Source organism: Archocentrus centrarchus, chromosome 18 (assembly GCF_007364275.1).
Source record: "Archocentrus centrarchus isolate MPI-CPG fArcCen1 chromosome 18, fArcCen1, whole genome shotgun sequence".
NCBI lineage: Eukaryota > Metazoa > Chordata > Actinopteri > Cichliformes > Cichlidae > Archocentrus > Archocentrus centrarchus.
Window position 1 is genome coordinate 10,727,533 of NC_044363.1, and position 61,063 is coordinate 10,788,595.

At 41.0% G+C, this 61,063-nt stretch overlaps 2 protein-coding genes across 9 annotated transcripts; both read right to left on the bottom strand.

Annotated features, from left to right (window-relative positions):
* Window positions 1–10,044: 10,044 nt before the first annotated feature.
* On the bottom strand, window positions 10,045–32,412 carry LOC115797320 (zinc finger protein 628-like). Of its 4 annotated transcripts, XM_030753871.1 has the most exons (10): window positions 31,976–32,412; window positions 29,903–30,095; window positions 29,610–29,725; window positions 27,014–27,199; window positions 24,467–25,147; window positions 21,941–22,001; window positions 21,776–21,849; window positions 16,502–16,556; window positions 13,861–14,046; window positions 10,045–12,244 (listed from the first exon to the last, which is right to left on the bottom strand). In XM_030753871.1, exons 4-10 carry the CDS (start codon window positions 27,177–27,179, stop codon window positions 11,554–11,556), a joined length of 1,914 nt encoding a protein of 637 aa, XP_030609731.1. In that variant the 5' UTR covers window positions 27,180–27,199; window positions 29,610–29,725; window positions 29,903–30,095; window positions 31,976–32,412; the 3' UTR covers window positions 10,045–11,553. The 4 variants fall into 4 exon arrangements, with proteins under 4 accessions (XP_030609731.1, XP_030609728.1, XP_030609730.1 ...); XM_030753868.1 differs by lacking the exon at window positions 29,610–29,725; XM_030753870.1 differs by lacking the exon at window positions 29,610–29,725 and having other exon boundaries at window positions 32,342–32,404.
* A 1,664-nt stretch (window positions 32,413–34,076) lies between these two features.
* LOC115797337 (uncharacterized) lies at window positions 34,077–49,345 on the bottom strand. Of its 5 annotated transcripts, none has more exons than XM_030753896.1 (13): window positions 49,208–49,345; window positions 46,751–46,951; window positions 45,475–45,545; window positions 45,276–45,373; window positions 44,964–45,086; window positions 44,772–44,883; window positions 39,044–39,107; window positions 38,342–38,382; window positions 38,055–38,239; window positions 37,804–37,887; window positions 37,453–37,685; window positions 35,625–35,729; window positions 34,077–35,547 (listed from the first exon to the last, which is right to left on the bottom strand). In XM_030753896.1, exons 3-13 carry the CDS (start codon window positions 45,539–45,541, stop codon window positions 35,520–35,522), a joined length of 1,140 nt encoding a protein of 379 aa, XP_030609756.1. In that variant the 5' UTR covers window positions 45,542–45,545; window positions 46,751–46,951; window positions 49,208–49,345; the 3' UTR covers window positions 34,077–35,519. The 5 variants fall into 5 exon arrangements, with proteins under 5 accessions (XP_030609756.1, XP_030609752.1, XP_030609757.1 ...); XM_030753892.1 differs by having other exon boundaries at window positions 45,276–45,376; XM_030753897.1 differs by lacking the exons at window positions 46,751–46,951; window positions 49,208–49,345 and adding an exon at window positions 46,543–46,623.
* Between the last annotated feature and the right edge of the window lie 11,718 nt (window positions 49,346–61,063).

Below are 61,063 nucleotides of genomic sequence, written 5' to 3' on the forward strand. Positions count from 1 at the left end.
CCAGCCTTACATCTTTAATATTAATGTAGCTCACTGGCTCGTGGTCATAGTTCATCAGTATGACAGACTGCTGAAAATGAAGTCTCAAAGGCGGTGACAGCAATTACAGAGTCAAGACGCTCTTGCTGTGATGTGGTAAGAGCAATATTAAGAAGCAACCAAAACTGCAGTACCTCTAACGGCCACTTGAGGCTACCTGCAATAGTGAGTCACTCCTCATAAGCTCCCATGTTAACGTTTACAGCAGAAATAAACATATTTACAGCCTGACACAAAGAGCGGTTTTGAATAGTTTCCCCCTTCATCAGAACTGCAGAGGTGATTAATGTTTTCATAGCTCATCTATTTTGATACCGTTAAGGAGCAAGTTAGGGTCGCTGTCTGCTGCGCCTCACCTCTGCTAACCGATGTCACTAAACTGGACTTCTGCACCCAGTCTGTGTTCTTGGTGCCTTGTGGAGCACTTCTAATGGTTTGTGTGACAAATACAGTCGTCCCTTGCTATCCACAGTATTCCTGACTTCGCGCCACTACCCATAATTCATAGCGGAAACCGGTTGTTTACTTCCGTTTGCGCTGTTGTTCACGGCTGCGGGCTTACACACTTGCCGTTCAGTTTAACATTTTGACACTGCAGTTTCTTTTACCTCGCCTAAATGGTACAACATCGGAGGTGGAGACATTGCAAGGATGTTTTAAAAAGCAGTGAGGTAACAGTGCCTCACCCGTCACTTGTGTAAATGACATGAAATTATGGCCTGAAGTCAGCTACATCGACATTATCTGTTACCTTGTTTTTTCTGAAGGTGTTGATGGCGAGGAATCACGTAATTATAAGAGCACCAGATTACCTTCAAAGCAATAAAATCACTAAAGTAAAGCTGAACAAACAAGGCAACGTTGTTTTCCTTAAAGCAGCTGTAGAGCCGAGCCAGAGCATCGGCCAAGCTAAGCACTTAGCATGGGTCATGCTAAGGGAAAGTGGAGACAGTCAGCTGTTCCTGTATGGCTGATTAGGGAAATCATGTAGTGATGCTGCAGCTATTCTGTGGAAGGTAAATCACTGATCTGGATATCAGAGTGTTCAGATCACTGAAACAGAAACACTGGACTGGCTGAAGGCTGTGATCGAGGAGACACGCAGCTGTCATCTTGCTAACTGCTACGTGTTTACATGAAGGCAGGCATTGTTAAAGCTTTGTGTAGGCTGTATGCTGTAGTGTCACACTATAAATAAAATAACGTTAAAAAAATAAGAGGCTGTACATTAAAGGAAAACTTAAAACATAAGGAGAAAATACAGTAATAGGATGTGCAACTGGGTAGTATAATTTGGGGGGAAAAGAAAAATTTACAGAATAAAATAATTTGAAAAAATGTACAGACTGATGTAGTGACAACCGACAACAGCACAAGTTGAATCCGAGCTAATGTTCAAACTAATAAAGCTGCCTGTTACAGCACAAAGTAACCGAATTTTGTCATTAACTCTGGCTTTAACTTTGGGTAACCGGAAGTATAAAACCGTACAGCGGAAGTAGCAGTCTGTCATGGCAGCCTACGTACGCTCTTCCAGAAACCCGTGGATATCATGGTTCACTTATTGCAGCTTCACTGTATCACAGATTAAATTTTTTTAATCTGATTCTGTATTGTGGAGTTTTTGCTATATTCGTGGGATTTTGCAGTATATAGGTATTTATATAACTCCCCATAACTGTGTTCATCATAGAAGAGATCAGTTACACCTACGCCTTTAGCAGAAACCTGATGAAGTAGTGCCTTCAGAAGAGCTGTAATGCTCTTCTTTGCTGTGCAGTACTGCACATTCATCTCATTGCCATCACCTTCATCGCCATCAGTACTGCACAGATACATAATTCATCATCTTCATCATTCAAGCTGTAGTAAGAGAGTGGGAAAGGTTTATACAGCCTTAAAATATATATAAATAATAAAATAAATATAACAGTGTTACCGTATTATGGCTTAACATGTAGTACAGCCCGAGACCAGAGTCTTGCATATTTTTGTTACTGTCATAAGTTTTTGTCAGCACATGTCAGTTAGGTCATTTAAGTTTTAGTGAACTATAATAACCTCAATCAAGTTTAAAGATCCTTTTTGTATTTACCATCTGCAGAATTTAACTAAACTTTTCACCACCAGGGGGCAGCATTTCACTAGTTATAGCCCTTCCCCCACTTTACACAAGGTTGTTTCCTCATGACTTAACTTGTAAATAAAGGTTTCAGTCACTGCACCATCCTGTGCAGGGGCCGACAACGTTTACTGTTAAATAAATAAAACATCTGAGAAAAAAAAAAAAACTCAATCAATGAAGGTGTCACACCCTGTTACTGTAAAGTGGGCTATCTATGATTATTTAGTCCTTTAACTTTGCATTTCCATTGCAGTAATACCAAATTATGCTGCATTTATTAAGTTATGGAACTAAAATAAAGATAATTGTTTGCTTTTAAAATTATATTTAACACTAACCAAACTGAACAATGGTGAAGACGAGGAAAAATAAAGATCTGTCAGCATGTTTATGCTGTTTAGGCTTCAAAGCTCTACAGGACATTCTGAGTCCAGCTCGTGTTTCTCCAAAGTAATCAAACTAGAAGGAGCCTGCTTTGATAAGGCCACGGGAATGAAAGTATTAGCATACCATCCAAAGAAAAACTGAAAAGGGTTTGTTTTATTATTCATTATTTAAAAAATAGCAACTAGTAAAATAGTACGAGGAAATGAAATCAAGAGGAAAGTGGCCTTAAAGTATTTTCCCTACTTGCTCAATAAGACATTTATTTAGTAGACACGATAGAAGCTATAGTCTGTCAGCTGTGCTGCTCAACTTCAGTCAAACATCAGGTGTACAACATGCTCGGGAGAAATAAGCCTGTACCCAATCACTGAATACACAGGATTTAACAGCCTGAAAGACAGCCCATATGTAAACTAAACAGCTCGGGAAAATCAAGTCACATCAGCCTCCCTGTCAATATTTATGCAATGAGCATGCTGATTGGTTGTTTCTGACTACATACGAACACTGTAACCAATCAGATAATCGAACCCAAACTGACCTTGGACATTGTCGGGATGCTCAGCAGTCATCTGTGCCTTGTACGTTATACATGTTATAGTATGTAGTCACAGATTTGGGAAAACAGGCCGCAGACAACATTTTGCTGTGTGAAAAAATTTCTGAATAATTAAGTATTTTGGCAATTTAAAAGAATTTAGATAACTGAGAGGTGACCAGTCATCTTCATTCTCTTGGTCTAATAAATAAAACATAAAGCAGCCTAAAAGCTGAGTAGTAAAAGTTGATCAAAATAGACCAGTTTCACATCAAGCATTTCTGTTTTATTTATTTTTAATGTTTTGTCTGTGACTTTTATTTTTTTGGTCCATAGCTGGGGGGTTTCAATATATCCAGATGTTTGGATCTATGCTAACCACCACTATAGAGGCTGAGCAGAAGCAACAGGATAAGACAGCAGGTGATGTACACATTAAAACACTTATTTTATAATTCAATATATAGACTACACTACACAGATAATTCTTTGTTTTTTTTACTACACAGATAATTAACAACAACGTTTTGTTAACACTGCAGGGAGCCACTGGAGACGGGCAGAGAAGGCCCAGGTTCAGGAGCCCTGAGGTCGCAGATCACACACATTCCTAATCCTTATGGAAAACCTTCCCAGAAGAGTTGAAGCTGTTTTAGCTGCAAAGGCTGGCCTGACATCATATTAAACCTTATGGATTAAAAATGGGATGTCACTCAAGATCACACCTGTTATGGTAGACGAGTGAATACTTATGACAATATATTGCATGTCCATCTTTTAAACTGACTATGCTTTCGCTTCACCTGCGACCCCTGATGTTGTGGTACATGGAAGGACAGCGTGACCTTAGCTCAACTTCAGCTGATATCTCTTCAACACATCCTGGAGTTCTTTCTTCACATTCTCCTGACACCTTTAGTCCCTTTAAAAGGCTTTAAATTACTTTTAAACACATCCAATTACACTAAGTGCCTTTAAATGATTATTCAGAGCTGGTATTTATCATGAACATTTTCTGGGAACTTCTTTGTATTTCATGCTTCTTTGTGTGAAATTTAACTGTTAAAGCAGACCCAAAATGTGTGAGACGTCCTTGGCAGCCCGACTGCACCTCTAACTGACATGCTTCTCCTCTCTCTTCCTCCGTTTCCTCTCCTCTAATGCCATTTACTCAAATCTAATAATGACCTTTGTGTGAGTGCGGCCTTCACGCTTCTCTGCAATTCGCTGAGGCCAGAGCTGCTCCCAGCCAATGGAGGGGCTGCCCGCTCGCCGCCATGGAGACCTACAACATGCCAGGTAACCGTGGCAACCGGCGAGAAGGGGACAGGACCCGTGGCGATTGACACTTATCCTCCCACTCGCCTGGTGAGTGTGGTGTGTGACCTTCATCCCTGGTTTCTCTGTGAAAACGCTGCCTCTCCCTCTCCGCGGAACAAATCCGAGTTTATATTTCAGCTTCATGAAATTTCATTTGTTTTTTAATTTGATCCGGGCGCCAAGTTGAATCTCTGCCCCAGTTAACAGATTTGACTCCTCTGTAACATGATCGTTCTCTCGTGTGAGGAAGGAAGACATGCGGGCAGAGGCGAGTCAGATGAAATTAAGCTTTATTGATCATGGCAGCAGCAAACGGTGACGGGATGCAGCAGAGAAAGTAAAAAAGAGGCACAGAAGACTTCTTTGTATTTCATGCTTGTTTGTGTAAAAGTTAATGGTTAAGCCAAACCCAAACCGCTTGTTAAGTGATATTGACCCCGCTTCTGGGTCCAAGCATCTCCTGGTGAGGTTATTGCCTTGTTGACATGCTGCAGTGCTTTGCAAACACATTATGTAATGCTAGTGTAGGTGAATGCGTGGTTTAGCCCTGACTTCTCTTTAACAGGTTCCCAGATCAGAGCTTGAATGTGAAAGACACCTGTTGTCCTTCATTCACTGTCTAAAGGTTTCTGAATGAAGTGACCCCAACGTATCTGTGCAGCATCCATAATAAGAGCTGGTCACATTCTCTAAATATTAAGGAAAGGTGTTTCAGTGCTGCCTTTATTGCCTCCTTTGTCATTTAGGATACACTGCATCACTGTGGAGGTCAGTTAGTGCAGTCAACTCTTTCTCATGTTCAAGAAACCAGTTTGAGATGATTTGTTCTTTGACATGATGTGTTACCCTGATAGAAATAGCCATCAGAAGATGGGTACACTGTGGTCATAAAGGGATGGACATGGTCAGCAACAATACTTATGTGGTGTTTAAATAATGCTCAGTTGGTACTAAGCGGCCCAAAGTGTGCCAAGAAAATATTCCCTGAACCATTGATACAAGGGAAAATGGATCCGTGCTTTCCTGTTATTTACACCAAATTCTGACCCTACCATCTGAATTCTCCCACAGAAATTCAGACTAGGCAATGATTCTCCAATCTTCCATTGTCCAATTGAGTGAGTCTGAGTGAATTGTAGCCTCAGTTACCTGTTCTTAGCTGACAGGAGTGGCACCCGATGTGGTCTTCTGCTGCTTCAAGGTTCAATGTGTTGTGTGTTAAGGGATGCTCTTCTACATACCTTGGTTGTAATAAGTGGTCATTTGCATTTCTGTTGCCTTCCCATCAGCATGAAGCAGTCTGGCCATTCCTCTCTGACCTCTGTCATCAACAAGGCGTTTTCTCCCAGAGAAATGCTGCTCACTGGATAGTTTCTCTTTTTCAGACCATTCTCTGTAAACCCTAGAGATGGATAAGTGGGAAGATCCCAGTAGATCAGGGGTTTCTGAGCTACTCAGACCAGCCCATCAGGCACGACAACCATTCTTGACCCTGTCTACATGCCTAAATGCACTGAGTTCCTACCATGTGATTGGCTGATTAGATATTTGTGTTAACAAGCAGTTGAACAGATGTACCTAATGAAGTGTCTGCTGAGAATATATTATTCTTTTCATACTTTGTCTTTTGTGGCCAGACCAATGACTTTTGTGAATTTAACTGATTCCCACAAAGGTAAATAGTACGGTGAGAGTTTTCACCAGGACATAATAGAATTCAAACACCACTCCTGAGGAAAAAATAACAAAAATATGATCGGCGATGAGGTTTGAGTCTGATTTGAGAATGTAAGCCAAGAAGAATTCATTTCTAATTTGTTCCAGTCATTTTGTACACAGAGTTTTACCCTCACTCCTGCAGGAAAGCCTTAATTTTTAAGCAAAGTGTTATTTTTTTATAAAGAAGAAAAACCCTGGAATCTGCCGTAAATTGCTTTAACACACTTCAGTAAGACATTTCATCTCATTTCACCTTTCATGTTATTGTGAAAGGCAGGGACAGGAAGAGGCGACAATCACCAAATCTTCATAGTGGGCGTTACCGTGCCTTTAAAAACGTTTTTTCACATTAGCTTAGGCTATGTGCAGTGTGTTTCATGATACACATCCCTATACATATACACAGTAAAAAATGAAATAAAACATTTTGAAGGGAAGTCAATAAAAACTCAGGTTCAAGTTTTCCACCATCTTCAAACTGAAGGCGTTCCCTGTGTCTGCAGGAAAGAAAGATGCTCTCAGGCTTTAACATTTAATAAATAATACTCATTAAAAAAACCATATTTTTGACACTTTATTGAGCAGCTAACCCTGCCCCATACCAGTCTTGGATCAGCTGTTAGTACTGGATAATTTAACAAAAACTGGATCCCCTGGACTGAAGCTGCAGAGTAATTATTTGGCTGTGGGTTTCAACTTTTCCTTCAGCGACATTACAAAACAAACCAACACTTAAAGTGTTTAAAAAAGGCTAAAGTGTTCTAAATTGACTCTTCTTTTTTCTGTCTACATGTAGTGCAACCTTAAATTAAGACATTTCAGACTCACAGGAGTCCCATGTAGTCATGTAAACACAAATACATTATCAATATACAACACAAATATTAGAAGTATCATCACTGTCCTCCAGAAACCACGAATCCCCCCAAAAATCCTCTAACATTGAAAAGGAAGCAGTAGACTGAAGGATGTTAACTTTCAATAATTCATGCAAACAGTCAAATAAAATAAACTGTTCTCATCAAATGTAATATTTGTGAGCTATCTGTGGAAATAAAATCCCATAGTTGGACACAACAAGTGAAGATGCCGGTGGTTTCTAAGAAAATATAGACTTCACGATTACATTGACTGAGACAATAAGCAGCAGATAATGAAAATATCCTTCAGCAGCAGCACCAAAACTGGTTTAAAATGATTTAAGTCACAGTTGCGAATGACCTCAGATAGTCAAACACTGATGATTTAAACCTTGTGTGGTCCTCTGAGTCAGTCTGTTGAAAATATCTCCACACCTGCTGGATGGATTTCCATGAAGTATTAAAGGCCCAACATAATTTTATCTTTTGTTCCGAGTGAAATATCACCAATGAGCCAAATTTAGGATAAAATAATTAAATTCCCTTTAAGTCGCCAAACTTTAAACTGGTCCAGTACTTATTTTTTCTAATAAAGCCAACATTTTCATCAACTCAGCTGTATACTGTGTTTAATCCTAAATGGCAAATGTTAGCATGCTAACATGTAAACTAAGGACTGTTAGCTTTACTTTGTATTTTCTGCTGATTAACAAATGATCACAACGAACACCCACTAGCTTTAACTAAAGTTATGATAATACCAGCCTTAGCTTTAATTTGTGCTAATTAGCAAACAAAACAATGACATTCCCGTTAGCCTCAGTGGCAATTTTCTAGTGGAAATTAGCATGATTGCATGCTAACACCCTAAATTAACGTAATTGCCAACCTCCCCGGTTATACTGTGTCCCAATTCAAGGGCATGCATTATTTAGAGGTTGTGGCCTATGTAGAGTGAGAAGGTCAGAAGTTTGCGACTGTTAAATTGGACAGACTAGCCTTTACATGCGCATCACCAGCTACTCCCGCCCTTACTGCAGTGTAGCTACTGTCGCCAAGCAACTGTGACAGTGCAAAGCTCAGCTGTGAAAAGAAGCTGTTAAAATGGAGCCCGAACTTCTGCTCTTTTTTAAAAAAAACGATGGGGTGTCAGGCATTCTGTCCAGGTATAGTGAGGCTCGACTGCCCAGTCAGCTGACAACTGGCAAGGCAAGCTCGCTGTTGAACTAGCGGGAACAGACATCTCCGAAAACATCGGAGCATTTTTGCAATTAAGCAATAGCTTGAAAATCAAGCAGATATGAGGTTGACATGTCTACATTTTCACCTAAAAACATCTTAAAAGTTTATTTTGTGTCACTTGGGGTCTAAAATAAAATTGGGATAGCTTTATCACCTACCTATAATGTAATCAGCCTTAGAATGCAGCCTTAGAAAGATGAAGCCCCTGAATTGGGACACACCGTGTGTGTGCAGCGGTAACCTAGAAAGGTTAAAATGCAAACATGCTACAGACATTTCCCTACTGTGTATTTAATAGTAAGCAAAGGTTAGCATGGTAACACACAAAATTAAAGACATTCCTGTTACCATCAGCATCAGCAACTTATTTTTATGCCGTGTTCTATTTACTTCGGAGGTCTGAGTTGAAGCTGGGAGTGTCGTCACTACCCAGTTGAGCACGTTCCAGTAATAAAATCAGAAAAGCAGATAGAGCAAAGGTAGAGACATTCATGCATTAATAGCAATACAGCACAATGCTTATTTCTTGTGCTCAGTGCCAAAGCAAGGTCCGGGTGACGCCAAAGCGTATGAAGAGACCAGGGTTATCATAGTTAACGAAAACGAATGAAATAATAAAAACTGAAACTGAAAAAACATTGTCGTTAACTAAAATAAATTAAAACTAAAATTAAAAGGAAAAAATTATAACTAACTAAAACTGTATTGTGAGTTTAAAAAACTAACAAACTAACTAAAATTATAGATAAAATGACCTTCCTTTTCTTGTTTGTCATTTTATTTAAAAACCTTGTGGACTGATCATTTTTCCGCTCTCCAAGTTTAAGCTGTGAGCACCGTCGGGCAGCTGTGTGCGTGCGTGCGCATGCTCACCGCGCTGGTCTGAAAAGTAATGGCAGCGGTCTGCGGAGAAAGTCTCATATGGAGTTTCTTTGAGTCCGATAATACAGATAGAAGAGCTTCTTGTTGTGAATGATGAAAAATGTATGGAACACGTCTCAATGAGGAAAAAACACCAACATCAAAGTCCACCTGAGAAGCGCACACAAGGCAGCTACGGAAACCGCTCTGAACCGACGTAATCTGGCGTTCAGCTCCGGCTAAATGTGACTACTTGTTGCTGCCGCGTTGTAATGAACCTGTTCCGTCCTTGTGGGTTTCCGGACACTTTATCAGTGAGAGAATAACAATCAGGAACAATCAATATATGGACTCACAAATGACAGCAAATTCCTGGAGGGAGCTGCTAAAACTGTCGGAATGAAGAAAGTGAAAAAACAGGGACAAATATGTTTGCAGCCAAAAAGCTGAGCACAAAGAGCGAGGACCAAAAGTCCCAGCTGACACCTCATATACAACACCAGCACACGACAGTAAGGTAATGAACACACACAATCCAGCTACACAAGCAGAAGTGCGACATGAGGTCGGCCATATCGAGCATCTAACCAAGCTAGCTCCAAAACAGAAGCTGTTGTTAATCTGCTGCACTGATGCTAAACTTTATTGGGAGTTTATTGTAGAGTTTATTGAGTTTGATAGTTCTCTTGTTCATATTTGTCCTTAATATTACAAGCATTTAGCCTGTAGTGCTGCTGTCTTGTGAACAGTTGGTTGTTGAATATATTTCTTTAAAGGGTATCGTTTGTTGAGTTTTTATTACACAAGAGTTACTCTCGTACCTTGAATCTTGCACCTGACAAAGTATGAAAACCTAAAACTAATACTGAAACTAACGAAACAAAACTAAAAAATAAATAAACCAAAGATAAAAACTAATAAAAATGAGCAAAACCACTCTGAAAACTAATTAAAACTAACTGAATTAAAGAAAAAAGTAAAATCCAAACCTATTATAACCCTGGAAGGGACACATTACGAAGGCTGCATATACACAAAACACGGCATCACCAGAAAAAGTTGCTAAATTTGTCGACAGTCGGTTTTTGGAAAAAAAGTCGCTGGGGGGGTCTGAAAAGTCGCTAAATCTAGCAACAAAGTAAATAAGTTGCCAACACTGGACTTAAACTGGAACACACCATTAGTGGTAATTAGGATGTTAGCATGGTAAACTGATTATATCCCCACCAGCCTGAATAGTGATTTATTTGTGCAAAGTAGCATAAGGTTAGCAAATGATAAACTATATGGTCAGCGTTATACATGCTAAATGTATCGCATAGTATTCAAGTTTAGTGTTAATCTTTAGCTATTAGCATGCTAACATGCTAAACTAAAGATATTCCCATCAGTCTCAGCTGTATATTGTGTTAACTGCTAAACAGCATGTTAGCATTCCTATTAGCTTAAGTAGTGATGTATTTTTGTGCTAATTAGCAAATATTAGCACAGTAACACTAAGCTTTATATTAGCCTTAGCCGAACTGCATATTTTTAGTATTAATTAGCCTGTGTTAGCATGTTAAGATGCCAAACTAGACATTTATACTAAGTAAAAAAAAAAAAAGTTAGAAACCTTAACAGCAATTAGCAAATGTTAGCACAATAAAATCCCATTAGCCTCAGCTGTTAATTACCAAAACTTAGTATCTTAGCATACTTAACTAATGATAGTCTCATCAGCAGCACCAGCAGTTTATTCTCAGTATTGCTAATTAGCAAAGGTTTGCATGTTCACATAACAATATTAGAACACAGAACATGGTTAGCATAATATAAGCTGAAAAGAGCCATATTAGCATTACACTGTGGAACTGTTAGCATGCTAAATTCAGCTTAAAAAACAGCTTAATATAGCTACAGCTTCAAATAGCTGTTAGAAATGCTGCTGACTCTACTCATTTCTTACTTTAATTATGTTTTAAGTTCTCCACTGCCACTCTTGACCTTAAAAATACATTGATTTTAAAAAATAAAACTATCTCACCCCCGACAGTATCTTATTATCTCAATAAGTGACCTCTACATCAGAGCATCTCATGTTTCTGATTAAAACAATTTATGTTAAAGTGGGACTTTTTAAGTTCAAGGTTTCTGGAGGACGAGAGAGACAGGCAATAAATATGTCACACGGTTAAATAGCTAAGAGTTCAGTGATTATATGACGGGCTAAAGCAGGCAGGAGTGCAGCAAAACTCACGAGCATGATGCAAAAATTGAATAAATTCAAAAACGTTCCTTATCGGTGTGTGTTTTCAGTGCTGTTTGACATTCTCATACATAGTGCTGAGTGACAGTACCTTGGATACATTACAGAGCTTTACATCCATCGCTTTAAGAGTCCAGAGGATGGATAGAAGAGAAGAGGAGGAGATGAAATAAGGAGAGAAGAAGAGGAAGAGAGGACAAAAAGAAGAGATGATTTACAAAGAAGTTGTCAGACCGAGGTAACCAAGAAAAGAGTGTTTGGTGGGGAAAGATGAAGTGGAGGAGGAGGATGAGGCTGAAGGAGAGCGCTGTTTCAGAGAGATGAGAGTTGTGATGGGGAGGAGAGGAGACAAATCCCTCCATCCGGCACGGTCAGACAGCGATGGGTGAAGAAGAAGAAGAGGAGGAGGCGGAGGAAGAGAGGAGGAGGGTGTGGTGATGCGCGCGCTTGGCGGTGTGTGCAGCCGCTGGACGTGCTTGTTCGAGCGCTGATTGTCTGCATGCACGTACGACCGGTGCGTGTGCACGTCGGCAGGCGTATCTGCCGCGCCCCCGTTGAAAAAGTGCGCAGCATGTTTGACCTTGCAGTGCAGGCGCAGACTGTCCCGCCGCTTGGCGCTGTAAGGGCAGAGGTCACAGGTGAATGGCCGCTCCCCTGTGTGCACGCGCACGTGCTCCACCAGCTTGTTGGCTGTCCGGGTCAGGTGGCCGCACCGGTCGCAGCGGTACTGGTTGCCCTGGCGATGACCCTGGAAGTGAACCAGCAGCTCCTGTTGCCCTGGAAACGACCTCTGGCAGATGCGGCAGCGATGCTCAGAGGTGCTCGTCTCCAGCTGGGTTGCCGTGGCAACTGCTGGAGCACCACTGTTGGAGGTGGAAGCGGTAGCAGGAAGGGTAACGGGGCATCTGGGAGTCAGGAAAGGTAGAGGGAGGGGTTAATGATACATTACAAGAGGATGAAGACAGAAAACACGCACACCAACAGGTAACAGCAGAAACATGAAGTTAGGAACCATCAACAAATTACTGTTTAAATGATGCCTTACATTTATGTAGACTCAATGGTCTTAGTGATTTTTTAATTTTATTTCATTTAATACATTAATTTTTAATGCTAATCTATAAGTTATTTAGTTTATTATTTTGCACACCTCCTCATAAATTAGTGTAACAGTAAACTGCAGAAACGTGAAGTTAGGGACTATCAACAAATATTAATGTAAATGACACCATGCCTTCATACTGATCCAAACACAGTTGTAATTTTGTTAAAATTAATTGGTGTCAATTAAGAAATTATTTAATTGCAAATCTAGGATGTATTTATTTTGAATATTTTTTGTTTTAGATGCCTCATTTTTTAAAATCACCTTTAAAAAATTCAAACAAATCTTAATTTTTTTTAAAAATAAAAAACTTTCACTTAATAACACACATATCATAAAACTACATAGACAAAAATCACTCACACCAATAGGGAAGAGTATATAAACATGAAGTTGGGGACCATCAAGAATTTATTGTTTAAATGAAACCACACCATCATATTGACTCAGATTTTTTTATTGGTCTCACACATTTATTTTTAATGCTAATCTTTAATTTATTTATTTTGAATATTTAACAGAAAAAGTTTTCACTTTTGCACACTTCTCATTTTAGTGTTTCTCCAGTTATAAAACATTTATATGCGTGTGAAAGGAGCCAGCTGAGGTGGTTCGGTATCTGACTAGGATGACTCCTAGGCGCCTCTTCGGTGAGGAGGCCCTGGGGTAGACCCAGAACACGCTGGAGAGATTATCTCTCAGCTAGCTGGGAATGCCTCAGTTTAAGCTGCTGCTTCCGTGACCCGGCCCAAATAAGTGAAAGAAAATGGATGGTGGATTTTTTTTTCATTAAAATCTTCCACTTAATGGTACTCAAAATCAATCCTATTCAATAATGGATTTGAATGTATCAACAAAAGTTCTGATACAATACTTACATGTGTGAAAATATTGATTAAATGTGTTTCTAGGCGTCTTTATAATTTCACTGGTTGTAACATCAGCTAATGATGACAAAGGACATCTGTGTAAGAATGGCCTCATATCAGAGTGTATAGTCTGTTTCCATCCTGTTTATCAAATAGGTCACATTGTATGCTGGAAGCAAAGATTTAGACACTGCCTCAACTTTCACTTCAGTTATTTTAGTTTACGTTTAAATTGCCTTTTATGAGATTTTTGTCTATGTGTTTAATAATTCATACACAGAAAACTTTGCAAGGTCGTATTAATACATCACAGGAGTACTGCAAGACTGCAGCCAACATTATTTTTATTATCAATATGATTTTCATGGAATAAGAGTTGCCTGAGCTCGTTGGCTTAAAAACAATTCTGCAAATAATTTTGAATTTAATGATTATGTAATCTTGTCAACACATGATTTTTTTTTTTTTTCTGGACGTCTGGTGAAATTGTGACACATGAATCGTGGGGATTGTCATGAGCCTCTACAGCACATTTCTGCAAACCCACCTCATCTCTACCGTTTCGCCCTGAACGTGCGTGTCGACGTGAGCCCTCATCTCTGCCTCCTGATTGGTCGAGTGGTCGCACACGCAGCAGTGCAGCGAGAAGGAGCCGTGCTCCCACTGGCGGTGTTCTGTCATGTGACTCTGGAAAAGAGCCTGTCCCTCCGTTTCAAAGCCGCACACGTGACACCTGGAAGGTGAGGACATGACAAAAGAATGTTAGCGGTAAATAATGGTAGCTGTGGTCACAGCAGGACTTCCGGGAAGCATCATCTCACTGTAGGTGCAGGTGCAATTTTTGGTTTTCATAGTGGCAGTCTTTGAGCTTTTTGACTGTTGTAGTAACGGTGTCCTACACAAGTTCATAATGTCTGAATTTGGAGGTTTTGTGCTTTATATACAGGCTGCAGTTGTTAGGGGGTTGAACAAATGAGATATAAGACCAGAAAATTTATTTATTTCCCACTTCTAGCATGAAGAAAATTCAATTCAATTTTATTTTATTTATATGGCATCAAATTACATCAACATTCACCTCAAGGCACTTTATATTTTAAGGTAAAGACCCTACAATAGTACAGAGAAAACCCCAACAATCAGGCAACCACCTATCAATAAGCACTTGCTGACAGTGAAAAGGAAAAACTCCCTTTTAACAGGAAGAAACGTCCAGCAGCAACAGGCTCAGGGAGGCCTGTATAGGTAAGGTAACATATATGTTAGCTGGAAAGAATCAAATCATATTTAAGCTTGTTTATATAAAAAATTAACAATTACCTTGATATAGGACATGGGTAGACAAATATCAGCTGAACAGATACAACAGTACTTTTCTCTTTTTATAGCTGTTTTTTTTACTGCATGAAAACTGATAAGTCATATTGTAAAAACTTCCACTAGACAAAATATTCACTTCTCACATTCCTGCTTGTTATTAGTTGGAAATGGTGGCAGAATAGTCCCAAAACAAATGCTGATAGCATGAAAAGTTCAAATAGCATCGGAAAAATTCTTTCACCACGAGCGGCAACAACTTCTGCTTGATCACATACTAGTTTTTTACATTCCTAGTGTTTGATATACGGAAATAGTTGCAGTAGAAAAGTACACTGTGCTCCTGGTTTTCAGCTGAAATTTGGAAGCTGTTTTATAATGGTTCTCTACGGGAGACTGGAGACTGGAGAGTCTGGAGGGATTTGTGTCAAAACTAAAAAGAGTATCGATAGGTGAAAGAGGACAAAAATGCATATTGTTCGATGTATGAAGTGTGCATGTAGAGGGACGGGTCTAAGCCTGGAACAATGTTTTTCCTGAATAATTTCCAGGCTGACAACTCACAGTGGACGATGTCTTCAATTTGGAATGTGGAGTGCAGGGGAAAACTCAATTTTTCATAAAACATAAACTGAGACTGTGAAAAAAGCCACAGAGCATAACATTGTGACCCGTTTACACTCTGAATGACGTTTGTAAAGTATGCCGGAGAGCTCGGGCTCCAAAGTAGGCTGGGGTTTTCAAACCGTGTATGACGATTTCACATTCATTTCAATGGGGGAAAAAATGTGCTTTATTTTACAAATTTTGTAAAAACAAGTACAACAAATCCTTTCCAAAATCACTGCACGCTACTCCTGACCGAGCCACACATCCTGATGCAAATCTGCTCAGGGTTCTCACCCAATTTTTGCAGCAAAAAATCATGATTGAAGAAAAAGTAGAAGAAGAACGGTACACACTGTTCACTGCATCTCACCGGCACACTCAGTAACGGTTTTCTTAGTTTACGCAAAGGCCAATCTGATTTCAGATACATAAGTCAGGTTTGGCAGTTTTATTAAAGGCATCCATTTGAGTTGCTAGTATGATCATAATTCTGCATAGTTATATTTATTAGCAAGCTGGCGTGACATTTAGCATTTAACATTTGTAAGCTAGCATTAGAAAGCTAATTAGCATTAGCTTGCTTATGCTACCCCCCAAAAACACATGCAGGGCTGAAATTATTTTCTGGCTAGAACCCTGTATATGAAGTGTACTTCTTTCTTGAGTTGCTTTCTGGCCAAAGCCTTATTGCACACCAGCAGTATGCGCACTCCTAAGAAGTATTTGTGTCATTTTACACTGCTGAGTTCTTCCAGATCACAGACATGCATTATTTTAAAATCAAAGTTAATTTTCTCCTTAAAAATTGCTCCCAGGATGCTGTGGATGTGTCTCCAATATGGAGCCATGCACTGATAAATAAAAATATTCAATGCTTTGAAGTCTTTATACTAATTTCTTCCCGCAAATAATAAAAAAAAAATCTCCCAGCAGTACACTGCACATTTCCAGAAAGATTATGATGACAGACACCTTCACTGAGAAAATGCATTGAGATGGAGAATCAAACAGAGCTGCAGCTACGCGGGAAGATAAGCGAGGACTTGAATCTCTTGAGAAAGCCAGAAAACAACAGTTTGAGTCTTTTACTGGTGGATAAAATGCTGTGACATTTAGGATTACTGCTGACAACAGTATAAACAAGAGCAAATCCTAAAGTAGGCTATTTAAAGCTTAAAGCTTAAATAAAGTTAGCTAGGGAATGCACTGTGTTATTAATGGGGGTCCTCACAGATATAGGAGTACAGATGTGTGTGTGTTACCTGAAAAAGTAAGAGCAACCTGTGGTTTGATGTCTGCTGAGGCTGGTTTGGGTTTCTGTGAGGAAAAAGAAAAGGGTTAGTTTATTATTCTGCATGATTTTTACTTTTTCTATGCAGCAGAGTTTTTTAATGATGAGCCCCTCTGGAAGCCATTATTGCTAAACTTCTCTGTGACTGTAGCCTGTGTCAGCTCACTTAACTACCATCTTTATTATGATAAACCCAAAGGGCACTACGGTGGCAGCGTGCATCCATAACGCAGACAAAGGCAGTATACAGTCATTAAAAAGTGATCATAATACTGATAATAATAATAATATAATAATAATACAGAGACACTGCAGGCAAACACACATTTAATGAAAGTATTTACTGAATGTTGTCAGTGCGCGGGATCAAAGTGTTTGTGGTGGTTGAGAGCCAGCAGAGTCAGAAACTGTCACAAGCTTAGACTTCATTTTTAGCACATGTGGAAGCTGGAAAATATCTGCAGACAGACTTAACAAGTTCAACTTGAAAACAATTTTATGGTTGAAAAAGACTAAATAAAAAGAAAAAAGAAAACCAAGTGCCAATCTCCGAGGCTAAAATTCAGGCTGCCTCTAAAAGTGAGTCAGTCCCCATAGATTCCCATGTTAAAATGCTCACATTTACAGCAGAAATGAACACGTTTTACAGGCCGGCACAAAAAAATGCTTTGATCTCTACCCTGAATTTATCTCTTAGTGACAGCTTTACAGGGGGTAAATTTTTACCCTGCTAGCAATTGACTCTGCAGAAAGTGACCTCGGCGCACCATACACCTCAGTATTCGCTGATGCCCGCTGTCATTTTATGTGGCCTACCACTTCATGGCTGAGTTGCTGTCATTCCCAGTTGCTTCCTCTTTGTTAGAATATCAATCAATCAAAAGAATTTATTGTCATTATACGTCAAGCTATACAATGAGATTACGTTTCAAATACTACCAACAGCTGAATGTGGAATATTTAGTAGTGAAGAAATTTCACGAGTGGGTAAGTACAGTAGGGTTGTGAGTACAATATAGTGTACAGTAGGGTTTAATCCTGGGACCCGGGATTCCCGGGAAATGCGATCAGAACCATTTCCTGTTTCCCGGGAAACGTTAAGACGGGAAACCGGGAAAAAAGTCGCATTATATAGCCTATAAAATATGCCTGCCCTGAACAATAAAGAAATATCTGTTTAACTTCGAGTGTTTCTTTTCCTCGTTTGCAGCCGCTTACTAACAATCATGAATTAGGATGCGGGCCTAATGCCTGAAGACAGTATCATGAAATAGATTACTTTAAAATATTTCACTTTTAAAATGGAGTTGAGTAAAATGTATATTTTTTAGGCTATAAGGTTTGGCCAGTTTTCAAAAGACGATTCACAACAAACCTACTTTAACCCTTAGACACGGCGTTATAAATTTGCTGTTGCCAGAATGGCGATGACCAAGTCGTAGTGCATTACTCAGGCCCTGTGTTATGTCATATTATAGTGTAGTACGGTAGTTAACTTTTCAATGACTATTACAGCGTTCCACTGGTGGAACGGTGTGCACGACAGTGCAAGTGGCTGAGCCTTTATCAGTGCTGTGTGGAGATGAACCGTATTGTTTTGCACCAGCAATTGTAAAGTAGCTTGGTACAATTCCATGTACAATACAGGAATATTCTAATTATATTTGTTAAGGGAGTGTTGAAGAACGATACAACACCGCATAGCTCGAGCACTCGTAGGTTGTAGGTTTTATTGCATTAATCAAGCCAACGTTGCCCCCTACTGGGCATAGCAGGACATAGCTGGAAAGCTACCTCTACAATATCAAAATAGGTTAAGCCCGACACAGGCTACAGAAGGCCTAATTAAAATAAAATTTTAAAAAACTTTTTCCCAGGATTCCCGGGAAATGGCTCGTCTTTTCCCGGGATTTGATTCATGTCATTTTCGGGAAAAATATTAAACCCTAGTGTAGAGGTCAAATTGAAGAGCCATTTTCCAATACACTTCTGCAGGATTGGAAGTCTTCTTGAAACCACGGCTATTTCCATCTGGTGGCCTTCAGACAGAATGTAGGTTTAAGACATTTCAGTTCCATCTTCACTTTCTGTGACCCAGAAGCTCCATCTTTTATAGTATCTGCACTTCACCCCCAGTAACTGAAGTACATGAACTGGATTTTGTATTTTAAATTTAGTTATCTGGCAAATAATAATGCTAGCTCTATGGTTACTTGCACTAAGAGATAATTTTCATTGGGTGAAGTTCTAGTATTTTTTATCTGGATCCCAACATTAATGAGCAGGGAATGTGAACCCAGGCAGTGTATAGATGTTCCTAGCTAACCAAGCTAAAGGGATTAGCAAACAACTAAGCACTTTTGGCTCTGAAAACTAAGGTGGTCACAGCCGAAACGCCACACTCAAAGCTTCAAAACAGATGTCCACGTGTGACGGTAATAGCTATAATTCGATTTTCAATTCAATTCAATTTTATTTATATAGCGCCAAATCACAACAAACAGTCGCCTCAAGGCGCTTTGTATTGCGGGTGAAGACCCTACAATAATAATATAGTGATCTTTAAAATACAGTCTAAGAGGCAAACCAATTTTTTATGGTCTACAATAGTCAGAATTTCTCGGATATGTGTTAGAATACTTACTCCAATCAATCCATCTATCTATTTCACATTTATACTTCAAGACTGGTGCCATCACAACCCCACTTGCCAATCATTTGAAAATTCATGTTGTTACAGACTGTAAGTTAAACTTTGTCACTAGTCTGTACTCTCCACCTCAGTAGTAGAAAATCAGGAAGACAAGGTGTTGCACAATTCAGACTAATAATTTTAGTCCGTGTTGGTAAAACTGTATATTACATTTGCAATTAAGAGTTTAATTAAAATAAAAGAAATAAACTACTAATTTACAGATGCACAAATAAAAGCATGAATACAGGAAAAATGCACTTTTTATCCTGATCTTCAAATCAAAGGCATCACCAATTAACCCCAAAATAAATGGCTTTCATTGTTAATCTTCATTGGTTTCACTGAATGATGAATAATTGATCAGCAGTTAATTATCAGCAGCTCCAATTTCAATTTTCACAAAATCTGACTTCATATATAAATCTGGTGACAGTCTCTATAACCCAATTAAAGATCAAAACCAATGACTGTCTCTTAGGCTGACAGAAATATTCACTAAATGTGTATTAAATGCATGCAAATGTTTCCTCCTGTTTCATTAATATTTCAAGGAAACAACAGTGACCATCATTTAAATACAAAACTTTAAATTTGGAAGCTGTGTTTTTAGAGTCATGCCTCAGACTCTCAGATTAGGGAAGTCAGAAGGTATTTAGAGTCAGACTAATGCATTAAAAATTCATAACATCACCAGCCGTATCTGTAAATGCTGAAGTGTGTGGTGTTCAAAAGGCTGCTGGAGTTTTGGGAGCTCACATCCTTGTACCTGACATGCTTCCTGCTGCGCCAGTGTTCATTGTAAATTTAGCTGGATCGCAATTTCAGCCGTCAGCTCCTTTAATCCTTCCGCTCTGACTGACAGTGTCAGTTTCCATCATTGCAAATTACCCTGAGACTGGCAGGCAAACACATCAATGACAGCAACAACCCATAACTGCAGTGACTCATTAATAAAAGAAAAAACAACCCCAGGAGACAGTTAATAATCAAAGAGCTTCACCTCCTCGAGCTAAACAGGAGCTGCAGAGCAGAGTGTGTTTCTGTATTTTCATGTAAACACTGTGATACTTGTGTACCGCAAATCTTAATGCGTGAGTGCATATGAAGCCAGGTTATTATGTCATTATGATTAATTAACAAAAGACTACAAACTAAACCTGAGTGTCAAAAACCATGTATCTCATTATTATGAAATAAAATCAAAACTAAACTAACCCTATTCTAACCTAACCAACTAGTTTTTCCTGCCTAAACCTGATCCAGTAGTTTTTAGTATCTATACCAAACCAAGAAGTTTTAAAAGGTCTAAACTTAGCCAACTAGCTTTTAGAGCCTAAAGCTGACCAAGTGGTTTAAGTGCCTAACTTTACCCGGTTGATTTTTAGTATCTAAATCTAACCATGTTTTGCATGTTTTTACTGCCTAACACAGAGTTTATAAACCCTTTTCTGTCAACTCTCCGAATAATAACTCTCCGAGAGACTTTATATCCATGAACTATCTACTCCTAAAAAAATTCCACTGAGACTAAAGTCTTGATTAAACTTTCTGCATCCATAAGTCCACTATGTTCCGCTAGAGCCAATTTTTTGAGAGAATTTGCATTACAATGCACCAACTACGCAAGCAGACTTCAAATACTACGTTTCCACCGCTGAGGTGCCGGTGCTCCTGCCAGTGTCAGTTTCAATGAACCGGTGAAAAGAACGGGCCCGCTTTTTCACCGCGCTTTGTGAACTGCTCCTTTACGTATGAGTGTGGGCAGGTCCTCGTCTGGACACGGAAGCCGAAGCGCACAAACGTGGGAGAACACGCTGTTGTGCTGCGAACATATTTTACGGTCCAAACCAAACTACTGCAGCATCTGTGTGCGGTACAAGGTACAAGCCATGAAAATCGCATTGCTTTTCTCATGTAATACACACCATGCAGTGAAATAGCGGTAGAAAACTTTATGTTGAGACGGCAGAGTCACGCCCTTCAGGCACTTTCGTCACACGTTCTTGGTTCGAGACCAGCTAGCTTGTGGGGCCGAGTTGAACCCATTTTTTGGCCGATCACCGAGTGCGTTCGCGGTTGAAAAACCACTGAACGGTTCACATACTGGCACTGAAACCCCATCGGTGGAAAAAGGGCCAAAGAGGTATAGCAGGAATCATTTCTCCTCTGTCGTTTCTCCAGCTTTTTGTCCATGTCAGCAACAGAGCATAATCGTGAGCATAATCGTGAGTATAATTGTGGCTTACACTTTTCTCAGGCCTTCCAGAATAGTAAGACCTCAGTAATAGAGGCGCTAACCTAAAAAAAAAAACCCATTACACTTTCTAAATGACCATGTGTACAAGCATAAAATTCAGTTTCTTCACAGCTCTAAAAGTAAGACCCTTTCGCTGTGTTTCTGTTCCCTCTCTCAGCTGAGCATGCAGAGGTGTCTGCAGCATTTAGAATGTGGGATGAATGTGCTGCAGTGCATGGATGAAATGCTTTGAGACGGTTGTTAAATGGAAGAGTTTTTGGAAATGAAAAGTGAAACAATGAAAAGTGTATTACCGTGTGGAGGTTGCTGGGAGCTCATAACTGAGGGGGAGGGGTGGCGTTGGTCCTCGTTCCCCTTTAAAACGGGACTACACAAAGTGCACACATACAGGACATTGTCAAGACTGGAGTCAGAGGTCAAAATGTCCAGCTGATTGATGACAGGAAGTGTGTAGTTACCTGCTTCTGATGGGTGGAGTCATCCTGTCCACCGGCTGACTGTTGGCCTTACCGACCCTCTCTGCAGACAAACGAGACAGAAAAAGAAACATGTTCGAGTACAAACAAAAAAACTGATGCATCCTGTGTGTGAGGTAAAAACAAAATCTTTAACAGTGTGTGTTTTTCCCTCTGTCCTCATTCTCTGCAGGTATCTCTAGCTCTAAGACTGCATTTTTCTGATCTGCTGTTACCGTCCAGGGTTTATTGTCTATTGTTTCCTAAATTCTCAGTCTTTTCTCTCTCAACGCCGCTGACAGCCCAGTTGAGGCAGATGGCCACGCCCCCTGAGCCGGGATTGTTGGTTTCTTCCTGTTTAAAGGAAGTCAACTGATGCAAAGTGCTTGCTCAAAGGGAATCGTCGGGTTTCTCACTATATTATTGTAAGGTACTGGCCTTTGTGTAAAGATTACTTCAATAAATAATATAGAATATAATGCGAACGTTGCACTGCAAACACAGTAACGTATCAGGGTCAAAACTGAAAATAAATACTTTAATTAAATGAATGGACATACATGTGGAGTATTTTGAGAAAAAATAAAATGTGTGATGAGCTAATTACTTCCTGTGTGGTCGCCCCTTCAGGCTGAGCCCAAGCTCATTTCTGCTGTTTGTGTCTATGATTTCATTCTATCAGAACTACACACCGCCCGTCACCACAGGTGAGTGTAGGACAGTAGATCAACCGGGAATTTGACAGCTTCGCTTTTATGCTCAGCTCTCTCTCCACCACAACAGATACTTAAACTCCTCCACTCAGGGCAGCTGCTTATTCCCACAACAGAGTCTGCCCGCCACCCTTAGGACCATGGCTTCTCATCTAGAGGCTGGAGATTAACGTGCTGCCCCTCAGTAGGCTTCCGAAAGTCAACCAAGAAAGTGGGCTTTCAGGGAGGGGTGCCTTAATAACCCTTTATTTACCATGGTCCCGCCGGTGGGCCCATGTTACAAGCACTCTTTAAATGACCATAACTCTGTTACTGTTTGTGCTAGAGAGAAAATTCAAATGTTTTGGAAAGAAGAGAAAATGGGCTTTATGGGGATATGATGAATTAGGGTAGCACAACACATTCACAGGGTACTGCTGTCTGAACGCACACAAAAAAAATAACCTGCTTCTCCCAGATTTTACCATGTGTGCTTCACATTACGTAACTCCACAACCACATGGGCTACGGCGAAAACGCTTCCGGAAAGATGAGAGCACGAGCTTTACGCAACATTATGGTACTTTACAGTACATCATAGGAACGCACTACAACAACGATGCTCCAATTACAGGAAAGAAATGACGCACACACAGAGCAGAGACGCGGGGTATGTGGAGAAGCAGAAATGTCGCAATTTCGAAATATTTTTTACTCTAAGTTGAGAGAAAACCTTCCAGGAGGATTACAGAGGAGGAAAGTCCTGGATGAAGAACTAAGTTCATCTGGAGCAGATCCATCTAATCAAGAGGAAGCAGTGAATTTCACAAAAAATAAGAAGATGCCACGTTTGCTAAAACTACGTTTCAACTTTGTGTGAACCGTTTTATTATCTGTAACATTACTTTCAACTGTCAATTGTTGTTTTTTACATACTCAGTTCAGTTCACTTATCTCCATTATTATTCTGCTATTTTACATTGTTTATAGTTTCATCCTCCAAGTATGCAAGGTTATTATTTTTATCATCATCATCTCAATTTACCTGCCTTACCTTTAGTTACTTTTCTTCAAGACTAATACATGTCTATCTTTTCGGATGGCGTCCCACCCAGGGTCAGAGCTGGTGACAGAGGTACAGAGCTGCTGTTTGCAGCTGATCATCATGCTGTCACTGAAAAACTGAGGCAGACCCTGATGTGGCCCCCCCAGCCACCAAGATTTACCCCAAAAAGAACCTCTGGTGTCAGGGACAGGAGCTGCTGTACTATTTACCATACAGACCCCAAAACACCCGGACACTTGTAATATAAAACTGGTAATATATGGAAAACTGAGAGAGCAAGGCTCAAAAACTCTTTTGTACATATTTATTATAGTTCATAATTCAAGCTGAAGTTGTCTCATATTCTCTTCATGTTAAATTTCAGTTTATACTTCATTGAAATCCTGAAAAATCAGTCAGTTTTTTTTAAAACTTTAAACTGTTGTTACATTGTCTTAACTCACAATAATATAAAATCACTGCTGGTTATTGAAAGCTGAGGTTACTCTGAAAAAAGGGGCAAAAGCAATTGCTCATAGCATGATTTCTGACTCTTTTACAGCCAAAATTACAAAATAAGTCCAGTATGATACATGATAAAGGACAGTGATTAAAATGGTTTGTTTCAGACAGAGGATAAACTGAGAGGCTTCACAAGATAACTACAGATCTTTTGAACTGTGAATGATGCCAGGCTGCTCTAGCCGAGTCCCATGTTTAAAACCAGAGAGCTGAAAATGAGCAGAATATGCTCCCTTCAACTCGAGTGTGGAAAAGTGTGTGTCTGGTTACCTGACAGTTGGTGCAGCAGCGTGGATGCCAGGTTCACTGACATGTCCTGCCACAGCACTGCTCTCAGGCACTGGTCAGCCATCTTGGCTCCAGAGGTAAACTGGTCTTCCATCTTGGCTCCAAAGAATAGCTGCTCCTCTGTCTTCACCCCGGAGAAAACCTGGGTCTCCAGCTTGGACTCAGAAGGGAACTGGTCCTCCATTTTGACTCCAGATAGGAACTTGTTGGTCATCTTGACTCCAGAGAAAGGACGCTCTGCAAACTTTGCTTTAAAGAAAAGCTGGTTTTCCATCTTGACTCCAGTTAGGAGGTGGTCTGACACCTCGGCTCCAGAGACATCCTCCATGTTTACTTGGAAGTGAAACTGTTTGGCTCCAGAGACTGCACTGTCTGCCACTGTGGATCCAGGCGGGCATCCTTCAGCACAAAATTTGTCTTCTACTTTAAGACCAAAGAGACACTGGTCCACCATTTTGGCTCTGGGGTGCATCTCCTCAGTTGCCTTGTTCCCAGTGAGTCCCCGGTCTTCGGTTTTAACACTGAAGATGTGATGGTTCACCATTTTGGGGGGAGATGGAGTAATTTCTTCTGTGACTGCTTGATTCTGAGCTATTGTGTCAACGTCCATTGGCTCTTCTTCTTCTTTGAGCCGCACCACATGGCCGTTCACTTCCTGACGCTCTGTGATTGGTGAGGAATAATTGAAACATTAAAGTTTGGAAAATGAATTTAAAGCTGGAGAAGGCAGGAATGACTTATAGTACTGTGCAAAAGTCTTGAGTCACCCCTAATTTCTTTATATTTTGCTTTCAAGTATCCAGACATACTTTTTTAAGGTGGTCTTGAACAATAGTTCTCCAGGCTTTCTGAAGGTCTTTCAAAGTTTTTCTTTGGACATTGGCTGCTTTTTTCACATATATGCAGTCCTGACCATTTTCAGAACAATGCCACTTAACAATGACCTATATGAGCAGCCTGCTGCAAAGACACAAAATTTGTCCCCATTTCTTTAGTTGAATCTATGAAAATGTCAAAGATAACACAGTTTGACAGACATAAAATTTGTGCACCAATAAAGCAATTCTCAAAGAACTAAAACTAGGGGAAAAAATCAAGACCTGACTGGACTGAAAATTAGTGCCAACAGGTCTGATGGAGTGAGGAATCCAAATCTGACATTTTTGGTTCAGGTACAACAGGTACAGCGATCTGTAAACAGGGTGGAGGCTCTGTCATGGTTTGGGGCTGCTTTTCAGCCAGTGTGTTGGAGATTTGATCTACCATGCAACAAAATCTGGAAAGCGTCTGATTGGCAGTGGCTTTATTTTCCACCATGACAATGATCCCAAACACACCGCCAATGCAGTAAACGCATACCTGGATAGACAAACACACAATGCAGCACTATCAGTCATGAATTGGCTTCCCCAGAGCCTGGACCTCAACATTACTGAAGCAGTGTGGGATCATCGTCACAGAGAATAGCAGCCTGCAATGGTCCCTGGGTCTTGGACCTAGAGTTTTGGGATTTCTGGTTCTTGATTTACTCTTGGGATGAAAGATGTGATTTATTTTCAAGTTCTGCCTCACAGAACAACAAAGGTTGGTTTCCCCGTTTAGTTGTGTCAGGTTTTGTCTCCTTATTCAGTTATGTCTCCTGTTCTTTGTATCTTGAATTCCCAGCCTGCTGTTGTTGTTAGGTTGTAAAATTCCCTTTTGCATTCCCATTCAGTCCCGGTCTGTCCTTGGTGTCCCCTGAGTTAAAGTTAGTCTCTTCTCCATATCGTTTATCTTCTTTCTCTGTGTCAAGTTCAAGTCTTAGTCCTGGTCTCTGTGTTTGTTACTTCCTGTCTGATTTTGATAGTCTCTAGTCTCTTATGTTTTGTATTTACTTTTACTTCCCTGGGCTTGTCTTCAGTGATTAGTTTCAGGTGCGCTCCCTGGTGTGTCTTATCTCTCTGATTACTTCATGTGTGTATACTGTCTGAGTCCTCCTCTGTTCTTTGTCATGTCGTCAGTGGCTTCCCCCTCACTGTGTGTTCCCTAGCTCTGTGTATCCCCTTGTGGTTTCCTACTTTCCTCCTAGTCTCCTCAGTTAGATTATTTTTGGCACCTGTCCAGCCCAGTGTAGCTGCAGTATATTTATCCTGTGAGATTCTGCAATAAAGCTACATCTAAGTTCTAGTCTTATCCTGTGAGTCCTGGATTTGGGTCCACTTCCTGCCTGCCACACAGCCAACATCCAAAGAAGAGCTTTGACTGTCCTTCAAGAAGCCTGGAGAACTATTCCTGAGTACTGTTTAAATAAAGCTGCCTAAGAAAGTTGAGACTGTGTTGAAGAATAAAGGTGTTCATACACAATATTGATTTTCAAGCTCATTAGAACAGACTCATTAGACTGTTTTTGCCTTATATACTGTATTTCCATATATGTTTGCAGATGTTTCAATAAATCACTGCACATATTTTCCATTTCCCAAGAAGGGTCGGCTAAAGAATTTTGCACATTTGGCTGCTGCTAACCTAATGCTAATGATTCCTGCATACCTGCTAGCTTCCTGAGCAGATCTGAAGCTAGCGTGTCCGTGGCGCCGTTGCCGTCAGGCGTGTGCGTGAGCGACGGTGGCTCAGGACTCGCCCCGGGGCCGTCAGGCGAGAGAGCGAGGCCCGGCTCGTCCTGCTGCTCCGCTTCTTCTCGGCTCCCAGGATGCATCTGGGCCTTCTGGGTGGCCTCTGGAGAGAGAGTGAGAGAGATTTGATTTGATTCAAGTTAACTGTAAACAGATTACAGTTGAGGTCAAATTGCAGCCTGATAACTGCACTCATCCAACCATGAGAGCGCTCAGGCTACTACAACACATGTTTGAAAGTACGTGGACCACTCCGCGCTCAGGCTTCACCATTTCCACCAGATAAAGGTGCAGCAGGAATTTACTCCAATGGGAGTAAATGCCAGAGTAATAGCAGTGATCAGAAGGCGAGAGTGACATATCACCCCGTTTTGAAGCCCTCACATTGGATGCTTGTTTCTGTATCGATTTTAAAAATCTTGTACTTCATGTTCTTGCAGCCGCCCACTTGCTTCAGATCTGTGAATGGCGATGGTCTCAGAGGTCTTCTGGGCTTTCAGTTGTTCCAAAGAGCAGGACAAAAATTTGAGGTGAAGCAGCTTCTTGTGTTTATGCTCCTTTCTGCCTGAGGAGAGCTGCAAAAGAAACTTAAAACCCAACTGTTTATTCTGCTTATGTTGCCTTTTATTGATTTTATTTGTGTTTATTAAAGCCATTATCTTTATTCTTTTTTCCACCATTTTCATTTCCTGTGCACCTCAGCTTTGGCCTTTAGCCATCATTGTTGAATACTACTGTTCTGGCAAAGCCAAATTTTCCTCTATTTCACAGCTGTTCTAATAATTTTGGTAATTAAAAAAATAAAGAGCTAATCATTTTCATTACTTTAGTTCTGTAATTTCACAAATGCAACACAGCATGTTGTTATTGTATTAAAAAGGCAAAGTTAAAATACTAAATAATGCTAAATAGCCCACTGCTGGAGCAGTCTCATGTGGTAAGAGAATATAATTATTTACACCTGTTAGTGATGCTAATGGGCTAATCTATAGCCCATCACGTTCTTTATAAGGCTCAGATATAGTTTGCAGCTGCATACAGATTTTTTTTAAGGTCAAAAATTCCTCTTTAATAATAAAGTTTGCTGACCTCTGGAGTGGCTCTACATCAGTATGCGCTCTGAATGGAGTATGCACCAATAGCCTCAGCAGACCTTGAAAGCTCAGGGTTATCTTTTTTTTTTTCCATATTTAATCTGAATAACTCTGAACTGAGAGGAACACTGTGGAAAAAGCCTTCAGCCTTAGGTGGAGTCACAGTATACCTACTAGTACTGTGAAATAACAAATGTATTACATCCACAACTGGTCTACATGTGTTTTGTGGACTGTATCCCTCATCAGGAATGGGCTTCAGGAAGATGGGGTATCAGGCCTGTTGCTACGGGCTATTGCCTCACTCTGCATTGAGAGCTTGGTTCACATTGCCGGCAATGTCAGACTCGTTCATGATTGGGTGTTGCACGCCCATTTGTCACCGAGGGTTTCTGGTTTCTTGGCCTCCAGATCACCTCTCTGCTTTTTGCGGGTGATGTGGTTCTATTGGTGTCATCAAATGATGACCTCTAGCTCGCACCGGGGCAGTTTGTAGGTGAGTGTGAAGTAGTGGGAATGAGAATTAGCACCTCCAAGTTCAAGGACACGATTCCCAGCAGGAAAAGGGTGGAGTGCCCACCAGTGTCCAGGTCAGGGAGGTGTTGGTGCCCAAAGTGGAGGGTGAGATGGAAAAACAGAGTGAGATGGCACTGGCAGTGAGGTGGACACTGCATCGGTCAATCGTGTTGAAGAGAGAGCAGAGCGTGAACGCTTCAGCCCTCTCCTCTGGCCACAGGCTGTGAGTACTGAACAAAAGAATGAGATCAGGGATACAAGCCTCCTCCATAGGGTGTCTGGGCACTCCCTTAGGGACAGAGTGAGGAGCTCAGGCATTCGAGAGTCACTCGGAGCAGAGCCGCTACTCCTCCACATAAAGGAGCCAGTAGCGGTGGTTTGGGTATCTGACCTGGATGTCTGAAAGGTGAGGCATGTCCTACAGAGAGGAGACCATGGGGCAGACTCAGGACACACTGCAGAGATCAGACTTCTCGGCTGGCTTGTGAACACGTCTGTGTTCCACCAGAGAGCTGCAGGAGTCCAGGAAAGAGATATGAATGTCTCTGCTTACACTGCTGCATGAATGGATTTCTGTAACCTCTGTTACAGAAATGTATTTGTTAGATTTTTACTTGCTAAGGTCGTCATTGTATTATATTTAGAGTTTTATTAACTGAGCACTTAACTTTTGGTTAAACAACATGCTAGTTATTTTATATTCTTTTATTTTATAGATTCATTTTTGGCCTTTCTTTGTCTTGCTTAGATAAGACAGAGTAGAGAGTGACAGGAAGGTTGGGAAAGTGTGAGGGTGGATGACACGCAGGAAATGGTCTTCTTGTTAATTTATTTATTTATTATCGTATTACTATTTAAAAAAAAATATAAATATCATTGTTTCAGTCCACCCCTGACCCTGACCTTTGCGCTCTGCTGCAGAGACCTGCTTTCAGCATGGATGTCTGGATTGCATCGTGCTCATTTCCCACACCACAGCAGTAGAAAGAGGGGTCCACATACTTTTGGTCATATAGTGTCTGTGTGCACAAATTAGTGTCCACATTAATGACATAAACAAGATGATATTTTAGATAATAGGGGTGGAACTAACCATCCTTTTAGTTATTACATAATCAGCAAATCAGTGGATTGATTAGTCATTAGCCAGCAGCTCTAGAGCCCGCCCTGTGTGTGTCTGTGTGTGTGTGTGTTACCTGACAGCCTGATGAGGAGGTCAGACGCCATCTTGGTGCTGACATCAGGACTGAACAGAGAGGTGGCTGCTGGGAAGGGGCTCGAACCTGCGGCTTGTGCGTCATCGCCTGTGTGTGTCTTTGTGTGTGTGTTTGCAGGGTGCGTGTGCCGTTTGGCTGCATCACAGTGAGACTGCAACACACTCGACCCACGCTTCATTTTCCACCGTGTGTGTGTGTGCGTGTGTGTATATGAAAAAAATAAGAAACAGAGAGAGGGAGTCAAAACTCAGAGAAGAGGAGGGTAAGAGAGGAGGAAGAGGAGGAGGAGGAGGAGGAAGGCAGTAGTGCTAAAATAAGACGAGTGTGTTCTTCAACATATGGACGTGAGGAGAGCATCGTAGAGAGAGGAAACGAGGGAGGATTTGATCTTCAGAGCGAGCTGTTGCTGGCTCTCGCTGACCTGAAAGAGAGAGAGGGGGAGACGAACGGAGGGAAACGGGGTGAGAGAGGGGGAGGAAGAGGAAGCAGCGAGGATGAAGGGCGAGAGAGGACAGGGGAGAGGAAGATAAAGGGAGGAGGAGGAGGAGAAGAAAAGGAACAAAGTGAATCTGTGAATGAATAAATTATTGAATGGATAAGGCCCAATAATAAGGGGATAAATCATCATCTGTTATCACCATGGTAACGGACCCTGTCGCGGTGTCTCCTGCCCTGACCTTCCTGCCAAAAAAAAAAACAATCATCAATTGTGATCAATGATCATCAATAACATCTTCAACCTGCCACCGGCTGTTAGCCCTGATCACTCTTTGCCACTGAAGGGAAAAAATTTACATTTCAGACTGCATCTCAGAAAAACACATGCCATGTGAAATATGTATGTCATTTAAAATAAAAATAAAGTAAAATACAAAAGTGGATCCAGAGTTTTAGTAAAATGTTTGTAAAATATATGTAAAAAATAAAACAAATAAAAAAATAACCCATCAGTCTGCCATTGTAGGAATAAATGTGTAATTTAAATATCAAAATAAAAATGAATTAAAAAATTGCACACAAGCCTCTCTACAAGAAATTATGTAATTTAAATCTGAAAATAATAATAAAATGCAATAAAATATCTTATTCTTTCTACATGATATGAGGTATCCCCATGCGAATGTAGAAATGTTATAGTTATGAAATACCATTCACATTGCACAAAATGTACATTAAAATAATTTGATTAAAAAAAACACTAATGGATGGATGGCCACTAAAAAGCAAACAGTATAGTAATTTTTAAAAAAAATCCAATTAAATTTACAGCTTCTAAAAATGGTTTTTAAATACAAATACATATTTAGGCCTGTAGCTTTTAATTAAAATAATAATAATAAAAATAAAATTAATTAATTAATTAATTAAATGTAGTGGGCAGGCTGTTCATCGCCTCGGTTCACTCACTACCCCCGTCGACCCCGTTTCGCTCTGCCTCCTGCCTCCGTCTCTAAGCGACACCGCGCGGGCTGCTGCCGCCGCCGCATCCGGTAGGGGAGCGAAAATCACGGGGCAGCAGTTTCTCCACAACACCCCCTCCCTTTCCTCCCTCACGTCCCCCTCGGTGTCGGTCGGTCGGTCGGAGTCAGAGCCCCCCGGAGCCCCGCTGTTAGCTAGTTACCTCCCTCCCTCCTCCTCCTCCTCCCGTAACCCCCCCCTGCAACATGGCTGAACGGTACTCCGACTCCCCGCCACACCGAGTCAGAAAGTCATCACGCCATTTAGTGCCGCCTAACTGCCAATTTAGACATTTTTAACGGTTTTCCCTCGCGCTTCCTTCAGTTATCGGGAAGAAGGGCAGGTGTCAAGAGTCCAACGGTTACCCCCCCCCCCCCGACACACACATAGACACACACACACACACACCTCCTCCCTCCCTCCTCCCTCTCCTCTCCTGCAACATGGCTGAACGGTAACCCGACCTCACGAGACCTCAAAAGTCATTTTCACGGGTCAGTTAGCATCGATACCCCGGCACAGCTAGCGCCAAGCCGCCCCGGGACACCACGGCTCTCTCCCAGCTTCCCACTTCATCTTCCCTCCGTGACTTACCGGCACCAGTGGGGGCAGGTGGTGGTGGTGGTGGTGCAGTCCGGGGCATAGCCTATATATAGACTGAAGATCCGCTCCATGTCAAATTCCCTCTCATTTTTCCTTTGATCTCATCAGCCACCCGTGGTTTCCTCATCCAGGGATGTGAAAGTTAAAATTATGGAATGACAAGAGCGAGGAGACGATCCGTCTGTTCCCCGAGCCCGAGGATGACGGGTCGGTCACCGAGCAGGGCAGATGGAGGTTTCCGCCTCCTCCTCCTGCTCTGTCTCTCCCTCTCTTTCTGTGTGTGTGTGTGTGTGAGGGAGATGCAGTGTGTGCCTGCACAGGGCAAGTAACATGTTAACAGCCTACATCAGTACAAACCGTGAGGAGAAACCTGCATGTTGGATACCGTTAGCCAGACAGTGATCGTTCAACAGCTCCACGGTTTCACTGAACGCTGACCTCAGAGACCTGTTTCCAGGCACTGCATCAGGTTGTCTGCAAACAGTATTAGCAGCAACTTTTCCCACTTACACAGCGATGCCCACACTTCCAACAATGTAGTCCTCACTCAGTCTTTCTTTCATTAAACTACTGATCGAAAGTAACCTTTTTAGAATGTAAACTGATTCACACGAGGTATTTAATCTTTTTAAAAAATAAAATTTAAAAAAATCGAAATGTTTCTGCCAGGTATGGAGGATTGTTTCTGCTGCCGAAAGCAAAAAATCAATAATAATCTCAAAATGTAATGTTTCAGGTTATTATCTCAGACTTTTGAGTTGTCTCAAAACTGAAGGTTTCAGGTTATTATCTAAAAAAAAATGAGTTTCAGGTAATTATATCAAAATTTTGAATTTTGGGTTATTATCTCAAAATTTCAGGATTTGGGTCATTATCTCGAATTCCTGTCTTGTTTTCGTTTTTTAGCCAGAAGTGACTACAAAAGTTCAGCTCATTATGTATTGCAAAGGTTTGAGTTTTTTTTTTCCGAGTAAGTCGAAAATTTCAAGTTAAGTGGAAATTTTAAGATACAAAATTTTGACTTACAGACAGAAAAAAAAATCCTGGAAACTAAATTTGAACTAAATTATAGACTTCTATAATATTTAGATAAAGAGGGGAGCTGAGTTACCAGCTAACTAGCTAGCTAACTACCAGCTAACAAGCTAGTTAACTTGACACGGTGTGTGAGTACTATGCACACAGAGACCACTGACTATTGTAAATTAACAGACTAATAAAGTACTACAGGCAGCATGGTGGCGTGGTGTTAGCACTGTTCACAGCTAGAAGGTCTGTGTGGATTCTGGTTTCCTCCCACAGTCCAAAAACATGCAGTTAGTGGGGTTAGGTTAACTGGCCATTCTAAATTGCCCATAAGAGTGAGTGTGAGTGGTTGTCTGTTTCTCTGGGTTGGCCCTGCGACAGGCTGGCGACTTGTACAGGGAGTACCCTGCCTCTCAGCCTATGACAGATGGGATAGGCTCCATATATATATATATATATATATATATATATATATATTTATATATATATATATATATATATATATATATGGGTTTTTTGTGGTTATTTTGTGTCTTTTATCTTTTTAAAACAAGTTGAATTTCATGGAGCTTGGTGGAGAGGTGTAATTATGGGCAGAGTAAGACACCAAGGAGTGGACACATTTCTAAATGTATTTGGAAAAGAAAGACAACAATTTGACCTCATAGGTCATAGTATTCATAATAAAGACGTGCTTTAAATTCAGTAGTCATGAATAATCTTTAAGAGAGTCAAGATTGTTTTGTTCATCCCAGGAAATGATCTTGTGTCTTTGTTCAAACTGTTTTTATAAATGTAGACTAGAAGTAGGAGCAGTAGAAATTACAGTGGTAGTAGCAACACTAAATGATGTAAGGTAGTACTATAGTTATATAGGTCTGGTATGCTGCAGTAATGCTCTTTTACTTTGCACAGATATGTATTTAACAGGGTGCAGTGTCCGATTTAAGCCTGCAGAGGGAGACAAAGACAGCTGTTTGAATCTGGCTTGATAGCATGCAAAGGTTTGCTTATGGGTTCAGTGATTTGAATTAACACAAACGCACACTGTTTTTCTCCCCTTTTATTAAAATGCCAACATTTCAGTGCCATGTGCAAGTTTTAGTTGGGGTGTCTGTTAAAGCAGGGCTGTGTTTAAACCCCTTTAAGAAAAACCAAACCTATAAATAAATAAAATATAAAAAGAAAGTTGTTTAGGTAGCATGAACCCAATGCTTGAGTAGAGGAGTAGCTGCTAAGATATCAGCATTAAACATTGAACAGTGCCTTCATTAAATGTCTCAGTTCTGAAATTGCTTCCATCAGGATCATATACACACTCAACAAAAATACAGGCACACGAAACAGTTTCTCTATTTGTATTTGCATTTGTAACAATATATAAGGACAGAAATTTGTGTATACACTCAGTACCATTTCAGTCTTCAACAGCAACCAGCGTTTCAGATCTTTACCCAACAGTCCATGTGTTATCACAAAGCAAACACAGTGTTGTCAGCCGAGTTCACACTGCTCACTATCGAGTGTGCCCACCATGGGCGTCACGTACCTGTGGTGCATAGACATCATCAGAGTGTCAATAGTGTTCTGTGGGATGTTGTGCCTTTCCTGGAGTGCATGAGCATGTTAAGGCACAGGTCATTTTAACAGCAAGGTTTAGGTTCCACTTCAAGTCTGACTTTGGTGAATGACTGCGCTGCACCAATCACCTGTTTTTAGTTTGGCTGCTAGCAAAAACAACCCAATCAAACTGCAGCGTCCCTCGCTACATCGCAGCTCACCTGCTGCGACTTCACTGTGCAGTACTGTACATTCACCTCATCGTCAACACCTTCGTCACCATCAGAACTGCAGCTACATAATTCATCACGTTCATCATTTGAGTTGTAGTAAGAATATATATATATATAAAATTATAAAGAATTAAAACATATATAAATAATAAAAAAAATATAACACCGCTACTTGGCGGAATTTCACCTATCGCAGGAGTCTGTGGAAAGTAACCCCCACGATAGGTGAGGGATCACTGTATATGAAATGAAGGAGGTCTGGTATAAAGGAGGAGAACAAACCCATTAAGTTTTGGAGTGGATCCAGAATATGTTTTAAAAATTTGGGATATTGTGTCACTCAAAACTCTCAGCTTTATTGCTGGTAACACGCTGAATAACAAACAGAGCAGGCCAGGGTCTGAAAACACCAGGAACTCAGACTAAGGAGGAGTATACAGAACATAAAGAACACACACAGAGCGAAGAGCTCATGACACTAATGAGGCAAGGGGACACAAAATTGAACTCTGAAGGAACTGACAAAATAAAACAAGGACACACACACAACACAGTATTCATATTAAAAATGTGCTTTAACGTCAACGTTGGGCAAAGAGATTTGAAGTTGTTTCCTTCACCTCAGCTGAGACGTGTGTCAGCAGGAAACTAACGTGTTCTTGTCCATAAACAGACCGAATCCCAATGAGAAAATCACGCCTTTTTTTCCTCCTCCATCATTTGCCATCTTCAGCCTCACAGACCCTGCAGCAGAGACGCACACACATAAAAACTGCACTACAGATAACAGGAAACAAAGAGAGACGCTGATCTGTGCTTACACGGCCTTGTAGAGAGGCTTCTGGGCCATCATGTGCTCTCTGAAGATGTTGATGGCCTTAAATACATCCATCTGGTCCTGATTCTCTTTTATCACCTTTTTGTACCTATGTCACACACACACACACACACACACACACACACACACACACACACACAGAGTAGTATAGGTCAAGTTGGGTTCTCGTCAAAAAAGCTACAAAACATGAACTTTTTTTGTTTAACAGTTGTTTGTCTTCTGAATATTTTGTGTCCAATTTAGCCAATTTTACATCTCCATTTATTTTATATCTCATACCCCCCCCCCCCCCCCCCCCCCCCCCCACACACACACACACACACACACACACACACACCCAAGAGCCTGGTTCTGCTGGAGGTTTCTTACTGTTAAATGGGAGCTTTTCCTTCCACTGTCACTGATCATAGGGGGGAATTTTGACTGTTGGGTTTCTCTGTAATTATTGTAGGGTCTTTATCTTACAATTTAAAGTGCCTTGAGGTGACTGTTGTGATTTGTCGCTATATAAATAAAATTGAATTGAACTGAAAAAAGCACACCACCATGGGCAAGACCAAAGAGCTGACAAAGGACGTCAGGGACAGGATTATAAAGCATCAGTAAGAAGCTTGGTGGTGGTGGAAAGTGACAAGTGTTGGTGATTTTTTTCAGAAACAGAAAAATGATCAGTCGGCCTCTCGGTCTGGAGCCCCATGCTGCTCGTGCAGTGAGGAGGATAATGAGAAAGGTGGTGGATCAGCCCAAAACTACACGGCAGGAGTTTACTGATGATCTGAAGGCAGCTGGGAGTCACCAAGAACACCATCAGTAACACACTACACTGTAATGAATTGAAATCTGGCCCCCCTGCTCAAGAAACTGTCATGGTCCTGGGCCTTTTGCCCAGGGTTTAGATTTTTAGAGTTCTGTTATCATTGATCGTTCTGAGATGAAGCTCGCTGTGGCAGGCAGGTTTGAAGACTCAAAACAGGCTTTGACTTAAAACTCAGCTTCATTGCTAGAAAGCCAAACAAAACTATGCTGGACGGGCACCAACAGAACAAGTAACTTAACTCACTTAAACAAGACACAGACGACAAGAGGAACTCAATGGGGAAACTGAGGCAACAGATACACAAGGGTTAATGAGACAAGAGGGAGCAGGTGGGGTGGGCGGGTGTGCAGAATGATACTACTGAGAGAGGGGAAGCAAAACTGAACAGGACACTAGGAAAATAAAACAGGAAGTGAATAAACAGGAACACAGAAATGCAGACACATGAGGAAACAAGTACACTGAGGGAATCAAAACAGAACTAAGCCAGAAGCTGGAGCACAGCCAGAAACAGGAGTTACTAACAATAATTATAACTAAGAACAGAACTCAGAACAGTGAACATCCAGACCACAGAAGAAAGACAGAAGAATATTAATGATAACAGAAGTCAGGGTAAAGGCCCAGGACATGGCAGAAATCACACATACAGGCCTGTCTTTAGTTTTGGTTGTTTTTGACTTCCTTATGATCATTTATGTCTCTGTACATGTTCATTATTTGTTTTTGTTTGTTTTGTGTCTGATATGCTCATTTTACATCGCCTTTTGTTTGTTTTATGCCTTAATTTAGTTGTTTCAAGTCACTGTTGATAATTTTATGTCTTATGACCCATTTTGACCTTTCAGTGACTTTTTGGACCATTTTACGTTCCTCATTCTGTTTCTTTGTTGGACCAAGGGGCCAAAGTGTTCAATCTATTGCCCTCTAAGTCCATTCATTTACCCATCTGTGATAGTATTTCTGTACAGCATGTGAAAATAGTTACATCTACCTGTTTATCCAGGTGACCTCCTTCAGGCTGTCTTTGCTCCACTCCTGGTAGAAGCTGTCAGTCATGGACCCAGACATGAGGGGCTCGTGAAGCAGTTCTTGAGTCAGGAAATTGCGTAGACAGGCCCGGGCTGACAGAGCCACTAACCAATAAACTGGCTCCTCCAAAACCACGGAGTGGAATGAGTGGAGGGGATGATGGAGCCACTGTGGGGGAGGAGAAGCCAGGCCGCTCTAAAGGAAGAGATTTAGATCATTTTTCCCATGACAAAATTCTTTAAATTTAATTTGCATTTGTGGCGTATCTTTCCTCTTTATTCCTGAGAAAAAAAATAAATAAAAAGTGTCCTACCTGGTTTCTGCTGCTGTAGAGTTTGAGTGTGTCCAGCAGCAATGATCTAATGTCGTCAGCATCTTGCAGATTACGAATGAGGACCTGCAAGAAAAAAACAATAAACAAGAAGTCACAGTTGCAGCTCAAAAACTGGAGCCTACGTCTTTTTGTACGAAAAAATTCAGGAGCTGAGCTGGCAAAAATCTGTGAGAATTTAAAGCAGTCATGTCGAAGCCACTGATTCCAGGATAAAAGTGGCGACATCTTACCTCCAGAGTACTGCTGACTCTGTTCAAATACAGCGCCTCCTGCTGCATGAAGCTGGAGTAGCAGCCCTGCTTCATGTGACCAGACTGCAGCTCTTTAATGAAGGACGACGAGTGGAGAATCTCCTCCGCCAATAAATCGCTTTTGCTCCAAACAACATCAAACAAATCCACACCGGGGACAATACCTGAGTGAGCGGGAGGGACACTAGTATCAAAATGTACAGCTGCAGTTCCTCCAACGGCCACTAGGTCAACACAAATCTGTATGAATGAGCACCTGGTCTCACCTGGTTCAGGTTCCTTCTTGGTGCTGTTAGTGATAGTAGAGCTGGAGGGGAGGACAATGGATCATTTTTATAACAATATCATTTAAAATTTGCTGTACTGTTTGTCTCACAATGTGTCATATTGTCATATATATTTTTCTTTTGGTCCATTTAGCGTCCTTTTTTGTGATTTTACATCTCCTTCTCCTCAGGACCATTTGTATCTCATTGTGGCCTTTTTACATCCTTCTGGCAGAGGTGGGACGTAACTAAGTGCAAATATTGCATTAGTGTAATTTTCAGGTATCTTTACTTGAGTATTTATTTTTCTGACGTTTTACTTTGTCTCCCAACATTTTTCACAAATATCTGTACTTTTTAACTCCTTACGTTTACTTCTCATTTGGATTCAGGCTCATTACTTTAGCATTTGAGGGGAGTTATTACTTCACATCACCAAGCACCTTCTGACCATCAAACTAATTTGAGATCTTCTTGTGGTACGATGTGGTATTACACAAAGGTACGGTCCAGCCCTGCTTCAGCCCCTGTTGATGTCTCTCCAACATGATACGCAGATCTTTGGGAGGTAAAGTCATAGCAACTGTTTCTTCACATTATGTTAATAGTTAATGATAAAATAGATTTTAATAAGGGTTCAGACTTAAAAAAACAGAACTTGCACAGAGACGTTTGTTTTTGTTTCTTTTAGCTGTAGCCTACCTGGCTCTCATGGAGCAGATGTAGAACTTGAGCTCCTCACATGGGGTACTGTGCAGCTCTCCACCTGAGCACAAAGACACACCAGAAACCTGCTGAGTTACTCAATTTAGGTTTCTTTCTTTCAAAATAATAATAATAATAATAATAATAATAATAATAATAATAATAATAATAATAATAATAATAATAATAATAATAATAATGACCTACCAAACACAGCTGAAACAGTGAGATTATTTCATCAGTCAAAACTACTGATGATGGAAAAAAAAAACTGTAATGGAAAAATATCCCAGCTGTAATAGGCAGGGTACACCCTGTACAGGTTGCCAGCCTGTTGCAGGATTAACCAAAGCCGTGCTACCTGGTGAAAACCCACACAAACACAGGGAGAACATGCAAACTCCACACATAAAGGTGGATTTGAACCCAGACCTTATAGCTGTGAGGCAACAGTCCTAACTACCATGCCACCATGCTACCCTCTGGAAAACTAACATAATAAAAACTGTAATCCTGCCATGCAGGTAGGGCTCAAACTACCAACTGTCTGAGCAGCAGTTGGTGTGCTCTACTTCCCTGAGATACAGTCAAGCAAAACAGCACCTGTTGTCTCCCATCCAGGACCACCCCTGCTTAGCTTCCATGCTCAGAGGCGATTGGGTGTGATCAGGCTTTAAGCTGGTTTGACAGTTTACTAGTACCTGCAGATGTTACATACTCACTCACTCACTCACTCACTCCATCCATCCATCCATCCATCCTCTTCTGCTTATCCAGAGTCAAGTTGCAGGGGCAGCAGCCCAAGCAGAGAAACCCAGACCTCTCTCTCCCCAGCCACCTCCTCCAGCTTATCCAGGAGGGCACAGAATGGATGAGGTGCTACCAGGAGGAGGCCCTCCAGCAGACTCAGGAGAGATTATATCTTTATATCCTTCGGGGTTCCCCCAGATGAGCTGGAGAAGGTATAGCTGGGGTGAGAGCGGTCTGCGCTTCCCTGTTTAGGCTGCTGCCCCCTGCACAAATAATACATTTTTTTCCCCACGAATTTTCTGGTGAAAACTGGGTCTGTTCCACTCGGATACGCAGGCTCCCCTTTTCCCCGGTCTCATAGTGGAGAAAATTCGATCAATGGTGTTTAGGGCCCAGTTTGCCAGATCCATGTTGCTCTCAATCTTATTCTTATTCAGACAGTGTGTAAGAGACGCTCTTACAGCACGCAGCAAGCAGGAGAGATAGGGAGGGCAGGGAGAGAGACAGAATGCGACCGTCTCCGTCAGAGAGCAGGAGGGAAATCATGGCTGTTTAAGAGAAAACGGAGGTGTCTGTGGTTGCAAGCCATCAAATGTATTTATAAAAACTGGACTGAGGACATGATCAGAAATGCTCACATTTGAAGTGCCCATTTTATATCAGGTAAAGTTATTTATCTTGTTTAAACCAGGATGTCAGGTTTCTAACGTAAACAGCATCAGCTGGTAGGCTATTTGGCTTTTAAACTAGTGTGGCTGGCTATTTACAGGTGAGACATTGCTGGACTCAGAGAGTCCTGATTTTTAAATTCATATTTAATTGCACTATAGATTACAAAATGCAGTGCCAGGCAAAAGTCTGAGCATACTGACATATGGATGGTTGAGCGAGTCTCAGAGTGTGACTGGAACAGTATATATATTCTTTTTTTCATTGTAAATCAATAATATCTGCAGCCAGAAAACTCTTGACAAGATAGAAAAGCAATTTGATGAAGTACTCATGCTGCCGTGCAGGTACAATCCGCTGTGAGGACGTAGTTCTCTGACTTGTTTACAATGACCCGAGCCTCATACACAGCGGTCCTGTTTCCTTGTCTTTGACTTGGAAGAACTTCTGCCTTCAAGACACAAAACTCTGAGTCTGTGTCATGATATTTGATGTTCGGCACATGGCCGCAAACATAATTGTAAGTATCCAGTGACTTATATGCGCTGCACCTTCTCTCCAGTATATACGCTGGGTTTCCCCACCAAATACAGTACACGTATATATCTGCCCACGGATACTGGGCTACTTGCTAACATACCACAGGGATTGGAGGCCATTTCGCTGCAGACCATGGAATGGTGTAGAGGTGTGGATGCCTCGGCCATCGGCGGTCAGACAGCAGTGCTCAACTATTTGAAAAGCAGACGCTGGGTGTGTCCCAGCTTTTGAGCACAGGGTACCACATAAAATTTGTTCAAGGTTCAGTAAGCACAACAAGAATTCATACATAAGGCACACTGGATTATAAGGCGCACTGCCGATTTTTGAGAAAATTTAAGGATTTTAAGTGCGCCTTATAGTCCGAAAAATACGGTACATTAGACATATTAAGTCACTCTGTTCTTGTCATTTTAGTTATGTTCCACATATTGTAAAATAACAGGAAAATTCTGTCAATTTTATATAATAAATTTGGTTCTGAGAAATTATTGTGAGTTGTGATTCTTTGCCTGAGCCACTACAACAGATTTCAGGGCTCCCCACCAGCTGAGTCCCCCTGCAATGTAGGCAACAGAAAATGGAGCTAGATTTGAATTTCCTTTATTTTTCTGTGCTTGTGTTCTTCACAAGTTCAAACAGAGTACATTGATGAGAATTAGAGTTTAGGTCAAAAACTACTGTTGCCTTGGTTCACATATACGCTGCTCAAAAAAAATTAAAAATAAAAAAACACCAGATCTCAGTGGAAAACCCTGCTGGATATCTATGCTCATATGGAGAGTTGAAAGAAATGAAAGGATGCAACGTCATTTGATAGAAATGAAAAATATTAATCTACAGATGTCATAACGTGCTGTGTGGCAGGCAGGATAGGACCCCAATGCAGGACTTAGAGATGAAAACTAAATTCAGACGTCCACTTTATTTGCTGGCACGAAGAACATTAACAAAGCTGGACGGAGCCAGCACCATGAAACTCTATTCTCACTTGAGACTAGAACCTAAACCAAAGACAAAAGCATGAGGGCACACAGCAGGGGAAGCAGATGATAACACAACAAAGAACTAAACAAGACACAGACAATATCTACACACATAAGGTAACGAGAGGAGCGGAAACATCTGGGAGCACAGGGGATCAAAATTACACTGATGAAACAAAGAAAGCAAAACTAAACACAATCAGCGATGTCAATTACTCTAATCTGACTACTATTTTCAGTAACGAGTAATCTAACACGTTACTATTTCCAGTCCAGTATTCAGATTAAATTTACTTATCCAAGTCACTGTGCGTTACTATTTTTGTCATTTTCCTCAGTAAAATGATATATTTTTGCTTCTTGCGTCTCGGGAAGTGACGTCTGGCCGATGAGACAATTGCATCCCGTTTTCAGCATGAGGACAATAACAGCACAGCGACACAAACGTAAGTCACAGCGCAGTCACACTTACAGAGCGAGTCCCACCAGGTGGTGAAGCAGAGCTGCGGCTAATGCAGGAGCCCCCCCCAGCACCCAAACAACAAAAGCTGGACAACAAAGTGGGCGATTTCTGGTATTTGCCAAAAAATGATTGCCTCATTTAAACGACTGTAAATGACTTGTTGACCTATAATCGGTCAAACATATCTCTCATGAATGATATCAGGTTATTTTGAGTGAGAAACAGCATTTCTGTCACAAAGTAGAAGCTGCATTCAGTTTTTGTCAAAGTGACTTTTATATATTAATTTTTTGTCAAGGTAAAAACTGTCACTGACATTAAAAATGTCTTTTTATACAGAAATCTGGCTCAGAAGGCTGCAGAAATCACAACAAATATAACATCACAGTTATATAAAGATATTTGAAGTGGCCAAAAAGCACTGGATTGATTATAATGGAGGTACAATAACAGAGACTCCTAAAGATAGTTGAAAAACAGATTATTCCTTCATTTTATATATAAGCCCTTCATAAATCATGCTGACTGCACTCTGTTTACCAATATAAGCAAATAACATGAACATACAAGCACACAGAAACATCGGGATCACTTTATGGCACTTTTTGGCACAACACCGGCAGCTGTTGAATGCAGCTAATAAAAGTTACTTGTAATCTAACTTAATTTCTTCTAAAATTAAGTAATCAGTAAAGTAACTAAAATACTTTTTTAAGGGAGTAATCCGTAATCAGATTACTTTTTCAAGGTAACTATACCATCACTGAACACAAATGCATATGAAACAGGAAACTATCACAGTGAGACAGGAACTGACCAACACTGGAAGACAGACTCACAGCCAAACTTGACACCAGCACAGGACAATAAACAAACACAGACACAGCTGGCTTCACACATGCGGGGCTGAGGACATAACACAGAGACAGACAAGCCTAGGGTAGACACGGAAACAAAACAGGGACTTGACACAATACAGGAAGTAAAACTAAAGATAGAACACATATGACAAGGGACAAAGACACAGAGGGACAAGACAAACACTGGAACACTGAGACGTGGGGCTCACAAGAAGAACAAAGGGAAACAGGAATGAAATACAACAGCTACAACTATAACAAACTAAGATTCAAAACCCAAAAAGCACAGAGGAAATATCACAGTGAAAAAACCAAAACACATGACAACAGAGAGCTGAATTCAAAGACACCCTGAAAATCAAAGTGGAAAAATTATGCAGCAGATCAGTCCATGTCACAGAAATTTCATTGCAGCAACTCAAAATCGTGCTCAGTAGTTTGTGTGACCCTCCACATGCTTGTGTGCATGTCTGACAACATCAGGGCAGATCCTCCCAGATCTGGACCAGGGCATCACTGAGCTCCTGGACAGTCTGAGGTGCAACCTGGCAGCGTCGGATCGACTGGAACAAAATGTCCCAGAGGTGTTCTATTGGATTTAGGTCAGGCGAGCGTGGGAGCCTGTCAGTGACGTCAATTCCTTCAACCAGGAACTGCCTGCATACTCTCGTCACATGAGGTCGGACATTGTTGTGGACCAGGAGGAACCCAGGACCCACTGCACCAGCGTAGAGCCTTACAACCCAGTATGATGGCAAAGTGTTGTAAATTAAATATTGCACCTGTCTGGTACTGCAGCTTCCTGCAGTTTCAGCCTGTGTGTACATTCCACGCCTATGAGAGGCAAAGCGTGAAACGGATATGGTGGCTCTGTTACATGCTTTGCTGTGATACCAGGTTGGGTCTGACTGTGAGTCAGAGGAGTTCATCCTGATACCTAATGCACAAAGGAGCAGGTACCGGTCCTGCCGATGGGTTAAGGACCTGCTACAGGGCCAACCTGGAGGAGTTGGACTACCTGTGCAACCTCTGTGGAGTCCAGGTATCACCTCATGCTACCAGCAGTGACACTGACCCTAGCCAAATGCAAAACCAGTGAAAAACAAGTCAGAAAAGATGAGGAGGGAAAAAATGTCAGTAACCTCCACCTGTAAAACCATTCCTGTTTTGGGGGTTGTCTCATTGTTGCCCCTCTAGTTTCATTAACACCAAAGCAGCTGAAACTGATTAACAACCCCCTATGCTGCTTGATTGACCAGAAGTTTAACAGACCTGATGCTGACCTCTGATTAAAAACTGTTGCTTTAACGATGATCATATTTTAATATGAAAACCAGTTGGACACGTTTGCCCAAATCTTCTGACAAAGGGACAGTGTCTGCAGTCATTAATATTAACTCCCAGTGACACAGCATCATTTCAGCAATGAAACAGGGAACTGTTTTCTACATGCCTACCTGTTGGTATCATTTCCATACAAGCCCAACCCCCTCCTGCAGTTTTCTGCCTCTGAGTGATCCAGCTGCTGATTCTGAAGGGTGTACCATCAGTCCAAAACCAAGGGCCATTCTTCCAAATGAAAACAGAGAGGCAAATGAAAGAGATATTTATAAACAACGGGCCAAAGAGCACGCAGGAAAACTGCTCACCTGTTGCTCCTGGTACCCGCCCAACCACACAGGAGCAGCTGTGTTTGCAACCTGGGCGACAAACTGCTGATCCTCAGGTGTGTGAATGGATACAAGGTCACCTCCAGACTGAGAGCACACAAACTAAAAGACACACACAGACACACACACACACACACACACACACACACACACACACACACACACACACACACACACACACACACACACACACAGAGAATCTGTTCAGAAGTTCTGTCTGATTAATTATGCTGTTTTTTAAATGATAACTGATGACATGATGAATGATGCCACATTCACCAACTCGTGCACCTTGGCATCGCTCCAGGAGCTCCACACTGGGTAGAAAGCCAAACACCTCTGCCCAAACAGGAACCACCGCGGCTGGCATGAAAGCGCTGAATCCGTCCCTGCTGACATTTTAGGGAATTATACTCCCATTAAATCACATCAAAACTGCTTGTGCGCCGTATTCCTGCATTTTAACATGAGTGCAAGTCGTCGTTTTCACCTGAGGAGGAGACTGAGTTAATCAGGAGGACAGCTGAAAGCACACGAACCAGCACGCACACCATCATGGACCTGTCAGGGTGGGGGAATACGGGCAGATACACAAAGCCAGAGAAGACAAATATTTAGTTGTAATATATATAGGTGCAATTTAACCAAAAGTAGCAAACTGACACAATCAAGACCAAGATTCTCCTTTAGGAGAAATTTGACTCCTTTACACCTGTTATGTGAGAGCAGCCCCATCCTGCCTACCTGAAGTCAATAATCCATACACTGTGCAAAACATGGGAGCAGTCGGTTAAGATGTCATTTGCCTGTAAAATGAATTCCCGGTCAAAGAGCTCCTGGGAGTTAAAGGGAATGTGATAATGGCATTATGGTCACAGGTTAAGGTGTTCACCAGCTGATCTGGGGTCCAACAGCATCTCGACAGTCTTGCAGGTGAAGTCTCCACGGCAGCTCTGTGAGTGGGGTCACTGCAGAGCAGGCTGAGAATGAAGGCGTCACCGGCTCAGGACCCCCGCAGTCATTTGTGTGCACTACCAGTCAAAAGTTTGGACGAGCGTGATTTTGTGTATTCAGCTTAATCGATAAATCGCTGCAGCCGTAGTTCAGTAATGTGCAAAAGCCTTGAGTCGTACTGCTTTTCTTTATATTTAGCTTGGAAAATGGAAACTGTATAAAAAATTGTAAATAATATTTGCACATAATCTAATAACTATTGAGTGAGAGGTACTTTCACTTATTTCCCAAGGGGTCACCACCACAGACGGCTGGATTTGATTCGGCACAGTTTTCACACTGGAGGCACTTCCTGACACAACCCTCCCATTTGGACCCGGCACTAGGAGTACAACAGCTTGTGACTCCCAAACGCTTCCCTTGGGTTAACCACTACTGACATGCTACTTACACAGTTAGACCCACAACAGAATAATTATAATATTCACGAGCTCTTTAAGGTGCAACCGTACTATAATGTAGGGAAAAAGATAATGTATTCAGATTTAAATATGAAAATATAAATGTAAAACAGTCCTTAAAGATAAAATAGCCGAGTTATTACAGTTGTGGTCAGAGGTGTACGTCCACTCTTCATGAGCATGAATGTCAGGGTCATTCTTTGAACTGTTCTCTCTCCAGGGTGGAACGATTGTACAGCATACACCTTTAATTACTTTAAAAAACAAGAATTGGGTGCACAAGTTTGAATTTAGTCAAAAGTATACATACAGGCTCATTTAAAATATTTGGTTATCTTCCTGTTTACGTACCTGAGCTCAGATATAGATTTTCCTGTAGGAACCCCTCTTCACGCTCTCCTCTATCAGCCACACCTGCTTCTATTGTAGTGGTTAAAAGCTGCTGCTTTAGCTGCTGGTATTTCTAGTCATGTAACTACATTGTGATGGGAGTGGTTTCTTCCAGGAGGGCGGTGCCTCTGTCTGGAGGGCTCAACAGGCTGCATACAATGTCTGCCAAAAGAACAAAACTCTTTCACGCTGAACAGGAAAAGTGGACAAAGATGGATGGATAGAAATCAGGTATGCATACAACCTGAAATAAAGCACAGAATCAAACAGCCTTTACTGTCTTACTGGAATTCTGGATGAGGTAGATTATTGTGTATTCATGTGTGTGTGTTCAGTGTTGATGGGTGAGTGTGTGTGTGTTCCTCAGCCTCTGAAGCCTGCAATGAAGCCAAATGATCATATCAGCATTCTCACAACTGAGGTGTGTCCTGATGCAGCATTTCCTGCTGCAGAAAACAGACGTTATGTTGGAGCAGATAATGTGTTCATCATAATTCATGTTCACAGTCATTCAGTGCCCAGCCAAACAGCACGTGGTCAGTGCCTCAGATTTTTACTGGCCACATAAATTTTTTCTGTCCCAGGGAAAAAAGAACCCTTTTTGAGATATTTTACAATATTGATATAGGTTATCTATTTTTATATGAATCGAAATCTGCGAATTAATGTTGCTAAAGCCTTGAAATAAATATGGTGTCACACAGGCCACGCCCCCCTTTAGACTCACCTCTGCTTGCTGCAGGTGTCTCTGTCACATAAAGCAGGACGGCTGCCGGCGCCCTTCAGCGAGCCGCCTCATTAAAACATGGTATCAGACTAAGTTAACGTAGTTTAGTGTAACTTCTGCAGCTTTCCTGCAGATTGTTGGCTGTGCCTTTGCTTCATGTTGGAGCTTGCTAAGAATGTGTTTGGATGAAGGACTCGTTCCTGTTTTTTCCCAGTAAAGGTTTTCATTGTGACCACATATATATTTGCTTGCGTTCGGGTTTAGCTGAGCTGAGTACTCTGGTTTTATTATGCAAACACAGCTTGGCTTTATTAGGGCCCAAGCACGAAATGTGTGAAGGTGATTGTATCTGCTCTGTTTATTATGTCATTCTTAGTTTACATTTTTTGTTGATTTCATGACTGATGTATGGTACATGTTTTTGGATAAACTGCACAGCACTGAAGTTGTTTTAATGTGCCATAGAAATAAACTCAGAATTGACATAAAAACCTTTCCTTTCCCTCCACCTGAGCTCATTGTCTCAGTAACGGCTCTGCCTCTTTGCTCTTCATTGTTTGTGTGTAGGCAGACTCCATGTTAAACTACAGTTGTGTCACTGATGCTGTTGTGTTATCTGTCCTTTTGTTGAAAAGCTGTGGATTGCTTCTGTTGTGGGTCTGTCTGTGGCTGAAACGCTCGTGTTTACACTGTGAACTCGTGGAGTAAATGAAGCAATGAAGCAAAAAAAAAAAAAAAAAATGTGCATTGAGGATTTTGTGTACTTGAATTATTTGACTTCATTAATCATTGCAGCCTTAGTGCAGTACTGGGCAAAAGTCTTGAGCCACGCCACATTTCTTTATATTTTGCTTGGAAAATGGGAACTGTATATAAAATTGTAAATAATATTTGCACATAATCTAATAACTATTGAATGAGAAGTACTTTTGCCTGTTCTATTTCCCAAGGGTCACACTGAAGGTCCTTCCTGACACAACCCCCCATTTATCCAGGCTTGGGACCACACCCATCTGAGTGTCAGGTGAATACATTAACCACTACTGACATGCTACTTACACAGTTAGACCCACAACAGAATAATTATAATAATCGTGAGGCTTTGAGGTGCAACAGGTAGATAACATATTCACATAATATAACAGTATAAATGTAAACATGATCCTTGGATTACGAATAAGGAAGCCCACTGGGTCTCAGTTGAGCAGAACTCACTCACTGGGCTGCCATTGAGTACACTACCATTCCTGAGCTCCTTTCCTAGATGTCCCAACCCCCATTCACACCTTTCTTCCAGTGACCTCAATAGGTCACATGAAACAATGGAGCAAAGTCCTAAATTGGTTTCATCTGAAAACACTGATTGAAATGACCCACGCCTCCTTTCGCACCTAAGCACGTGTGATTATGCGCATGAACAATAGAGGGTCATAACCACCTCCAGGGACTACACCAACTGAGGTTTAAATACCTGGGCCTCTCCACCATTTGGTTTGAGAACTGAAGAAGCCTTTTGGAGGGGAGGTGAAACAAGAAACAAAAAGAAGTCCATTCGCATTTTTTCAAGCTCCACAGACCAGAATTAGGTGCACAAGTTTGAATTTATTTTCTCTGGTTTTCTCTGAACCACACCCAGTCAAAGTATACACACAGGCTCATTTAAAATATTTGGTTACTTCCTTTTTACGTACCTGAGCTCAGATATAGATTTTCCTGTAGGAAACCCTTCTCACGCTCTCCTTTATCATCCACACCAGCTTCTATTGTAGTGGTTTAAAAAAAAAAGACTAACAGTGGCCTGAAAAAGAGCATCTGAAACTTTCCTGTTGTTGAACTGCAGTTCTTCTGGTATTTCTAGTTAAGTACTTGCATGTTGTGATGGGAGTGGTTTCTTCCAGGAGGGCAGTCCCTCTCACTGGAGGGCATGACAGACAGATGCACTGATTTGTATTATTAATGAACAGTAGTAAGTCGTCACAAGACAGAGAGAAAAACAGGCCTCTTAAAACGAATCACTCATTGCAATTTTGAGAATGGAAACCAATGTTTTAATAGTTTAACTGCATAAAATATCTGCCAAAAGAACCAAACCCTTTCATTGTGTTAACATTTTCTTAACTGTAGCATTAAATCAGGTATACATTTAATCTAAACTGAGGCATCAAATTAAACAGACTTTACTCTGTCTTCTTGGAAGGAGGCGAAGAGTTCACACAGTACGTATCTGCTGGAGGAGGCAGAATTGATGTGTGTTCAGCTCACTCCACACTGCGTGAAAGAATAAAGGTGATCATAGCAAATACTGAATTTCAAACTCATTGGAAATATACAAACTCTGTTTTTGCCTTGTCTGCTGTATTTTCATGCATGTTTGCACATGTTTCAATAAATCCCTGCAGCTATTTCCACCTTTTCCTAGCAGAATATTAAGAAAAGAGAAGTGGCTCCAAACGTTAGCACAATGCTGTGTATCCATTTCATGCATGGATGATCATAACGTTTGAAGGTCTTTGTGACTGCACTTGAGGACACTTCCAAAGTTGTTGAAGTTTTTCTTTTCTTAAAGTAATGATGGACTGTCGTGTTTCTTTACTTAGTTGAGTAGCTTTTGGTATAATATGGATTAGAACATTACTCATGCAGAGATATTCACTTTATACCAACTCTACCTCTTCACAACACAACTGATGTCTCAAACACATTAAGGCCCCGTTTACACGACTCTGTTTCAAAATGAAAATGGCATCGTTTTGATGCGTTTCGGCCTTCCGTTTACACGACAACTTAGTGAAAACGATGTGTTTCGGAAACGGGGTCCAGAGTGGAGCGTTTCAGAAACGCACCGGCTTGCGTTCTCGTGTAAACGCTTGAAACCGGAGTGATTTGAAAATGGGTGACTCGCACATGTGCACTATGGTTGTGACGGCCACAGTTTTCCGTGCATGCACAAATTGATAAACAGTACAAAGAGAAAACCAATTTGGCCCTTTAAGTTACTTTTTTTTGAAAACCAACGCCAACTTGTGGCCTGGCATGGGAACTACATTGTTTTCATCATTTCACGTGTCATCGTGGAAACACAGATTGTTTCTGAAACGCTATCGTGTAAACAGAAGGCTGAAACGCATCAAAAGGACACCATTTCCAGTGGAAATGGCATCATGTAAACGGGGCCTAAGAGGGTAAGAAATTAACTCCCGATGAGGCACAACTGTTCACTGAAAGCCGTTCCAGGTGACATAAAGCTGATCGATAAAAGGGCAGCATGTGCAAAGCTGTCATCTAAGAGGTGCCGAATCTAAAATATAAAGCATATCCTGGTTTGTTTAACACTTTTTTGTTTACTAAGTATTTCTTCATAGTTTGGATGACTTTAGTATTAATCTACATGCTCTATTTTTAACTAATGAAAAAACACTGAATGAGAAGGTGTGTCCAAACTTTTGACTGGTACTGTATGTATTTAACAAACCAGTAACAGAAAGTGATTTTGCATCCTCAGGTCCACTGTCACTACTGCCAGCATTGACTCACCCTGATCCCGTCAATTACGTTCAAATAAATAAAATAACAGAAACAACTTCCCATGACCGGCCAATAGGTGGCAGTGTGTGGGATGATGCACAAGCATCCACTCTTTTGGCTGAAAGAAAACATGTGTATACAAGGAAGCAGCTTTTGAATAGCTGTCCACTGTGTCACAAACCGGGCTGCACGGCTATGACAAAAAAAGGGAGATGAACACAAATGGTCTCTGATCATCAACTGATCTGTGAGAACTTATATAGAGCACTGGCACGGCTGCATCCGGACAACTGGCTCTTTAAGTTACTTTTTTTGACATTTCGCTAACTCCTCTTAATTGGATGGGAAGGGGAACTGTCAAAAAAGTAACTTAAAATGAAGCCAACATGGAAATACCAAAAACTGCAGCATTAAAACAAAGGCTTACAGCCTGGTACAAAACCCTGTTCTGGCCTCCATAATAATGCGTAGGTAAAGTAAAGTCAAAGAGTGTGTAAAGTTTGATGGATCTAGCTTGAGCGATATGTATCTGTGGTGAGTGCGTTCTCGAGTCAGAAGGCACGGAGAGAAAATCAGAAGAGCCAAGAAAACTTTTTACTCTGTCTGCAGAGAAGCTCAGTGAACAACAGCATTTATAGATATTTCTTCCCTCAAGGATCTTATTGGACTGATTGTGTTTCTTCTTTAACTTTGATGTAATTTTGATATATTTTTATATTTTAATTTTTAATTTTAGTTGAAGTTCTTTGCAAAAGTTTTTAGGTTGATTATATATTTTTTTAAAACCTTATCCCTTCACACTGATGTTAAATCTTAACTTAAATTTGTAATTTGAGTTTAATGAGCCAGGAAAAAACACTGACGTTATTGTTAAAATATCTGCGGTCAATGCAACAAAGAGAAGAATAAAGTTGCAGCTGCTTAAGCAGACGAAACCTGTACCTCACCCACAAAACAAGCACAATAAGCAGTGGAGGGAGGAAAAGTGGAAAAGTCTGGGAGATCCTGGAGCAAGGCAACTCCAGCTGGTGTACATCCTGGTAGTGTGTGTGGTGGGTGGGGTGCAGGGGCTAATCCCACAGAAATACCCCCACTAGAAAAGACTGCTCCAACTGCAAAGTGAAACTGGTACTATAACAAACAACAGCCACAGCTGCAGATCACAGTCACACATGTTTACGTTCAGCGTTACTCAGTAGAGTGTACATCACCTTTGTGTGATTCATTTTAATACGCTACTCCAAAACTGTTGTGCTGTGAAAGGGATACTCCAAATGCAACAACATGCATGTCGCACCAGTGTCTGACCTCATAGTGCAGTATTTATTTTTGTATGTTTATTTATTTATAGGCTGTATGCTGACAGGTACTGTAGGAGAGAAGCAGCACGTCATTAGCATTCAACCCGATGTTGTGCCAGAAAATGATTTACAGTATTTGCCAAAAGAAAGAGAGAGAGGAAAAAGAAAATGGCTTTAAACTACTGTAAATTACCCTTTGGCCTAAAATCTATCTATCTATCTATCTATCTATCTATCTATCTATCTATCTATCTATCTATCTATCTATCTATCTATCTATCTATCTATCTATCTATCTATCTATCTATCTATCTATCTATCTAGCTATCTATCTATCTATCTATCTATCTAATGCTTATACTTTTTGGCAAAGTATAAGCAAATTCCTTATTTATCAGGGTAAAAACTGTCACTGATGTTAAATGTGTTTTTAAACAGAGATCTGGGCAATCTTTATTGAACTGAAATATTTTAGTTCAATAAAGATATTTGAAGTGGCCAAAATGAATTGTTGATTAGAAAGTAGAGGGAATAACACAAAGTCGTAAAGATACTTACAAAACAGGTCATTTCTTTATTTTATATATAAGCCCATCATAAATCCAGTTGACTAAAGTCTGCTTACCAATATAAGCAAAATATTACACATTAAAAACACATAAAACCTCATTTTTTGGCACAACACCTTCAATTCAATTCAATTCAATTCAATTCAATTTTTTATTTATTTTATAAATCACAACAAACAGTCGCCTCAAGGCGCTTTGTATTGTGGGTAAAGACTTTACAATAATACAGAGAAAACCCAACAATCAGAAGATCCCCTATGAGCAGCACTTGGTGACAGTGGGAAGGAAAAACTCCCTTTTAACAGGAAGAAACCTCCAGCAGAACCAGAACCAGGGAGGGGGGTCATCTGTTGGGGCTGAGGGTAGAGAGACAGGACAAAAGACATGCTGTGGAAGAGAGCAAGAGATTAATAACAATTAATGATTGAATGCAGAGTGGAGTATAAACAAAGTAAATAAGGTGAATGAAAAGAAACAGTGCATTATGGGGAACCACCAGCAGCCTAGGTCTATAGCAGCATAACTAAGGGATGGTTCAGGGTCACCTGATCCAGCTCTAACTATAAGCTTTATCAAAAAGGAAAATTTTAAGCCTAATCTGAAAGCTGAAGGCTCTGCCTCCCATTCTACTCTTAAGTATCCTAGGAACCACAAGTAAGCCAGCAGTCTGAGAGTGAAGTGCTCTGTTGGGGTGATATGGTACTATGAGGTCTTTGAGATAAGATGGTGCCTGATTATTCAAGACCTTGTATGTGAGGAGAAGAATTTTAAATTCTATTCTAGATTTAACAGGGAGCCAATGAAGAGAAGCCAATATGGGAGAAATCTGCTCTCTCTTTCTAGTCCCTGTCAGTACTCTAGCTGCAGCATTTTGGATCAGCTGAAGGCTTTTCAGGGAGCTTTTAGGACAGCCTGATAATAATGAATTATAATAGTCCACCCTAGAAGAAATAAATGCATGAATTAGCTTTTCAGCATCAGACTGAGAAAGGATGTTTCTAATTTTAATAATCTGTGCAAACAGCTCTCCCAGCCTCCACAGACCATGATTTTCAACCCTTTATTTTCAATAAATGGACAGAAGATAATTTGTTACTACTAGCATAAAAAATAATCATTTGAAATAGCTCATTTATATTTCACTGTTTGCTGCTCGCTGACAGACATCACTGACACTCTTGTCACCTTTTAATGTGTGAAATGAGAGCCTTCCACTTACCTGCAGACAAGAAAAAACCTCTGACGTCCGCTGTACTATACTTCCCCCTCTGCAGCTTCCAAATAGATAAATAACCGGTTCCCTGCTTTTCCCTTTGCAAAAGCTCTATAGACCTTTGATCACAGCCCATTAATAGTGTTGATACTGTACGGCATGCAGTCGAGGGATTATTAACAGGAGAACAGTGGCACAAAATTAGAATAGAGACTCAGCAGTCCCTGAAAAGTTGACCCAGGAAGGCAGTTCTGAAACTGTATATACTGTACATCGCATTTAATCATTTCAGCTTCTTTCTTTTTTGAAGAACAGCCTCTGGTGACATCAGTAAACACAACTTGGACAAGTTCAAGGTCTTATTTTAATTTTTCATGTCATGTGGAACACAGCATGTGCTCATTTGCAAATAATGGGTCGAGACACTGCTGCTGTATAATATAATATAAAACAAAGTAGGCTTTGCAGTATATGGTGTGCCTAATTTTGTGCTTGCCAAGTTCCTACTGCGTGAGTCACCTGAGTCTACAGATGGAAGGTTGAGACAACAGTTCACTGTCATGCAAATCAGGTTTGACAGCAGGCAGCAGAAGTGGGACATCGCAGAGCTGATGGGAGCTCCACATTATTGCCTTTTTAAATTTACTTAACCTATTTATTTCTTAGATTTGATTGAAATGAATTATTGAAAACAATGTTTGCATGGAGTAGTTTTGGTGATTTGCAGTGGAAAATGTGTGAAAGGTCAGACTGACTAAAATGTTGTCTGTCTAGTTTAGATTTTCAAAACTTGCTCCACCGTTTGTTGTAACTATATTTCAGCTAGTGAAAATACTTCAGCGTGAAACATTATCAAAACATTTGGGAACAAACAGAAGTCAAAGTTTTTGTGAACAAATCGCCATCTCTTGGTGACACTCTGCAAATGAGGGAAAGAGGTGTGTGTTCATGGTGGAAAGCAGATACTCTTTACTCTCATTCCCATGGCTGCCCTTCCCTGACCTTGCAAAGGTCAGGGAAGGGCTGTCTTCCTGTTAAAAGTGAGTTTTTGCTTACCACTTTCACCAGGTGCTTGCTCATAGAGGTTGTGGGATTGTTGGGGTTTCTTTCTAATATTGTGGATATTTACCTGATAATATGAAGTGCCTTGAGGTAGCTATTGTTGTGAATTGGTGCTATATAAATAAAATTATAAAAATAAAAAATGATAGCGTTGCACTGCTAAGCAGACCTTTGTAAGAAGTGTGTGTGCTTGCACAAAGGACAGTCACACTTTTTCCAACACAGATGTATGAAGAACATGAAGGGAGAGCTGACCCTCCGAGTGTGTACCTGTGGACCACCTAATGAAGGCTAACGTTAGCGTCACTGCATGTAGCTCCACTCTTTCAGGCTCATGCTAGCTTGTGAAAATGTTATGTCACAGCAGTACTAGCTAGGTACCGTTGTTAGTAAGCTAAAATGCTCTTCACATTAGCTTACTAAAGCTAGATATGGCTCAGCTTGACTGGTTTTTAGTGTTTTTCATACCTGGCACCTACTCAGCTGGGGCTTGGTGGCTCGGTGGCAATGCAGCATGTACACAAAAGATGGTCGCCACCTGCTAACGCAATTTCCATGTTCCACCATGAGAATTCTGCATGACTTTTCCCAGGTCATTCACGCCCCACCTGTCGTGACCCTGCGCCCCACAAGTGGGACGTGCCCCGCAGTTTGAGAAACACTGACTTAATGAAAGGATAACATTATGTGATATATCAGATTCAGCATGTTTGGAAGAGTAAAATACTCTCAGATGTTTTATCAAAGTGAAAGCTTATTTCTTCTTTTACATTTTCTGTAAATGTGGAACAAAAACAGTGTCAGCTATACAGCATCTGCTCCATCACTGTTTATTTTCTACGAGGGACACCAAAAAAAAAAACAATCATGTATTTTATTTTGAAAGTCAAGGTGTAGAAGTTAGCTTTACTGTACACAGCTACATATGTGAGCAGTTTTCTCCTTTACAAGCAACTTGGTTCATCCAAAGTGATTGCAGCTCTACACGCTCTGGATCTAACCCCCCCCCCCCCCCCCCCCAACACACACACACACATCCTGGACACCCGGATCCCTCTGAATTTGGGAACACTTTAAACCCACAGCTCTGAGTTGAGGTTGAAATATTTTAAATGCTTTCCCCACAACAACTGAACTGAGAGGAAAAGTAAAGCTGTGCAAACTGAAGAGGAAGCTGGCTGAGATTTTAAAGGTGTCCTGAAAGTTGGTGATCTGTAGAGGTAAGGATGCTCAAGGATCAAACTCACTGCTGCTCTGTTCATGCATTCATTTGTGAACTCTTTCCTAAGAGGACGTAACCGTCCAACAGAAAAATCAGCTTTAAAGTAAGACAAGCTGCATTAAAGGAGCAGAAAATGAAAACAAAAATAAATCTTGTGTTCTGTTTTTTGATTTACTGTCTGGTTATTCAGACTTTCATTAGTTAGAATTAAAAAAATGTGAAATCTTGTCATAGCCTGATATATTTTAACCTTTATTGACACAGAGCTGCACTGTTGTAATTATTTTGTGACTCTGGTCGTGTTGCATCACTTTCACTACTTTATAAAAAATATATTAATTATGATTTTGGTCACTTTACAGCAAATTTTTAACTTTGTCTTGTTTTTGTGATTTTTGCTCTTATTTAGTTTTGTATTTTTCTGTTTTATGCTTCTCGATTTTTTCCTGTAATTTTGTGCCTCTAATTTGTCAGCACGTCTTTATGGTGACCTTTCATCTCTTATTAGAGGTGTTGAGTCTCACTTTGGCCAGTTTGCATGTCATCTTTTTGATTCTCATTTGTGTCATTTTATGTTTAAATTTGTTGGTATGCTTCTTATTCTGGCTGTTTTTTTTTTATAATAATGTATAATGTTTTTTATTGTTTTGTGCTTCACTTCATTCATTTCATGTATTCTTGAATATTTCACATCTCTTTATGCTTGTTTTGTGCTTTATTTTCATCTCTTTATATCTGCCACAGAAATTGTGCGATTTGTTTGTTTGCTAAAAACTTTTCCATCTCTTCATTGTCTTTTTGTGTCTCATTTTCATCCTTTACATCTCTTCGTGGTGCTTTTATGTTCCATTTTGCAACTTTTTCTCGGGATATTTTGCAGGTGACCCCACTGGGTCCTTGTTCCCCTGGGTCTGTGTCCCAGTAATCTGACTGTTCAGTAATCTGTCTATAGTCACAGTGTATTTGGCATTAGCTATTACATTTTTCATGTATCCAAAGCTCAGTTTGTGATTAAATACAATTTATGACCATACAATTTGGGTCTGTATTTATGTTTATAGATGCCATCCATGCTCCACTGTTTTGGGGTGGTTGTGGTCTTATTGTTGCTGGCCCCACCTACCACATCATTCTCCAGTGGTGGTAGCCACGCCTCCTGTCAGGAAATGATCCCCGGTCACATTCGCGCTCACTCTCAGAATCTGCAGCACAGACATGTCACCGTGCGCACATCTGCCTCTTCCTACCTCCCTGGACAGTTTATAACAGGTACCATCATTAAATGGATAGCAGTTAATGAACCAACAAACCTGCTGTGATGGTTATTCAGAGGTAGTTACTTCAGCCAGGTATGCACCAATATATCAGCTGCATATACTGATACTGGACAAATAAGATGACATCTGCCAATCTCAATAGTCAAAATTTATCTTTATATCACACAATTTTTGCAAAGTTAAAATGTCATAAGATTGTGTTATGAAGAGCTGAAATAATTTAAAACATTAATATTATTTCCATGATGAAGATTTATGTGTTTTCCTGACCCAAAAGGTAATGTAACAACAAAATACAAAAAATAATTACTGGCATTAACTTTGGGCCAAATCCTTGATTTTTTTTTTTTAAGTAAAACTCAATGCTGGTGCTCTTTTGTCAAACAGGCCACAGGTATGTTGCAGTTCATAAAAAATAATTACAACTACCTTTGTTTATGTGTCCATCCATCCATATGTCTGTGCTTAGTAACTGTGCGAAGCTCTCGGGACTTCATGGGTTTCCTGCTCCAGGCTCGCAGTGCAGATGGTACCTTCAGCAAGGCTGGAGGAGAGTTTGGGCTCATGCTACAGCCCAAAACTGGAACTGGTATCAGGAAGTCTAAGAGAGGGAGCCCAGTGCTGGTGGGCGGCACCTGGATCCTCACTCCTCCTGGCACCCACACTCTGCGCTGCCTCTCGGAGGGCGACACCGTCACACACTCCGACAAACAGCTGAAGAGAAACCTCTCGTTTGTGTGGAGGGCTCCTGACGTACCAGTGGGAGACATACGGTTCCAGTAAGCCAGCAAATACTAATGGTTTATTTTTTATATCATATGTTTTAAAAAAGAAAACAAAAATCTGTGTGTCCTCTGTATTCCAGCATCACAGTGGTGCAGTCCTACTTTGTTTACTGGGCAGGTATCGAGTCCACAATGGTGCGTGATGCAAGTCGCAGTCTTTGGGGTGGAAGTAACACCACTGGAGTAAACAGAGTGAGTGCAGTGTTTGCACTCCTGCAAGATAAAGTTACTGCACTGCCAGGTAGGCTGATTTCCATAATCTGTGGTGTTAAATTTGGGACAAAACATAAGCTAGGTGCTATGTAATGCAACATTTCTCTATCTCTACCAAAAGCTGAGAATAAGAGACATCATCTTTTCTCTCACCTTATTACCTTACAGCTCTAGAAGCCTTCAAAGGATCAAACCAACAAACAAAGGAGCCAGACACTACACGCCCCTACAGGAACAAGTTCCCTACAGGAACAAGTAATGGACCTTACAACTACAAATCTCTGAAAACACCAACAGAAGTCACTCATCCAACCTCAGAGAGGAGCAGCTCTGTGACTTTGGCATTACTTGGAGTCAGTAAAGGGGAAAATGTGACCTTAGGATCTCTTCAAAATGACACTCAAGCACCTTTAGAATCTTTTTCAGGTGTGAGTGAAGGAGCACGCATTGACCCTACGGTTCTAACTAAGGACCCCAAGAGCTCAAGTCCTTTCACAACATCTTTCACCTTAGTTGAGGCTAGGGGGATTGAAACTACCACCACTTCTTCATCTAACATTACAATGCAAGCCTCAAGCAATCATCCTCCCTTTCTTGTTCCTGTCATCCCTCTAAAGGAAAAGGAAGATCCAAAGTTAAATTTACCACATCCAGAACTGCCTACCAAACCTGAAATAAAAGATACCACCACCATCAGCACAAAGACTACACCTTTAACCAGTCACGGCTTCTATATTAAAAAACTCCCAAGACTTACAACCCAGAATCCACAAAGATCAGTTCACGAAGAAAAAGATTCAGCAAAGCTTGAGACCCAGAGTGTTTCTTTCCAGCCTCACAGGACTAGTGTAACTGAATCCCAGTCCAGTCCAGTCAAACCAAAAATAGATAACCGGTCTCAAAATCCTCACTCCCAAACTTCTTCACCCAAGCCTCTTACTCATTTTGAAACTTATACATCTATATTTCTTTTCTGGTCCAAACCCAGTACAGGGCCGAACTATCCATTCCTCTCAACAACTTCATCCAGATCCCGTTCTCATTTTCAAACCTCTTCTCCAAATGCCCTTCCACCATCCAAATCTCCCACCCTTCAGTCCTTTCTCGAGTCCCACAGAATGTCATCCCTTACCCACCCTGAGAATAGTCCACCTGGATCCAAAAGTAGCCCAAAGGAAACCAGTACAGCTTTCTCTAATCTTCAAATCACAGGTACTGTCCTAAATAGCTCTCCTCAACCTGAGTTTATAAGCACCTTTGACCAAGTCCTGCCAGAAACTACTCCAATGGAAACTCAGGTCCAAACTAGTATTCCCCAGACAGATTACTCCCAATCTGAGATACCACCTGAGGTTTCAAGCACCTTTTCTCAACCACATTCCCAACCAATGTTACAAATGGGACAGAAACTAACTCAACCCTCAAGGACTCCCTTAAACCCCCTACTCTTTACACCAAGTACTGACCAAACTCCCATACTGGATAAAAGTAAAGTGGATCTTAAGTCTGAAGCACAGATCAGAACCATGAGCCCAGTCTTTGCCTTAGTGCCCTCAGCCACTCCTTCCCCTTCCTTTTCAGTATTTACCCGCCTAGCCTCTTCATCTTTTCCCACCTCCAATACTTTGCCCACTACTGCCACAGTTCACAGCAGGTCTACCAATTCTCCATATCCTTCTGTAGGTTCAACGCTTGTAACCATGCGTCCAACCATTAGATCAATATTGTACATCTCTTCTTCTTCTTCCTACATTAGAAACCAACCTACAACATCCCCAGCTCTTTCTGCTCCTTCTCCAATCTCCAGCCCCCCTTATTTGTCATCTTTCCAACCTATCCCCACTTCCCCACCGCCATCTTCCTTTGCCTCTTCTACCATGCCTTCCTTAAGTTCCTCCAACTATCCATCATCAGCTCTCTTGTTTACTCCAGCTCCCTTGTCTCCCTTTACCTCTTCCCAGTGTATAACAAATTCAAAAAATTCTTCCATTTCTTTTGTTTCTTCTACTTCATCTTCCTCTAGCTTAAAAAAGCCTTCCTTCTTCCAGGATGCCTCTTCTTCTTCTTCTATGTCATCCGTCACCTTCCTGCCTTCTGCCCAGACTACTTCGCCTCCCCCAGGACCCTCCCCAGCTCCCCGGCGCTCTCTGTACAACCTCTCCACACCGTCTGCATCTTCTGATAAAATCACTGTAGGTCAGCGGTTGCTAATCCAGAGTCATACTGCATTATCTGATCCTGATCCAAGTATAAACCCAGATGTTCATCCAAACCGCAAATCCCATCCAAACATCAAGGAAACTCTTGGCCATGAATTGAAACCAAACCTTCAAAACAGTGATACTAAAAGTCCCTTCAGGCCTTCTGCAACTCCAGACAA

What these genes read in the sequence shown, in the direction of transcription:
- LOC115797320 (XM_030753868.1), bottom strand. Translation starts at nt 29,933, where the DNA reads ATGGCGTCTGACCTCCTCATCAGGCTGTCAG. An exon ending in GCTGCTGCACCAACTGTCAG is followed by an intron (nt 22,002 to 24,466) that starts GTAACCAGACAC and finishes GTTTGTCTGCAG; the next exon opens with AGAGGGTCGGTAAGGCCAAC. An exon ending in ACTCCACCCATCAGAAGCAG is followed by an intron (nt 21,850 to 21,940) that starts GTAACTACACAC and finishes CACTTTGTGTAG; the next exon opens with TCCCGTTTTAAAGGGGAACG.
- LOC115797337 (XM_030753892.1), bottom strand. Translation starts at nt 45,541, where the DNA reads ATGATGGTGTGCGTGCTGGTTCGTGTGCTTTCAGCTGTCCTCCTGATT. An exon ending in TCTACAGCAGCAGAAACCAG is followed by an intron (nt 37,686 to 37,803) that starts GTAGGACACTTT and finishes CTCTTCCTTTAG; the next exon opens with AGCGGCCTGGCTTCTCCTCC. An exon ending in GAGGTCACCTGGATAAACAG is followed by an intron (nt 35,730 to 37,452) that starts GTAGATGTAACT and finishes TGTGTGACATAG; the next exon opens with GTACAAAAAGGTGATAAAAG.